General features: G+C 41.8%; 1 protein-coding gene across 1 annotated transcript; it reads right to left on the minus strand.

The window, feature by feature from the left end:
- Window positions 1-2,060: 2,060 nt before the first annotated feature.
- LOC135476478 (argininosuccinate lyase-like) lies at window positions 2,061-41,149 on the minus strand. Its single transcript, XM_064756509.1, has 17 exons — window positions 41,023-41,149; window positions 36,937-37,011; window positions 35,726-35,833; window positions 34,582-34,668; window positions 31,918-32,001; window positions 29,873-30,027; window positions 25,611-25,688; window positions 19,913-19,990; window positions 18,276-18,328; window positions 16,303-16,365; window positions 15,176-15,290; window positions 14,566-14,650; window positions 13,070-13,129; window positions 10,196-10,279; window positions 9,772-9,852; window positions 4,220-4,326; window positions 2,061-2,890 (listed from the first exon to the last, which is right to left on the minus strand). The coding sequence occupies exons 2-17, from the start codon at window positions 36,955-36,957 to the stop codon at window positions 2,698-2,700; spliced, it is 1,452 nt and encodes a 483-aa protein (XP_064612579.1). The 5' UTR covers window positions 36,958-37,011; window positions 41,023-41,149; the 3' UTR covers window positions 2,061-2,697.
- Window positions 41,150-72,089: the final 30,940 nt, after the last annotated feature.

The following is a 72,089-nucleotide window of genomic DNA, read 5'->3' on the forward strand; positions in this document are numbered from 1 at the left end:
GTTCAAATCCAGCTCTCGCTGTTTTGGTTCCAGCTTAACGTCAACAGATTTGTAAAGTATATGGCGAGGGTCGGTGGTTTGTACCGCCCATCAATCTGACTGCCGTTACATATATTGATATATATTATTTGATTGGTGTTTATGCTGTACTCAAGAATATTTCACTTATACGATGGCGGCCAGCATTATACATGGTGGGAGATAGCCGTGCAGAGCCCAGGGGAAACCCACGAGCTGGACTTGAACTCAAAGATGGCAGTGGTGAGAGGTTCCTGGGTCCATCATATGTAACTGAAAAAATCTTGAACACAGCATTTAACACCTGTCCTATCTACATGAAGGAGTAAATTTTTAGCACAGGTAAAATGCTAATTGCTTTAGTGTTAGTTTTGAAAAGTGATTCATGTACAACGGCGTTGGTCAGTAGCCGAACACTACGTTAACATTAACTAGCCGCATCCCAAGATGAACAAGTCATAACCAAGAATATTTCATAATATTTAGAATTTAGTGCGTTTCATGAGATTGAGCATCACCCACATCCGGAGACGTTGGTTCGTCGTGAAAGAGAGCAGATCGTGTCAAGGGTTTTATTGCCATATTCATTATAATTTCATTAAAAAATTTGTCAAAGGTATAAAACCAATCAATAGCTTTGATTACGGAGATAAAAGACAACCAATGGGGGATAACTCTAAGCAGCTTTTCATTTGATCTTTTTTTTATTAGCTTTTCTATGTGAAATAAACATAAAGCAAAATAATGGCAAAAATATGAAATATCATAAACATAGCCAAAATCCGATTGGCTGGAGTGTTAGTATATCAACAGCCAAACAGAATTAAAAAAGTGTTAGCAAAATAAATATCTTATTTTATAACATAGGGTGTAGTACCATACTGTAAATAATTTGCAAAATTAGTTTATAAAAAAAAGGAACAACTGATATTTGACATTGTAGACCATTAAGCGAACACAATGGAATGGGAAGCACTGAGCAAATAAACAAACATTAGACATCCTTGACAATAAATAAAACATAAAGTATATTGAGTTCCCCTTTATTCATAGTGTACTACCTCATATCTGCAATAGTTCAACTTCTCTTGTGAATTTGTGTCACTTCTAACTACTACACAATGGTATTTTCTTAATGTGGCTGTTACTAATACTTTCACATGGTATTTCCTTATCGTGATGCTACTACTACACGATGGCATTTTCTTGCTGTTGTTGTGGCTACTACTACATGTACTACAAAATAGTATTTCCTTATTGTGGTACCTCCCACTGCTACTACAAAATGATATTAATTTTTCTGGCTATACCTACATTTAGCTCTACATCTTCACTATCTCCATTCGTAGGATTACATGTATATTGATATGTGCATGTATGTATTTCTTTGACTAAGAACAGATAATCACTGATCAGAATCTAGGGCCTATTCCAGAAAGCCATTTCTGATTGAAGTCAAAATTAAAAACTTCTTCACAACGCTTATGTTTTTGGTATAACACGTTGCAATTTAGACACATCTGTCTTAAGTTTTTAAGTTCTAAAGCCGAAAGCCGAGTATTTCCAACTTTGACTTAAATCAGAAATGGTTTTATGGAATATGCCCCTGGTCATGATGTCCTTCACAGAAGTACACTTTATTACATATAGATGTGCTGACAGACACATATGTGTCAGAAGTACTGGGGATACAGGGGACTCCTGTAGGTGAGAAGTACTGGGGATAGAGGAGCCTCCTGCAGGTGAGAAGTACTGGGGATAGAGGGGCCTCCTGCAGGTGAAAAGTACTGGGGATAGAGGGGGCCTCCTGCAGGTCAGATTACCGGGGATAGAGGGGCCTCCTGCAGGTCACAAGTACTGGGGATAGAGGGGCCTCCTGCAGGTGAGAAGTACTGGGGATAGAGGGGCCTCCTGCAGGTGAGAAGTACTGGGGATAGAGGGGGCCTCCTGCAGGTCAGATTACTGGGGATAGAGAGTCCTCCTACAGGTCAGTTCTGGGGATAGAGGGGACTCCTGCAGGTCAGAAGTTCTGGGGATAGAGGGGACTCCTGCAGGTCAGAAGTAATGGGGATACAGGGGACACCTGCAGGTGAGAAGTACTGGTGATACAGGGGACACCTGCAGGTCAGAAGTACTGGCGATACAGGGGACACCAGCAGGTCAGAAGTACTGGCGATACAGGGGACACCAGCAGGTCAGAAGTACTGGCGATACAGGGGACACCAGCAGGTCAGAAGTACTGGCGATACAGGGGACACCAGCAGGTCAGAAGTACTGGCGATACAGGGGACACCAGCAGGTCAGAAGTACTGGCGATACAGGGGACACCAGCAGGTCAGAAGTACTGGCGATACAGGGGTAACATATAGGATAATCTACACGACATACGGGACACAGTGGATTAATATGTTATATACAACAAGAGCGCTGAGGCCACTGGCCAATTAAACACCACCAGTCGAATACTAGTAGCTGAATAAAACTCATTATTAAGTGTTAATATGTAAATATGTAAAAGTTTTCAGATTTGATATAGGTCAAAACTTGCTTTGTGGAATTAAGCCTAGAGGGAAACTTGCTTCAGATCAGTTAACAACTTTAATACTGTAGAGAAAGGGCTCTGTCAAATATGGTTGCCAGTCTGAATGTTCTATTTGACTTTGGGCTGACATTAATGGTTCAGGCCTCTGAGCCTCCCCCTTTAGCTTGCGCAGCAAAGTTTTGGTACTTGGCCTTGGCACTGTTCAGCCAGGCAGTGAGGTTTGATGCCTGAGCGGTGACACTGTCCACCCCAGTCCCACCGTACACTGCATACTGATTCACGCTGTTCTCATAGTTCCAAACATGAGAGACATCCTCCTCAAACAAGGGACTGCAATCAACGAACAAGCACCTGAATGAGTGCATGATTTGTTTGGTGGTTTGTTTAGAGACTTACATGCAATATAAAATGATTATACACTCACAAGCTTTTCAATTCGATGGTAACTTCCTCGTGACTTCCATAAACCAAAACTACATGTATGTGAATCTACCTGGAGTCCAAAAACAAAGTCACAAAAAATAATTTAAACAGTCAGATTAAAAACTTAGATTTGCAAAGAGGAGACACATGAATGCAAAACTTCAGCTCAACACATAAAATACTGATATCATGAATTTGGTAATTTACAGTAATTATCAATATCAGAGCATCAGTGATAGATCATCCCCACTGGGTCACTGAGCGTTATATGCAAGTAAAACTTCAGGTGAATAAATGCTGTTCTTTTTGAGATACCACCCCTAACATTTTGTTTAACTTTATTTCTAATACACAATTATACACAAAGTCAAGAATTTACGATATTTAAAGGGGAAGAAAGCTTAAAATCATGATACTATAGGCTGAAAAGAGCACATTTTTTTCTATCTGGTGAGGCCTGCTGCATAATTTTGCGATTTTTCCTCGCCATACACGTAAAGCCTGAATCCGGCAAAGCTGGCATAAATCGCTGAGTCCATCACATCCTCCATCTTTAACACGTTGTAATTTATGCTGGGGGTGTGTTGCCTCTAAGCCAATGAAAGTCGTTAAAACTGCTGGCTTGTTCGTGTAAACTCGGAACCTACGTCCTACGTTCAGGTTTCTCGATTGGTAAGCGGAAAACGAACTGTACTGTTCACTACCTTCTGGGAAGAAGAGTTCTACCAGAAATGTACAATGCAATTCTCTTCCTAACACAGAGGACTTCAGGACTAGTTCTTAGGCAAAATGGAGTCGCCCACAGCAGATGTTGGCGCGGACTTTATTTATATTTTATGAACTTGAGGTCCATATTAGAATTTTTTATGGCATGCACCTACAAGGAAATGCATGCTCTTTTCAACGGTATTTGACTGATATTTAAATTTTCTTCTCCTTTAATATGCACACAGCACATCAACGATAGAATACACCCCTCGTGTTATTGTGCTCTACATGTGTGGCATTTGGTTACCTCATTGGTAAATGGCAACTTGTCTATCAAAACAATTAAGTCATCAGACATTTCATCCAGACAGGGCCTATGACTGGAGATTTAAGTAACAGAAATTCCACCCAAAGCCGAATCAAAACTTTAAGAGTGGAACCCTTTTCTGGAGGGGATTGGGAGAGCAGTCAAATCACCACTTACACATTTATAATGATGGCCTAAAACAAGTGTGCAACAGTAAATACCTGACTGTTTTCAGGTCAGCCAAAGTGAGCTCTGACAACAGACAGTTCTTCTTCTCAGCCAGAGCCACACACCCTCCTGACAGGCTGTGAGCATCTCTGAATGGGATCTGAGAACAAGTATGGAGGCCAACAATGTAGTAAAGAGGATATATATTAATGACACTTCTGTACAAACACAGGTCAGGTCAGGTCAGTAGGCAATCATCAGCCTGAGCAAATGGAATGTTACCGACAACCTACATGTGTTACTTCTCCAGTAACAGTCTTCTGTACAACACAGGTCAGGTCAGGTCAGTAGACAATCATCAGCCTGAGCAAATGGAATGTTACCTACAACCTACATGTGTTACATCTACAGTAACAGTCTTCTGTACAACACAGGTCAGGTCAGGTCAGTAGGCAATCATCAGCCTGAGCAAATGGAATGTTACCTACAACCTACATGTGTTACATCTACAGTAACAGTCTTCTGTACAACAGGTCAGGTCAGGTCAGTAGGCAATCATCAGCCTGAGCAAATGGAATGTTACCTACAACCTACATGTGTTACATCTACAGTAACAGTCTTCTGTACAACACAGGTCAGGTCAGGTCAGTAGGCAATCATCAGCCTGAGCAAATGGAATGTTACCTACAACCTACTTGTGTTACATCTACAGTAACAGTCTTCTGTACAACAGGTCAGGTCAGGTCAGTAGGCAATCATCAGCCTGAGCAAATGGAATGTTACCTACAACCTACATGTGTTACATCTACAGTAACAGTCTTCTGTACAACACAGGTCAGGTCAGGTCAGTAGGCAATCATCAGCCTGAGCAAATGGAATGTTACCTACAACCTACATGTGTTACATCTACAGTAACAGTCTTCTGTACAACAGGTCAGGTCAGGTCAGTAGGCAATCATCAGCCTGAGCAAATGGAATGTTACCTACAACCTACATGTGTTACATCTACAGTAACAGTCTTCTGTACAACACAGGTCAGGTCAGGTCAGTAGGCAATCATCAGCCTGAGCAAATGGAATGTTACCTACAACCTACTTGTGTTACATCTACAGTAACAGTCTTCTGTACAACAGGTCAGGTCAGGTCAGTAGGCAATCATCAGCCTGAGCAAATGGAATGTTACCTACAACCTACATGTGTTACATCTACAGTAACAGTCTTATGTACAACACAGGTCAGGTCAGGTCAGTAGACAACCATCAGCCTGAGCAAATGGAATGTTACCTACAACCTACATGTGTTACATCTACAGTAACAGTCTTCTGTACAACACAGGTCAGGTCAGGTCAGGTCAGTAGGCAATCATCAGCCTGAGCAAATGGAATGTTACCTACAATCTACATGTGTTACATCTACAGTAACAGTCTTCTGTACAACACAGGTCAGGTCAGGTCAGGTCAGTAGGCAATCATCAGCCTGAGCAAATGGAATGTTACCTACAACCTACATGTTACATCTACAGTAACAGTCTTCTGTACAACACAGGTCAGGTCAGGTCAGTAGACAACCATCAGCCTGAGCAAATGGAATGTTACCTACAACCTACATGTGTTACATCTACAGTAACAGTCTTCTGTACAACACAGGTCAGGTCAGGTCAGTAGGCAATCATCAGCCTGAGCAAATGGAATGTTACCGACAACCTACATGTGTTACATCTACAGTAACAGTCTTATGTACAACACAGGTCAGGTCAGGCCAGTAGGCAATCATCAGCCTGAGCAAATGGAATGTTACCTACAACCTACATGTTACATCTACAGTAACAGTCTTCTGTACAACACAGGTCAGGTCAGGTCAGTAGGCAACCATCAGCCTGAGCAAATGGAATGTTACCTACAATCTACATGTGTTACATCTACAGTAACAGTCTTCTGTACAACACAGGTCAGGTCAGGTCAGTAGGCAATCATCAGCCTGAGCAAATGGAATGTTACCTACAACCTACATGTGTTACATCTACAGTAACAGTCTTCTGTACAACACAGGTCAGGTCAGGTCAGGTCAGTAGGCAATCATCAGCCTGAGCAAATGGAATGTTACCTACAATCTACATGTGTTACATCTACAGTAACAGTCTTCTGTACAACACAGGTCAGGTCAGGTCAGTAGGCAACCATCAGCCTGAGCAAATGGAATGTTACCTACAACCTACATGTGTTACATCTACAGTAACAGTCTTATGTACAACACAGGTCAGGTCAGGTCAGTAGGCAATCATCAGCCTGAGCAAATGGAACGTTACCGACAATCTACATGTGTTACATCTACAGTAACAGTCTTCTGTACAACACAGGTCAGGTCAGGTCAGTAGGCAATCATCAGCCTGAGCAAATGGAATGTTACCTACAACCTACATGTGTTACATCTACAGTAACAGTCTTCTGTACAACACAGGTCAGGTCAGGTCAGTAGGCAATCATCAGCCTGAGCAAATGGAATGTTACCTACAACCTACATGTGTTACATCTACAGTAACAGTCTTCTGTACAACAGGTCAGGTCAGGTCAGTAGGCAATCATCAGCCTGAGCAAATGGAATGTTACCTACAACCTACATGTGTTACATCTACAGTAACAGTCTTATGTACAACACAGGTCAGGTCAGGTCAGTAGACAACCATCAGCCTGAGCAAATGGAATGTTACCTACAACCTACATGTGTTACATCTACAGTAACAGTCTTCTGTACAACACAGGTCAGGTCAGGTCAGGTCAGTAGGCAATCATCAGCCTGAGCAAATGGAATGTTACCTACAATCTACATGTGTTACATCTACAGTAACAGTCTTCTGTACAACACAGGTCAGGTCAGGTCAGTAGACAACCATCAGCCTGAGCAAATGGAATGTTACCTACAACCTACATGTGTTACATCTACAGTAACAGTCTTCTGTACAACACAGGTCAGGTCAGGTCAGTAGGCAATCATCAGCCTGAGCAAATGGAATGTTACCGACAACCTACATGTGTTACATCTACAGTAACAGTCTTCTGTACAACACAGGTCAGGTCAGGCCAGTAGGCAATCATCAGCCTGAGCAAATGGAATGTTACCTACAACCTACATGTTACATCTACAGTAACAGTCTTCTGTACAACACAGGTCAGGTCAGGTCAGTAGGCAATCATCAGCCTGAGCAAATGGAATGTTACCTACAACCTACATGTGTTACATCTACAGTAACAGTCTTATGTACAACACAGGTCAGGTCAGGTCAGTAGGCAATCATCAGCCTGAGCAAATGGAACGTTACCGACAATCTACATGTGTTACATCTACAGTAACAGTCTTCTGTACAACACAGGTCAGGTCAGGTCAGTAGGCAACCATCAGCCTGAGCAAATGGAATGTTACCTACAACCTACATGTGTTACATCTACAGTAACAGTCTTCTGTACAACACAGGTCAGGTCAGGTCAGTAGGCAATCATCAGCCTGAGCAAATGGAATGTTACCTACAACCTACATGTGTTACATCTACAGTAACAGTCTTCTGTACAACACAGGTCAGGTCAGGTCAGTAGGCAATCATCAGCCTGAGCAAATGGAATGTTACCGACAACCTACATGTGTTACATCTACAGTAACAGTCTTCTGTACAACACAGGTCAGGTCAGGTCAGGTCAGTAGGCAATCATCAGCCTGAGCAAATGGAATGTTACCTACAACCTACATGTGTTACATCTACAGTAACAGTCTTCTGTACAACACAGGTCAGGTCAGGTCAGTAGGCAATCATCAGCCTGAGCAAATGGAATGTTACCTACAATCTACATGTGTTACATCTACAGTAACAGTCTTCTGTACAACAGGTCAGGTCAGGTCAGTAGGCAATCATCAGCCTGAGCAAATGGAATGTTACCGACAACCTACATGTGTTACATCTACAGTAACAGTCTTCTGTACAACACAGGTCAGGTCAGGTCAGGTCAGTAGGCAATCATCAGCCTGAACAAATGGAATGTTACCAACAACCTACATGTTACATCTACAGTAACTGTTTATTTATCTGATTGTTGTTTAACACCACAGCCAAGAATTTTTCACTTATATGAAGGTAATCAATTTTATCAATGGAGGAAACCAGAGTGCCCGGCATAAACCACCAACCTTCGATAAGTAACAGACAAAACTTTTCTACATGTCATGTATACATGTAGATATGCACATCACGTAAGCAGAAGTCAGGTGGTCTCCACCAAACTTTAGTCAGCGCAAATGGCCGCACAAACGTAACTGACTGTTAACGGTCACTAAGACCCCTCAAGCAGTGCATGAGAGCACTGGAGTTTATCCTCTAGATGGCCATGATAACTTCAACAAACTTTGACCCTTATTGTGTGGCAAATTTCAGCAAAGTTTGCGCTATATTGTGTGGCTAATTTCAGCAAAGTTTGCCCTATACTGTGTGGCAAATTTCAGCAAAGTTTGCCCTATATTGTGTGGCAAATTTCAGCAAAGTTTGCGCTATATTGTGTGGCAAATTTCAGCAAAGGTTGCCCCACATCCTGTGGCAAATTTCGGCAAAGTTTGCCCTATATTCTGTGGCAAATTTCAGCAAAGTTTGCCCTATACTGTGTGGAAAATTTCAGCAATGTTTGCCCTACATTCTGTGGCAAATTTCAGCAAAGTTTGCCCTACATCCTGTGGCAAATTTCAGCAAAGTTTGCCCTATATTCTGTGGCAAATTTCAGCAAAGTTTGCCCTATATTCTGTGGCAAATTTCAGCAAAGTTTGCCCTATATTCTGTGGCAAATTTCAGCAAAGTTTGCCCTATATAGTGTGGCAAATTTTTAAGTAAAGCTTGTGCTTCGTGTATGTTGTGCAACCTCACTTCAACATACTTTATCCTACAAGGTGTGACAAACCTCAGCAAACTTTGGCCTTCCTTGTGTGACAAACTTCAGCAAACTTCGAACAATGTTTTGTGGAAAACTTTGTTCTACACTGTGAAATAAACTTCAGCAAACTTTGTCCTCTATTGGGTGGCAAACTTTAACAAACTTTGTCCTCTATTGGGTGGCAGACTTTAGCAAACTTTGTCCTGCATTATGTGAGAAAACTTCAGCAAACTTTGTTCTCTATTGGGTGGCAAACTTCAGCAAACTTTGTCCTGTATTATGTGACAAAACTTCAGCAAACTTTGTCCTATAGTGTGTGGCAAGTGAACTTCAGCACACATCCTATATTTTGCAAACTGCAGCAAACTTTCTCCTATATAACCTGACAACTTGTCCTAGATTGTGTGGCAAATTTTGTGCTATATTGTGAGACAAACTGCAGCAAACTTTGCTCTACATTATGTCAAAACTTCAGCAAATGTTGTCCTACATGTATAATGTAAAACAAACTAGGTCCTATATTGTGTGGCAAACTTCGTCCTGCAGTGAGTGACAAACTTTGTCCTATACACAGTGACAAACTTCAGCAGCCTTGTCCTATATTTGTCTCATAGTGTGTCACAAACTTAAGCATATGTTGTCCCATACAATCTTGAGCATACAATGGCCTTTACTGTGTTACACAAAGTCTGTATACTCACTCCTTTTCTGACAAGGTAATACGCCAGATCTGTGGCTAGCATATCGGGGCTTAGGGCAGACCTGCAGGCCACTTTGTCAATCTGAAAACACAAGAGCTCCATATACATGTGCAGGCAGCTGTTTAATCTGAAAATACAGGAGGTCTGTGAAGATGTCAAATTTCTTCTTGTTGCTCAGGTTAATCCTGTGTGGTAATTGCATATAAGTGTCTCGTTAAAAATGCCAAATAATATTCGTCATACATGGGAAGGTCTACCTGTAGCAACCTACAGATGGTGGTGGGGTTTCCCCCCTGGTTCTTCACATACACGCATGCAGGAGACAACAAGCAGTATCTTTACATGAAAGCCTCTGTGCTCATCATCCATTCACTATATGTTTTACTTCAGGCTGACTTAAAATCCTCACTCCTTATCCAGTCACCTTTAGAGTTGAGAGCGTGCCCTCTGCCACCTGCAGAATTCCTTCCAGAGTATCAAAAACACCAAACATCGCCTCCTTGTCTTCCTACAACAACACAAATCACAACAAAATGTTTTTACAGCTAACACACTTCTCTTTGTTTACTTATCACAGAGTGTTTAAAGAGTACAGCGTCATCTACAGTATCTGACACAAGTGGCGTTCATGATACTTCAAATATCAAGCTCTCTTACAGTTTGGACCGGGCTTTCAGCAAAATTTCTGTGACTGAATGCGTTTACCACCACAGTGATAAAATTGCAAAAAAGCAAATAAGGTCTGCAAATAAAAGAAAATAAATGAACAAACCATTGGCTTTTGCTATGTCACAATTGTGGGCTGACAGAATGGAGTACATGTAAACAAAACAGAGACTTATATAAGTGTAGATGTAGACAAGGGCAAGCCAATGAAAATTAAGCCAAAAAAATATGTTTACATATTCTTTTTTCCCAAATGCCCTTGAGCTTGTTGTCATACCTGTAATTCTCTTGATGTTTTTATCTACTGAAAAAGCCAGAATGGCACATACACCCTGTGTACTACTGGATGTGCAAAATAATCCAAATAATGCTTGACTCAGATTACATGATGTACTACTTCCAATTCGCCTCTTATATAAGCATATTGTCAAGATCGATCAGGATCGCCAGACTGGGCATAGCAAACAAGCCTTGATACAACATTCATCCTGAGTTGCCTGATACAACACACATCATGGGTTGCCTGATACGACACACATCCTGGGTTGCCTGATACAACACTCACTCTGGGTTGCCTGATACGACAATTATCCTGGGTTGTCTGATACAACACTCATCCTGGGTTGCCTTATACAACACTCACTCTGGGTTGCCTGATACGACACTCATCCTGGGTTGTCTGATACAACACTCATCCTGAGTTGCCTGATACAACACTCATTCTGGGTTGCCTGACACGACACTCATCCTGGGTTGCCTGATACGACACACATACTGGGTCGCCTGATACAACACTCACTCTGGGTTGCCCGATATGACAATTATCCTGGGTTGTCTGATACAACACTCATCCTGGGTTGCCTGATACAACACTCATCCTGGGTTGCATGATACAACACTCATGTTGGGTTGCCTGATACAACACTCATCCTGGGTTGTCTGACACGACACACATCCTGGGTTGCCTGAATAGACACACATCCTGGGTTGCAAGATTCAACACACATCCCGGTTTGTCTGATATGACAAACATCCTGGTTCGTCTGATGCAACACTCATGCTGGGTTGCCTGATACGACACACATCCTGGGTTGCAAGATTCAACACACATCCCGGTTTGTCTGATACGACACACATCCTGGTTTGTCTGATACAACACTCATCCTGGGTTGCCGGATATAACACACATCCTGGTTTGTCTGATACAACACTCATCCTGGGTTGCCTGATATAACACATATCCTGGGTTGCAAGATACAACACACATCCCGGTTTGTCTGATACGACACACATCCTGATTCGTCTGACATAACATGCATCCTGGTTTGTCTGATATGACACACATGCTGGGTTGTCTGATACGACACTCATCCTGGGTTGCCTGATATGACACTCATCCTGGGTTGCCTGATACGACACACACCCTGGGTTGCCTGATACAACACTCATCCTGGGTTGTCTGATATGACACACATCCTGGGTTGCCTGATACAACACTCATCCTGGGTTGCCTGATACGGCATACATCCTGGGTTGCCTGATACAACACTCATCCTGGGTTGTTGATATGACACCCATCCTGGTTCATCTGATATGACACAAATCCTGGGTTGCCTGATACAACACTCATCCTGGGTTGCCTGATACAACACTCATCCTGGGTTGTCTGATATGACACACATCCTGGTTCATCTGATATGACACACATCCTGGGTTTCCTGATACGACACACATACTGGGTTGTCCGATACAACACTCATCCTGGGTTGTCTGATACGACACTCATCCTGGGTTGCCTCACAAATCCTGTAGCACTCACCACAGAACCATGTAACACATATATGTATACAGAATAGTCCTTTGAAGGCTGTAATTCCAACAAAGTCCCATGACAGTTTTACGATAGTCCCATGTGCATGCATTAGATTACCATAAGCTTTATACATGTACACGTGTATAGTCAGTATATTGTGACCTTACTATTACAATGTGAAATTTGATCTTTTCTGTCAGGAAGGCAGAAGCCTAAATCATGTCAATGGATGTGATCAATAATAGAGTAGGATGGAATTACAAAACAATTCCGTAAGATCAGGACAGTGACGCTTACATTTACAACTGCACGCAATCCAATGTACAAACAGTGTTTTTCACAACAAAAATATACAGCTCTTACAGAAGTACAGCTTTGTACATATACATGTCTGGGCCATATCTAGAGTCACTTTGGTTCTGGAAAATGTTTGGGCTCCCAAACTGTTGGCTGTCCAAACTAAAGAAGCTGTATTTAAAACAAGTAAATGTAACAAAAATATGACGGTTTACCCATAAAAAGTTAAGTTTTCAGATAAATGTCTTAAAAAATTTAAACAGCTTACAGACTTAAAAGCTCTTAGAAAGCCTCATTTTGTACGGCATTTTTAAAATTTCTTTATGCACAGTTACATCACCATTAAAGTTAAAGGATCTGAACCTTAATTGTTTTTCTAGATATGGCCCTGCTTGTATAATGTAGCATATCAATGCACTGACTACAGAATATCTCAACACTTAATATATGTGTATTTCCACAGATAATTCTGCAAGGACACTCCGGGCACAATGTAAAAATAAAGCATTAGTTTTCCATTACCTGCAAGTCTTTGTTGTAGGTGCTGGGGATTCCCTTCACACTCATCATAAACCCAGCCATCTGCAACAAGTAATGCAAATGACATTTGTCACTAGCAGCTGCTGATTACAAATTTGGACCCACAGACTAAAGCAGCATGAAAATTATACACTGAAGGGCCCTTAGAATATGAGGAGTTAAACTGTAACGGCTGCAATATACACGGGTGGGTTCCTGTGAACTAGCTAGGCCCAGTCTCGGGCAAGTGGTTGCGTAAACCAGACTAGTCATTCACTAATCAATCAATCAATCAATAGATAACCAGATTCGTTCCCTCCCATCACCTTGTCTGGATCTAGGAGGTGGGAAATAAGGGAAGCCAACACAAAAATAAAAAAATTATTCTACAATTTATTTACAATGATGCACAATGGTTCAAATGGTGCTGGTATTAAACGATGTTTTCCATTGTATACGCACACTTCATGATCACGCAATTTAGCAACTGCCCCGGCAACTACAGACCGCGGACCTGAGCATGCGAGCATAATTGCACATCTGCACTAGTTATCCCGTAAGAGGACATCACCGTGGCACATGTCTGAGGACAGTGTAATCCAGTGATAGAATCAAGCATTGTTGCTTCGCATATAGGTCATTCCTACAAGTCTACGTACAAGGTGTATAATCCAAGGGGACACACACAAACAATCGCCAGACACTCAGTATCAGGCCTGTACGTGGCTAGCACAAACACACGGTCAGCATGGTCAGCACGAGCAGCGCTTCCTTGCACCAGAGAGTTCACAATCTCCACCCAGGGAATAATCAAGCTCCTGCACCACTACACTGTCTGAAGAGCAACTACACCTCTCTATATATTACCTTAAGTCTGTAAGGGAATAAATTTCTACCCTACCCTGCTACTGCGCAGGCTGACATCATTTCTCTTTGTGACCCTGTATTCCATTCATGCGAGACTGTGGCTCAGCTTTAAAATTTCACATCCAGGGTTTAAATCCCTATTATCTTTCTCAACACGCAGATAATTTTACGGCCACGGAGGTTTGTACTTCCAGTGTTTCGATGTTATTCTGCTTGTAGTATTACGGAAGTATAACAGATAACAAACCTGCAGTGTGTACCATCACCTTATTAAACCGTGAACAAGGGAGGAAAATTAAAACAAAATAAAGAAGGCTGGCTGTTAAAAGAACTCTGATTCAGTCAGTTTACAGACAAGGAAGTATTACTCTCTTAAGAGATCCTTCCTGGAACAGTCAAGTTGCCTTTGGTACAGATATGGTTACAGCTGTAAATTTACCAGTGGTTTAATGTTTCAATCCAGTTACATGCACACATCTAAACTATCAAAGTCAGGAATACTGTCAGGTACCAGGGTTTGCAGTAGCTTCCACACAGACTCTCAACCTTCCAGATCTTCATTTACAAGAAAAATATTCTTGGTAAATTATAACACAGATGGTGATACATGTATATACTATACAGTGGCTTACATTTCCAAACAGCCTGCCAGATTTTCCCCTGATGAGTTCCAAGCTGTCAGCATTCTTCTTCTGGGGCATCAAACTACTTCCTGTACTGTAACAGAGCAGTATAAACACATAGAAACAAAACATGTAGCTCACATTTAGCTCAGGCTAGTTTATTTATGCCTTTTCTCAACTCATAAAAGGAATTCATTGTATTAAACAAATGTTTTCGTTTATCCAGAAAACTGGAGATGTTCTGCAAACTGTTGTCCACAAAAACAGACAGCTCTCACAAGATCAACCCGAACAGGTAAATCACATCAAATTAATTCTACTTGTAGCTACATGAAATCAATTCTACTTACAGTTACATGAAATCAATTCTACTTGTAGCTACATCAAATCCATTCTACTTGCAGCTACATCAAATCCATTCTACTTGTAACCACATCAAATCAATTCTACTTGCAGCTACATCAAATCAATTCTACTTGCAGCTACATCAAATCAATTCTGCTTGCAGCCACATCAAATCAATTCCACTTGCAGCTACATCAAATCAATTCTACTTGCAGCCACATCAAATCAATTCTACTTGCAGCTACATCAAATCAATTCTACTCATAGGACCCACCTGTAGGCATCGGAAAGAGATACAAATCCAAATTCCTTTGTGCTGTACAGGATCAGGTCTTCTGCCCAACGACTGAGGTGTACTCCCAGGAGAGATCCCCAGAACAGAAACTCCACTAAAACCCCAAAATTTTAATTTTATTGTGTTTCTTTGGTTGTTTTTTATTTTTCAGGAGTGTGTCACATTTATCTTAAGTTATCTCTTAAGAAATGGACATGTGGAAAAACTATCGAAACTACACACTCTGATGACCATTCCAAAATTGACTATTCAGTAATTAGTCAACTCGTGTCTAATATATTTAATTATTTCATACGTTTGTTGTCATACACAAAAAATATTTCACTTATAGGACAGTGACCACCATTACAGCGTGAGAAAAGCCACAACTCTGCAGGTTGCTGGCAAACCCTACCATGTGCGACTGGAAACCAGCATGGGCTGGACTTAAATCCACAGCATCTGTATTGATGAGAATTTTCTGAGTCATTGTATATGTGCTGGGCTAACTGGTGTTTCAGGCTGAGTCACTGTATTTGTGCTGGGCTAACTGGTGTTTCAGGCTGAGTCACTGTATATGTGTTGGGCTATCTGGTGTTTCAGGCTGTCTTTATAAAAAATATTTCACTTATATGAAGATAGCCAATTTATGGATGCCCAGAGCTTACCATCTGCTTTTCACAAGTAAATATGTCAACATGCACTGCAAAGATTTCCATCCCATATTGATAGAGGGAAGGTAAATCCAGCAAAGGCCGAATTTATGTTGAAATGTTGAAAAGTTGTTGTCCAAGGCTGGGAAATTTTGAACCAACACCCATAGTGACTTGTCTTTGTATTCAAAGAGTTAGAAGATAAGCAACTCAACCAGATGACCATGACCTGTCAATACTCCATTCCCACAATGAGCAAAAACCAACACTGTGGACTGAAATGCATGTCAAAAGAGCTAAACATTACATGAAAACAACAAATATTCACTTTTAAAAGTTTTTTGTGTTCAATGTCTTTTAGAAACATTAACTTCCCTCAATTCAGAGCTCATGTCCAAAATGTCAGTACCACTATTCACACTGCATTGCTGTCATATTCACTTTGACAGTTCCAAAGCTATGTTAATATCTTACTGATGTAGTCCCGATCACTAACCGCATCCAGACTGTTTCCTGTAACACCTTCAAACTTTAACTCTGGAATAAAACAAGATTTTTGGAATTTATATCTAACCAGGAAATTCACTGAGAGCTTTAGTTAATGCAACTCTTTTAGTATAATACATGTATGAAATCAATGCATATGTGTCTTGTGTATTTTGCAGAAAAATATTGGACTTAAAAGGATACATAAAACCTAGCTTTTTTATTTCTTAATGCAAAGCTTATGATGTGGCCTACCACATATAACTACTAAAACGCTTTTCGGCCTTCAACTTGGGGAATAAAAATGACAGTTTTAGTAAGGCACCCCAGCGGTGAGTCCAGAAATTAAGTAGTGTGTGCTGTGGTGATGCCAACAGTGATTATTATCAGAACTACTTTTCATTTGGGGGAAGTGAGCAAATTGGGGGAAGTGAGCAAATTGGGGGAAATGAGCAAATTGGGGGAAATGAGCAAATTGGGGGAAGTGAGCAAATTGGGGGAAGTGAGCAAATTGGGGGAAATGAGCAAATTGGGGGAAGTGAGCAAATTGGGGCAAGTGAGCAAATTGGGGCAAGTGAGCAAATTGGGGCAATTGAGTAAATTGGGGCAATTGAGTAAATTGAGGGAAGTGAGCAAATTGGGGCAAGTGAGCAAATTGGGGGAAAGTGAGCAAATTGGGGTGCTAAGCTGGTCCTGTAAGCTGTCAGAATATTTCCGACCATTAAAGAAAAACGTGCATAAAATAGAAGGCTTATTATTACAGAAACAAAAAAAATGTGCCTCAAAAATATTTTTTTTCATCTTCCTTCATGTTCCTTAAAACTACTGTATATAAAAATATATTTTAGAGCACTTTTTCATGTATCCTTTGTGGATTGTCTTACAACGGAATAATTAATATATCTGATTTATTTATCTGATTGGTGTTTTTTGAATATTTCAATTATACATATATGACAGCCAGCATTATGGTGGGAGGAACCAGAGCAAAGCCCGGAGGAAACCCAAGACTATCCGCAGGTTGCTGTCAGACCTTCCCATGTACGACTGGAGAGGAAGCCAGCATAAGCTGGATGTAAACGAATAATTAATGACCAACATCCTGGTGTAACTGTAACGTACTTATCAACAAACAGATAAAGCTGAAGAACAGAATGTCTAACCTAAACTGGACTAAAAGGTGGAAAATAAACTTTAACAAACACCTAATTCTTGAGAAATGAGGTCTAATGCCCAGCTTAACTGTGCCTGTAATCAGCCCAGTTTTGTTGTGCCATACAAGCCTTCAGTACCGAACAAACAAGATTGGCCCAGTCTTGGTTCAAAGCAGCTCTGTAAAGGTCCTCTTCTGGGTTTTTATACAGGCCCAATTTGAGTGGGTGAGTGAGTGAGTGCCTGGGGTTTAACGTCGTACAATTTGTCAGTCATATGACGATGAAGGAATCCTTAGTGTGCATGTAATGTGTTGCCAGGATGGATTTCCACCGCTCTTACCTAGTGCTGCTCCACTGAGATGCCTTACCGATGGCAAGTAAGCTGCCCCGCCAGAGCCATCATACCGATACGAGTCAACCAGTCCTAGCACTATCCCCTCAATGCTGAACGCCAAGCGAGGAAATTACAAGTTCCTCATTTAAGGTCTTAGGTGCGACTTGACCCAGGATCACCCCTGGATCTACCACTCCCAAAGCAGACGGCCCAATTGGAAACCACTGTGCGTGCCAAAAGCCTATAATAAGGTGAATTAACAGCCCTAACACAAGAAAGCGTCCAGTCACGTATCAGCCCAGTTTAAAAATGTTAACTGGGTCGGAATCACCATTTCTGAGAACCAAACATTTTTAGAACCTTGTCTTTCTGAGAATTATCCCTCTACATTTCTCAGAATCTCCTAATATTTCTTATTTTTCTCAAAGTCTCCCGTTACAAAATCAACATCCCCATTTCTCTGACAGCCTTACCTTTGGCCAGAAATTCTCTGTCCACATTAAATGGATTTCCTGCCAGAGCACCACTGCCATAGACAAAACAGATGAGTGTGAGCATAATATTAAAACAATTGTGAACTAGAACTGCATGCAGTTTTACGGCTTCCAATCGGTTTGTAGACACTGTTTTCAGCATGTATGCCACAATAAATCAGTTTCAGAACACCACAATGTAACGATTGTTGTTGCAGCGTTGTTTGTGTGTCATGACCGAAAGCAGCATACAGTACAGCCAGATCCTAACCTTAAATCCTTCACCAATTAACAATATGCTGAATATGTTCTGCCCATGCCATCATTTGTGGATGATCAGAGTTTATTTTCATTATCAGGTACCATTTTCCATCCCATAGCTGGTGGGCTGACTCCAGCCGGTGGGCTGACTCCAGCCGGTGGGCTGACTCCAGGACTTCAGTCAAACACCTTCAATGAATTGATGAGCTCTTTATCTGATGGCTTTCATACATGGTCAGGCCATGTAAGAGAGTCTGCTGTATACTTTCGTCAGTACTTGATGTTACTATTTACTCTATTCTGTGTCCATGAAATGAAACATGTAATGTAATGATGTAATGAACATACTGGTGTGACCTCATGGACTTCAAAGGTGCACAAATTCAAGCTCAAAAGGCTATATTGTCCTATTTTCAACTAATACTTCCAAGTGCACGGAACTATGTGATGAAAATGCTGACGTGACTGTGCTGATCTCTCATATGCAAAACTGAGTTAATCCAAGCTAGGTTGTGAGAGAAAGTACACGGACATGGCATTGGGACATACTGATACAATTTCATCATGACTATTGTCCACAGAAGACTTTGACACTAAGCGAGTGCCGTATTATTTGATTTGGATGGGCTTTTACAGCCTTACAGGAGTAAAAAATAAATATTCTGAACAAATATCTGAACTGAAACTGGATATTTTATGCCGACCAGGTAATGTCATCAAATCCGCTGCTGATAGTGTTGCCATGGTGACATGATCATCCTTGTATGCTTGATGGCCAGCTTTTTGTCGCTGGTGATGACAGTAGATTTGTTCACCGTAAGCCGTGTATGATAAAAGGGTAGAATCCAATCATACTGTGTCTGCTGCCTGCTTGAGGGCATTTAGACGAGTTGGTGTCTGCTGCCTGCTTGAGGACATTTGGACGAGTTGGTTTTTGTTGCCTGCTTGAGGGCATTTGGATGAGTTGGTGTCTCCTGTACATTTACTACCTTGGACTTGGGAACTAAAAAAAGCTTAACTTTGCATCCGTGTATGAGAGCCTATTAACATTTGCTAAAAACAGTCACTAACACTGACACTTTGTAACCTCTAAAAATCAGATTAAAGCTTTGTAACGGTGATTTAAAAATTCCATTTTTTTTGGGAGTTTTAACTGCTATTTTCACAAAAAGTATGGCTCGTAGAAACAGAAAATCTGACTTGAGTTCAGTAGGTCAACCTACATCCAAACTTGTAACTTTAAATTCAAAATAAGTCATTGCATGGTGCTGAACCAATATTAATATGCATACAAACATGTAGATTTTCACGTAAACTTACTCTTTCATTTGCAAAAACGTTGATGAAATTTGGGTAACTGTTTTTAATATTCATACCTGCCAAGAGGAAGTATATTCACTCTACCACGTATCTCATCCAGACGCTCCAAATCTCTCTTCAGCATCCAGGCATAACTGACAACAATTCACAGTGATGGGACATACAGTATGAGTTATCATATCACATGATTTATTGAGTATGTACAATTTATTTATTTATTCACTTGGTTGGTGTTTTACGCCATACTCAAGAATATTTCATCTATACGACAGTGGCCAGCATTATGGTGGGAAGAAACCGGGCAGAGCCCGGCAGAAACCCATGACCATCTGCAGGTTTCTGAAAGACCTTTCCACGCACGGCCGGAGAGGAAGCCAACGTAAGCTGGTTTTTAAACTCACAGGAACGGACACGGACAGGTACTGACACAAGGTCAGGTGGAGTGACATTAGCATATCTCCTCGACAGATGCAAAACCCAGTCACAGCACAGACAGCTACTGACACAAGGTCAGGTGGAGTGACATTAGCATATCTCCTTAATAGATGCAACACCCAGTCACAGCACAGACAGCTACTGACACAAGGTCAGGTGGAGTGACATCAGCATATCTCCTCGACAGATGCAACACCCTGTCACAGCACAGACAGCTACTGACACAAGGTCAGGTGGAGTGACATTAGCATATCTCCTCGACAGATGCAACACCCAGTCACATCACAGACAGCTACTGACACAAGGTCAGGTGGCGTGACATCAGCATATCTCCTTAATAGATGCAACACCCAGTCACAGCACAGACAGCTACTGTCACAAGGTCAGGTGAAGTGACATTAGCATATCTCCTTGACAGATGCAACACCCAGTCACAGCACAGACAGCTACTGACACAAGGTCAGGTGGAGTGACATTAGCATATCTCCTTGACAGATGGAACACCCTGTCACAGCACAGACAGCTACTGACACAAGGTCAGGTGGAGTGACATTAGCATATCTCCTTAACAGATGCAACACCCAGTCACAGCACAGGCAGCTACTGACACAAAGTCAAGTGGAGTGACATTAGCATATCTCCTTAACAGATGCAACACCCAGTCACAGCACAGACAGCTACTGACACAAGGTCAGGTGGCGTGACATCAGCATATCTCCTTAACAGATGCAACACCCAGTCACAGCACAGACAGCTACTGACACAAGGTCAGGTGGAGTGACATTAGCATATCTCCTCGACAGATGCAACACCCAGTCACAGCACAGACAGCTACTGTCACAAGGTCAGGTGGAGTGACATTAGCATATCTCCTCGACAGATGCAACACCCAGTCACAGCACAGACAGCTACTGACACAAGGTCAGGTGGAGTGACATTAGCATATCTCCTCAACAGATGCAACACCCCGTCACAGCACAGACAGCTACTGACACAAGGTCAGGTGGAGTGACATTAGCATATCTCCTCGACAGATGCAACACCCAGTCACAGCACAGACAGCTACTGTCACAAGGTCAGGTGGAGTGACATTAGCATATCTCCTCGACAGATGCAACACCCAGTCACAGCACAGACAGCTACTGACACAAGGTCAGGTGGAGTGACATTAGCATATCTCCTTAACAGATGCAACACCCAGTCACAGCACAGACAGCTACTGTCACAAGGTCAGGTGGAGTGACATTAGCATATCTCCTCGACAGATGCAACACCCAGTCACAGCACAGACAGCTACTGACACAAGGTCAGGTGGAGTGACATTAGCATATCTCCTCGACAGATGCAACACCCAGTCACAGCACAGACAGCTACTGACACAAGGTCAGGTGGCGTGACATCAGCATATCTCCTTAATAGATGCAACACCCCGTCACAGCACAGACAGCTACTGACACAAGGTCAGGTGGAGTGACATTAGCATATCTCCTCGACAGATGCAACACCCAGTCACAGCACAGACAGCTACTGTCACAAGGTCAGGTGGAGTGACATTAGCATATCTCCTCGACAGATGCAACACCCCGTCACAGCACAGACAGCTACTGACACAAGGTCAGGTGGAGTGACATTAGCATATCTCCTCGACAGATGCAACACCCAGTCACAGCACAGACAGCTACTGACACAAGGTCAGGTGGAGTGACATTAGCATATCTCCTCGACAGATGCAACACCCAGTCACAGCACAGACAGCTACTGACACAAGGTCAGGTGGAGTGACATTAGCATATCTCCTTGACAGATGGAACACCCTGTCACAGCACAGACAGCTACTGACACAAGGGCAGGTGGAGTGACATTAGCATATCTCCTCGACAGATGCAACACCCCGTCACAGCACAGACAGCTACTGACACAAGGGCAGGTGGAGTGACATTAGCATATCTCCTTAACAGATGCAACACCCAGTCACAGCACAGACAGCTACTGTCACAAGGTCAGGTGGAGTGACATTAGCATATCTCCTTTATAGATGCAACACCCAGTCACAGCACAGACAGCTACTGACACAAGGTCAGGTGGAGTGACATTAGCATATCTCCTCGACAGATGCAACACCCAGTCACAGCACAGACAGCTACTGACACAAGGTCAGGTGGAGTGACATTAGCATATCTCCTCGACAGATGCAACACCCAGTCACAGCACAGACAGCTACTGACACAAGGTCAGGTGGAGTGACATTAGCATATCTCCTCGACAGATGCAACACCCAGTCACAGCACAGACAGCTACTGACACAAGGTCAGGTGGAGTGACATTAGCATATCTCCTTAACAGATGCAACACCCAGTCACAGCACAGACAGCTAGTGGCTCAAGGTGAAGTGGAGTGACATTAGCATATCTCCTCAACAGATGCAACACCCAGTCACAGCACAGACAGCTACTGACACAAGGTCAGGTGGCAAGACATCAGCATATCTCCTCGACAGATGCAACACCCAGTCACAGCACAGACAGCTACTGACACAAGGTCAGGTGGCGTGACATCAGCATATCTCCTCGACAGATGCAACACCCAGTCACAGCACAGACAGCTACTGACACAAGGTCAGGTGGCGTGACATCAGCATATCTCCTCGACAGATGCAACACCCAGTCACAGCACAGACAGCTACTGACACAAGGTCAGGTGGAGTGACATTAGCATATCTCCTTAATAGATGCAACACCCAGTCACAGCACAGACAGCTACTGACACAAGGTCAGGTGGAGTGACATTAGCATATCTCCTCGACAGATGCAACACCCAGTCACAGCACAGACAGCTACTGACACAAGGTCAGGTGGAGTGACATTAGCATATCTCCTCGACAGATGCAACACCCAGTCACAGCACGGACAGCTACTGACACAAGGTCAGGTGGAGTGACATTAGCATATCTCCTCGACAGATGCAACACCCAGTCACAGCACAGACAGCTACTGACACAAGGTCAGGTGGAGTGACATTAGCATATCTCCTCGACAGATGCAACACCCAGTCACAACACAGACAGCTACTGACACAAGGTCAGGTGGAGTGACATTAGCATATCTCCTTGACAGATGCAACACCCAGTCACAACACAGACAGCTACTGACACAAGGTCAGGTGGAGTGACATTAGCATATCTCCTCGACAGATGCAACACCCAGTCACAACACAGACAGCTACTGACACAAGGTCAGGTGGAGTGACATTAGCATATCTCCTCGACAGATGCAACACCCAGTCACAGCACAGACAGCTACTGACACAAGGTCAGGTGGAGTGACATTAACATATCTCCTCGACAGATGCAACACCCAGTCACAGCACAGACAGCTACTGACACAAGGTCAGGTGGAGTGACATTAACATATCTCCTCGACAGATGCAACACCCAGTCACAGCACAGACAGCTACTGACACAAGGTCAGGTGGAGTGACATTAGCATATCTCCTCGACAGATGTAACACCCCGTCACAGCACAGACAGCTACTGACACAAGGTCAGGTGGAGTGACATTAGCATATCTCCTTAATAGATGCAACACCCAGTCACAGCACAGCCAGCTAGTGGCTCAAGGTGAAGTGGAGTGACATTAGCAGATGCGAGTCAAAACACTGACAGTTACCGAAACCAGGTCAACTGTAGTGACATTAGCATCCCCTTCACCGATGACACAGCAAGTTACAGCACTGATAGTGACTGACACCTGGTTATTAACTGTCATGACATTAACATCCCCTTGATAGAGCCCAAACCCAGTCACAGCACTAACAGTTACTCACACCAGGTCAACCAAATTGACTAGACTATCTGTTTGACTCAAACATCTGTTTTGTCACACCACCGGACTGACAGTTACTGACACTAAGTCAACTGTAATAACAGAAGCATCCCCTTGACAGACATGCCACACTCAGTCACAGCACTGACACTTACTGACACCTGGTTAACCATAGTGAAATTAGCATCCACTTGATACAGGCCATTGAATTTGGATGGTTAACATAATCAAAAAATCGATTACGGGTTTTAAGCTTTGAACAACCGATCGTTCAGTTACTGATCATTCAGTACTTCCTGGCAGATTTTTTCATTTTATTTACTGTAACTTTGGCAAAGCCCATTAAATTGTACATGAAAATGGCAAAGTCTATTAAATTGTGTATGAAGTTGGCAAAGTCTATTAAAATGTGTATGAAGTTGGCAAAGTCTATTAAAATGTGTATGAAGTTGGCAAAGTCTATTAAATTGTGTATGAAGTTGGCAAAGCCTATTAAATTGTGTATGAAGTTGGCAAAGTCTATTAAAATGTGTATGAAGTTGGCAAAGTCTATTAAATTGTGTATGAAGTTGGCAAAGTCTATTAAATTGTGTATGAAGTTGGCAAAGTCTATTAAATTGTGTATGAAGTTGGCTGCACTGCAGGCCCAGGGTGGATCAGGAAACCACTATAAAACAAATTTGCCATACACGTTAAGAATCACATGGCTTTCAAAGCCAGACCAGCACGTGTTATATTCCTGAGTATTTTCATTTTCTTTTGATGATTAATAATTACTTCTGTAGTTAGCTACATGTAGTATGTATAATATCTGATTGGCTTATGGAGCCCTCACTATCAATGTCTTTTAAAATTGCTTTTCCTTCCTGAAATGATATATAAACCAATCTAGTGACCCTGACATCCCCTAGACAGATGCAACACCCAGTCGCAGCGCTGAAAGTTACTTACACAAGGTCAAACAGTACATGACATATCTTGTAAGGAAGCTAAGCAATGGAAGTACCCAATGCTCATCCAAAGAAAAATGACAACACCAGGGGAAATGTATATATGCAGCATTAAAGTATTCCACAAAAAGGAAACCTTTTTATTTTTTGTTATGTTGCATAACCAAGATAATATGCTGCTTCCGACAGCTTTGTAAGAATTCCAGATTCTTACAAAGTCAGAACAAAATTTTTATGGCCATTTATATGTTTCATCTCTCGTCAGAAATATTTAAGATAAAATTATTTGTTATTTCCACCCACATAAATCTGTTTCTTAAGGAACCTGGGTACAGAATAGATGGAAAGTATTGATAAGGATGGCAGATATGACTTAGATGTAAAAAGAATAAACAAAAATGGAACTTTTCTTCTTCCCATGTCGGTATTGAACGAGTATAGATCTCTATATACATTGTACATGTATATGGATATTGTAGAGGTTTGTACACAAGAGGTTTAGCAGAACAAAAACATTCAAGGATTACCATTAAAGAAAAATGAATCACCTAAGTAACCAGTGACTCCATTTGATTGGCTGAGCCCTCTGCAGATGAGTGTATCCAGGCATCAGTATGTCTATCTCTCTGCAACAAGAAAAGTTTCACAAATTGGCTTAACTGATGGCTGTTGTTTATTCAGAGAAAGACTAAAGTTCTCTGTTGGAATGCCAGAAATGTGCCACTAGCCTGATTGTGGTTTGTCGGTGGAAAGTGGGCATGCTCTGTTGGAATGCCAGAAATGTGCCACTAGCCTGATTGTGGTTTGTCAGTGGAAAGTGGGCATGCTCTGTTGGAATGCCAGAAATGTGCCACTAATCTGCTTGTGGTTTGTCTGTGGGAAGTGGGCATGCTCTGTTGGAATGCCAGAAATGTGCCACTTATCTGATTGTGGTTTGTCTGTGGGAAGTGGGCATGCTCTGTTGGAATGCCAGAAATGTGCCACTAGCCTGATTGTGGTTTGTCTGTGGGAAGTGGGCATGCTCTGTTGGAATGCCAGAAATGTGCCACTAGCCTGCGTGTGGTTTGTCTGTGGAAAATGGGCTTGCTCTGTTGGAATGCCAGAAATGTGCCACTAATCTGCTTGTGGTTTGTCTGTGGGAAGTGGGCATGCTCTGTTGGAATGCCAGAAATGTGCCACTAGCCTGATTGTGGTTTGTCTGTGGGAAGTGGGCATGCTCTGTTGGAATGCCAGAAATGTGCCACTAGCCTGCTTGTGGTTTGTCTGTGGAAAATGGGCTTGCTCTGTTGGAATGCCAGAAATGTGCCACTAATCTGCTTGTGGTTTGTCTGTGGGAAGTGGGCATGATCTGTTGGAATGCCAGAAATGTGCCACTAGCCTGATTGTGGTTTGTCTGTGGGAAGTGGGCATGCTCTGTTGGAAGTGGGCATGCTCTGTTGGAATGCCAGAAATGTGCCACTAGCCTGCGAGTGGTTTGTCTGTGGGAAGTGGGAATGCTCTGTTGGAATGCCAGAAATGTGCCACAAGCCTGCGTGTGGTTTGTCTGTGGGAAGTGGGCATGCTCTGTTGGAATGCCAGAAATGTGCCACAAGCCTGCGTGTGGTTTGTCTGTGGGAAGTGGGCATGCTCTGTTGGAATGCCAGAAATGTGCCACCAGCCTGCATGTGGTTTGTCTGTGGGAAGTGGGAATGCTCTGTTGGCATGCCAGAAATGCACCACCAGCCTGCGTGTGGTTTGTCTGTGGGATGTGGGCATGCTCTGTTGGAATGCCAGAAATGTGCCACTAATCTGCTTGTGGTTTGTCAGTGGAGAGTGGGCATGCTCTGTTGGAATGCCAGAAATGTGCCACAAACCTGCGTGTGGTTTGTCTGTGGAAAGTGGGCAGGCTCTGTTGGAATGCCAGAAATGCGCCACCAGCCTGCGTGGTTTGTCTGTGGGAAGTGGGCATGCTCTGTTGGAATGCCAGAAATGTGCAACAAGCCTGCGTGTGATTTGTCTGTGGGAAGTGGGCATGCTCTGTTGGAATGCCAGAAATGTGCCACAAGCCTGCGTGTGGTTTGTCTGTGGGAAGTGGGCATGCTCTGTTGGAATGCCAGAAATGCGTCACAAGCCTGCTTGTGGTTTGTCTGTGGAAAGTGGGCATGCTCTGTTGGAATGCCAGAAATGCGCCACAAGTCTGCGTGTGGTTTGTCTGTGAGAAGTGGGCATGCTCTGTTGGAATGCCAGAAATGTGCCACAAGCCTGCATGTGGTTTGTCTGTGGGAAGCGGGCATTTTCTGTTGGAATGCCAGAAATGTGCCACTAGCCTGATTGTGGTTTGTCTGTGGAAAGTGGGCTTGCTCTGTTGGAATGCCTGAAATGTGCCACCAGCCTGCTTGTGGTTTGTCTGTGGAAAGTGGGCATGCTCTGTTGGAATGCCAGAAATGCGCCACAAGCCTGCTTGTGGTTTGTCTGTGGAAAGTGGGCTTGCTCTGTTGGAATGCCAGAAATGTGCCACCAGCCTGCGTGTGGTTTGTCTGTGGAAAGTGGGCATGCTCTGTTGAAATGCCAGGAATGTGCCACCAGCCTGCTTGTGGTTGTCTGTGGAAAGTGGGCATGATCTGTTGGAATGCCAGAAATGTGCCACCAGCCTGATTGTGGTTTGTCCGTGGAAAATGGGCATGCTCTGTTGGAATGCCAGAAATGTGCCACTAGCCTGATTGTGATTTGTCTGTGGGAAGTGGGAATGCTCTGTTGGAATGCCAGAAATGTGCCACAAGCCTGCGTGTGGTTTGTCTGTGGGAAGTGGGCATGCTCTGTTGGAATGCCAGAAATGTGCCACCAGCCTGCGTGTGGTTTGTCTGTGGAAAGTGGGCATGTTCTGTTGGAATGCCAGAAATGTGCCACAAGCCTGCGTGTGGTTTGTCTGTGGGAAGTGGGCATGCTCTGTTGGAATGCCAGAAATGTGCCACCAGCCTGCTTGTGGTTTGTCTGTGGAAAGTGGGCATGTTCTGTTGGAATGCCTGAAATGTGCCACCAGCCTGCTTGTGGTTTGTCTGTGGAAAGTGGGCATGCTCTGTTGGAATGCCAGAAATGCACCACCAGCCTGCTTGTGGTTTGTCTGTGGAAAGTGAGCATTTTCTGTTGGAATGCCAGAAATGTGCCACTAGCCCGATTGTGGTTTGTCTGTGGAAAGTGGGCTTGCTCTGTTTGAATGCCAGAAATGTGACACCAGCCTGCTTGTGGTTTGTCAGTGGAAAGTGGGCATGCTCTGTTGGAATGCCAGAAATGCGCCACCAGCCTGATTGTGGAATGCTAGAAGTGTGCCACTAGTCTGCTTGTAGTTTGTCTGTGGAAAAGGGACATGCTCTGTAGGAATGTCAGAATGTGTACTATCCAGTAGAAAGACACACAGCTGTGTGGAAAGTTCAGCAGTAAGTAAATGAAGTTTGCCTGTGGAAATGTAACATACTCTGCTGGAATAACAGATGAGTGCTGCTAGCCTGCTTGTGGTTTGTATGTGGAAATTAACATGCTGACATTTACAACTGTATGGTTGCTTATCATGCCAAAACACAAAAGGATTTATTTGATTGGTGTTCTACACCGTATTCAAGAATATTTCACTTATACGACGGCGGCCAGCATTATGGTGGGTGGAAACCAAGCACAGCCCGGGGGAAACCCATGACCATCTGCAGGTTGCTGGCAGACCTTCCCACGTACAGCTGGAGAGGAAGCCAACATGAGCTGGACTTGAACTCACAGCGAGCGCATTGGTGAGAGACTTCTGGGTCATTGCGCTGCGCTAGCGCGCTAACCGACTGAGCCACGAAGGCCCCACAAAACACAAAAGGAGGACACAACATCAGGTGCCAACAAAGCTATTACATGGAGCTTAGTAAGCCAAATAGTTTGTCACAGGAAACCATTCATAACGATAGAGCCACAGGACACTGGATTATTTCCATGTTAGCAAACATTGGTTTTATGATTTCATACTGTGGCCAATCCCACTGGGTGTCCGTGCAATAACAGCTGTGCAGGGGGAGAGCTGAATGACACTAAATTATTACAGGAAGGCTACATATGTGTGAGGTTATATTTTGGAATGTATCTACGTAGTTCAAGGTGTGGCACTTAGTACATGAATGCACCAGATACAAACATGAATATGTAAGGCACATTTTCTAAATGCAAATCAAATGAAAAGTTTATATAAAGTAATTCCGATCACAAGAAAACATATGACCACACCTATCCCTCTGTCCCCACATGGGCAAGTCAAAAAAAAAAACCCAATTAATTTTCAGGCCCTGAAAATCTTTTCTCAAACATATATATTCCACAACAAAGTCTCATAAACTTTTATAATAAATGCATAAAAGCTTTATTTAGTTTCAGTCATGTGAAATAGTACTACAAGGAAAAAAATTTTGAAATGCCATTGAGAAAAAAGAAAACTTGCAACAAAAACCTCTCAGTACAGTGGCTGTAATCCTGTAAAATGGTGTGTAATGTTTGACTGGCATCTTCATTCACAAACAGCGGGGCCTCCGTGGCTCAGTTGGTTAGTGCGTCAGCGCAGCGTAATGACCCAGGAGTCTCTCACCAATGCGGTCACTGTGAGTTCAAGTCCAGCTCATGCTGGCTTCCTCTCCGGCCGTGCGTGGGAAGGTCTGCAGCAACCTGCAGATGGTCGTGGGTTTCCTCCCACCATAATGGTGCCCGCTGTCGTATAACTGAAATATTCTTGAGTATGGAATAAAACACTAATCAAATAAATAAATAAATAAATCAGTCACAAACACCATGAGCACTATGTACTCACTGAATGGCTCGCTTCACCAAGACACTGGTCAGGTCAAGGATGTGATCTCTGAGCACCAGGATGTTGTCACGCAGCCAGATACGCGTATCCGTGGCAACCTGGTCATTACGACTGCGGCCTGTGTGCAGCTTTCTTCCAGCTTCTCCAATCAGCTCCTATGGGAAAACTTTATACACATTTCTATGGCAGATGGACAAATGGACTGATGAATAATGGATATAAAGGACAAGGCAGCACCTGGCTAAAACATATTTCAATTGAAAACTGGCTTCCCAAAAATATCATACTTTATTATTTTAATGATTTACGATTTCACCAAATAACATGTACTCAATACTGCACAAATGGCGGGTGTGGATTGAGGCAGACATCTTGAGAATTTCATCCAATCAAACACGTTGCTATCAGACTGTGATGTAACCTTTACCCATTCTCTCCATGAAGTGACATATGATAACACAGGACTACTGCTTAAGACATCATTTTGAAATCATTTACAACGATTTAGTTACGTGTAGCTGAAGGGCCATTTCACACAGTGTTGTGGCGCAGGTCTGTATCATTCACAAACCACCACAGACGTGAAATTAGTTGATTTACAAGCCGTGTAATGTTCAACAATGGTATAAGTTATGTCTGGCAGTAGCATACTGTCTCGGCCCAAACCGCCCCCAGTAGACCCTAGGCGAACTTAGACACACTGTTCAAATTATACAAGTGCATTTTTTGTCATTCATTTTAGCGTTCAGTAAAATTATTGAAACGTGTTCAAGCTAAGGAGGTGTCTTCTGACGTCCGTGACAACTAGGTCAGCAACTGAAGCATAAAATTCAGCAAGAGTTGAATGCCTAGATCTGCCTCAGTGGTGCCTAGATTTATATCCATATGAGACAGAATTGAGCATTAATCTAGCTGTACAACAATCCTATTGTAATTTTGTAAGGGTCAAAATCACCAGCACAACTCCTCCGGAGGCTACGACCAGAACCAGGAATACCCCGACCTTGCACCTGTAGTTTACTTAAACAGTAAATGATATAGCAGGCTTACTGTGTCAACAGTTCAAGCAGTGGAAGAAATATCCATGTGTGTCCAATTTCCGAGAAAGCTACTTACCACTTCGATCTTTATCACTGAAGTGCACAACTTTTATCTGCCACAGGCTACTGCTTTGCTTATAATACGGAAAATACCTTCAATGTTAGAGAGCTGGAGTACACATATGATGTCACCTTGCTGTCGATAATGGAGACACGCTAAAGCTGTGTCATGACAAAGTGTCACTAAATTTTACTGGCTTGAAAAAAAACCTAATAAATTATTTAATGCCGGTTTAAGGTATTTTGAATGGTAGACTTTCAGTGGACATAAGCGTTAGTTAGGTGCTGTCTTTCACTTTAACTAGACATGCATAGGCTAATCAGATAATGGCAAAACCAAAGCTGTCAGAAAGATGACCATGTTAATCATCAGATTTTACATGATGAAATGACTGAATGTGCGGTTGATTGGTAATGTCCTAAGCAGTAAAAATTTAGAGATAGGGAGCACATTTAAGAATCAAAACTTCTACCATGTTTACACAGAGTCACAAATTTACAGACAATGGCACATAAGCCTCTGTAAGAATAGAGGACTGAAAAAGGAGTAAGTGAGTGAGTCATTGGGGTTTAACGTCGTACTCAACAATTTTTCAGTCATATGACGCCGAAGGAATCATTAGGGTGCATGCACGTGTAATGTGCCTCCTTGTTGCAGGACGGATTTCCACCGCTCTTTTATCTAGTGCAGCTTCACTGAGATGCCTTACCAAAGGAAAGTAAGCCAGTAAGACTGATACGGGTCAACCAGTCGGTGCACTATCCCTTCATGCTAAACGCCAAGTGAGGAAGTTACAACTTCCTCTTTTAAAGTCTTAGGTGTGACTCGACCCATGCAGGACTGACCCTGGATCTATCGCTCCCGAAGCTGTGCTATCGGGGCCGGTCTGAATAAAGGAAATTCTGAATAAATGTTTTGCTAATACACGTATGACTTTGTCTTACTGTAAGTCTTCTCTCATTGGCTGTGTGGATGTCCTCATCACCAGATTGGAGCTCGAACTTCCCACTGGCCCACTCCTCATGAACCTGAACAACCAATCATCAGAGTGTAAACTCCACCCAAACTGAATGGCCAATCAACATTAGAGTGTAAACCCCACCCAAACTGAATGGCCAATCAACATTAGAGTGTACATCCCACCCAAACTAAACAGAAAATCAACATCAACATCACATTAACAAGAGATTGTAGACCTCATCTAAACTGAATAGAGAGTCAACATCAAGGCGTTAACCCTTCCCAAAATGATTAGCTAATCAACATCAGAGTGTAAACCTGACCCAAACTGAATAGCCAATCAACATCAGAGTGTATACCCCACCCAAACTGAATATCCAATCAACATCAGAGTGTAAACTCCAGCCAAACTGAATAGCCAATCAACACCAGATTGGCATGATTTCACCCACACTAAATAGACACACAACATTATATAAAGATGTCGCCTCATTAGACAGTCAGTCAAAATTAGAGTAAAGGTCCCATCCCCATTAGACAGACAGATGACATAAGAGTAAAGGTCTCATCCACTTCAGACAGACAAACATAAGAGTAAAGGTCTCATAACCATTAGACAATCAGTCAACATTTAGAATATTAAAAGGTCTCGAACCCACTAGACAGATGACATTAGATTAAAGGTCTCACCTCCACTAGAAAGACAACATTTGAAGTAAAGGTCTCGACCCCATTGGACAGCCAGTCAACATTAGAGTTAAGATCTCATCCCCATTAGACAGACAGACAACATAAGAGTATAAGTCTCACCCAATTAGAAAAACAACATAACAGTAAAGGTCTCACCCCAATAGACAGAAAAAATTAGAGTAAAGGTCTCATCCTCATTAGGCAAACAGACAACATTAGATAAAGATGTCGCCCCATTAGACAGCCAGTCAAAATTACAGCATGGGTTCATCCCCATTAGACAAACAGACAACATTAGATAAAGATGTCGCCCCATTAGACAGCCAGTCAAAATTACAGCATGGGCTCATCCCCATTAGACAAACAGCCAACATTAGATAAAGATGTCGCCCCATTAGACAGCCAATCAAAATTACAGCTTGGGCTCATCCCCATTAGACAAACAGAAAACGTAAGGCCAAAGGTCTCACCCCATTAGACAGACAGACAGACAGACAACATTAGAGTAAAAGTCTCACCCCATTAGACAATCAGCCAATCAACATAAGAGTGTAGACCCCACACTCAGTGAATAGACAGCAGAGAATAAATGTCTCACCCCATTAGGCTGACAGGCAACATAAGGTTAAATGTCTCACCTCATTAGACAACCAATCAACATTAGATTAAAGGTCTCACCCATTAAATAGACAGACAACATTAGATGAAGATGATGCTCCATTAGACTGCCAGACAAAATTAGAGTAAACGTCTCAATACCATCAGACAGACATCATAAGCGTAAAGGTTTCATCCCATTAGACAGACAGACAGACAGACAAACATAACAGTAACGGTCTCAGCCCATTAGACAGACAGACATGAGAGTAAAGATTTCATCCCCTTTAGACAAACATAAGAGTAAAGGTCTCCCAACCATTAGACAGCCAGTCAGCATAAGAGTATTAAAAGGTCTTGACCCTACTACACAGAAAGACGACATTAGAGTAAAGGTCTCAACCCCATTGTACAGCCAGACAACATTAGAGTAAACGTCTCATCCTCATTAGGCAGATAGACAACATTAAAGGTCTCACCAGCCTGAAATAGACAGACAGCATTAGCAAAAGATGTCCGCCAGTCAAAATCTGAGTAAAGGTCTCACCTCTTGACAAAAGGACAACATAAGAGTAAGGGTCTCCCAACCATTAGACAGACAAAATAAGAGTAAAGGTCACACCCATTTAAACAGACAGGCAACATAAGGCTAAAAGTCTCACCACATGACACAACAAATCAGACAGACAACATAAGAGTAAAGGTCTCATACCCATCAGACAGACAAAATAAGAGTCCAGGTTTCACTCACATTAAACACACAGACAACATTAAGAGTAAAGGTTTCATTCCTTGACAGACAGACAACCAGTCAACATTGGAACAAAGGTCTCATCCCCATTAGACAGACAGACAGACAAGAATAGAATAAAAGTCTCATCCTATTTGACTTACAAACAACATCAGTGTAAAGGTGTAACTCCATTAGACAGACAGACAACTTTATATTAAAGGTTACATCCAATCAACATTAGAGTAAAGGTCTCCACCCAAGTAGACAGCCGGTCAACATTCGAGTAAAGGTCTCCACCCAAGTAGACAGCGGGTCAACATTTGAGTAAAGGTCTCCACCCAAGTAGACAGCCGGTCAACATTTGAGTAAAGGTCTCCACCCTAGTAGACAGCCGGTCAACATTTGAGTAAAGGTCTCCACCCCCATTTTATGCACATGTCCCGACCCACTCATTAGGATCGAAAGAAGAAAAGAAAATAACTCATACTGCAGTAGGTAGATTGTTTAAACTTCCTGGAGCAAAACGATTTTAACTGTAGTTGTGTTTGAATTTTTGGATTTAAGACTTAAGATGTTTGAGAAATATGGGCCCTATGTACATGTCTATCCGCATGCATGAGTTACCCACCTTGTTCAGGCCCTCTATAATGGCTGTAGACTCCTCACCGGTAATAAGACCAGCTTTCTCAATGGCTCTGGCATATGCCTGGCTGCCCTGGTCACACACAGGTAATCATGGATAACCCAGGTAATTTTGTATGTTGATATACAACAACATTCACTGACATAACTCTTCAAACCTTAAAAGTGCACCTCAACTATTCATTTATTTGTGCATCACTTTGTATCGACTATTTTTGTCTCTCCTTTGTTTTTTGATCATTTATTTTTTTTCCATGTGTCTGTAGGTTTCAACCACAGCTGTTTTCAGATCAATATCCTTATTTTCTCCTCACAGTGTTCACCTGGTTGTTTTTCTATCATCAAGAATATTTCTGAATGAAGGAAACACGAGTGCCACAGGTAAACTACCATGGTCAATCTAAACCAAGAGCCTGACAGACCTGACGAGTTTACCCACTGCAGACATGGATGGACTTGAACACTTCACCTCTCTGGTCACCCGCCTGACAGTTGCTTTGTGTTGATGGAGTGAATTTAGTGTAAATTTTAGTGCCACAGCTACACATTTGTGCTGCTCAGTTTATTGCTAGCGTCTCAAAGTGACATCAACAGGATATTTAATTTCTGGAGGGTTACTGTTGAATTTCTGAATTTACTTTAATTAAAAACAAAACAGACACAGACACGCTTTGTGTCATACTCCTCACAGCGAAAGCGTCTCACTCTACTCTTAGCCTCGTTTAGGTTTAGCTTTTTGTGAGCCACACCCCCACCCACCCCTCACCACCACCGGCACCGGAACTATTTAATCAGCATTCCTCAATAAAATTATTTTATGTTTGGTTAGAATCATGCTGTACCTACTTTAGATGAAGAAAATGCATGTGCATAAAGTACTGTTAAAGAAAAGATTCAGACAGATTGTTTTTTTTTTGACACTTCCTGCCTCATCACCCTGACCCCTGTGATCTTGGTATTGTTCAAGATTTCTGTACAAAATTTATCAGCGGTGGCAGTGAAGTAAAGTGAAAAGTAGAGATCGATGCATGCACTGTGAGGAGTATGGTTTTGCATATGTAAACCTTGGAGCATCTTCATATACATGTAAGTGATGTCTTTAGAAAGGGAGGTAATCCATGAGAACATACCTGGATATCAGCAGCCCAGAGCCTTTTGTCAAAACCAATAGAAGCATTGAAGCCCTCCATGATTGGATCAGTGGCTCCTGTGAAACGCCCACCCCAGAGTTTTGTCCCCTGGTAGGGAAACATGACAGGAAGACTAATAACTAATTGCAATATATAGTGATGTGAAGTGATGGAAGATTTTTCGAAAGAAGTATATAAATTAAAGATGTTATCCAAAAACTGGTTGCTGGTGTAAAAGGTACCAGTCTTTTACCATTTGGTAGCCTTATGTCTTTAATAAAGGATCATGATAATGGGGGAAAAGCTAAAAAAAAAAAAATGGGCAGGAAGCTAGATACAATGTCTATTGCGACTTGTGTGAAAACCAGTGAAAAGAAAATAAACATTGCTCTCAGCTAGCAGTGTTGGGCTACATGTATAGCTGTGGAAAACAGTAATTCTGGGAATCAAATCTGTACATTCTGCATAAATTGTACACTGAATAGTACAAATAAAAAAGCTAAAATGGGGCATTTGACAGAATTTCTTTTATTATTTTTTTTAAATTTCTTAAAATTCATATCTCTTTCCCTTCTGACCCGACCGTATTTTTCATGATACCTTTGGGTTAGTTATCCCCAACAAAGAATTTTTTAATGATCATTATATTAAATTTTGTTCTCTTTGGCAGTTTGGAAGAATGAGTGCATAGTGCTTCAGGTGTATGAAGCAGGGTGTTCAAAAAGGGCAAGTAGCAGGCTGCAGACAGCTGTCTACTGCCTTCCCCGTAGCAGGCTGCAGACAGCTGTCTACTGCCATCCCCGTAGCAGGCTGCAAACAGCTGTCTACTGTCGTCTCCGAAGCAGGATGCAGACAGATGTCTACTGCCGTCCACGTAGCAGGCTGCAAACAGCTGTCTACTGTCATCCCCATGGCAGGCTGCAGACAGATTACTGCCGTCCTCATAGCAGGCTGCAAACAGCTGTCTACTGGCGTCCCCGTAGCAGGCTGCAAACAGCTGTCTACTGGCGTCCCCGTAGCAGGCTGCAAACAGCTGTCTACTGGCGTCCTTGTAGCCGCCTACTTTGACTATTCTTACTATTTAACTCAATAGTAATTGTGACATGATGACTTTCAATTCAGCCAACTACTTTTGAACTCTCCAATTCTAAATGAAAACCCTGAAAAAGGAGTAAGAAATTCCCACTGTAACACTGAGAAATATTCCCTACCTCTCCTGCTTCTCCAGCCATTCTTGTGAGTGAGGACAACTGCTCAATACGCCTGTCACACACCAGGGAAGTAACCTGCACACCAATTAGAGAAAAACACATATAGATCAACTTACATGCATACAGGTATGACATGATCAAACAGAATTGCATTCTGTTTCACAACTTCTAGGCAGTATTCCCACTGTTATTTGCTTTTGTCCCAGGAAAATGTGTGAAATGTGTAAAATTTCGCAATTTACAACATTTGTATGTACTGGTAAGTATAACTGTCAAACAGTTATGTTTGACAGAAAGCTGCATTACCCAACACCCATCAGTTCTGCAGGTCTTGATAATACCTGTAGTATTCAAATTAAACATATCACTAAAACACACACATCGGATACTTTATTGCCCAGCATGCCGTTTTGGTGAAATTCTGTACACACCTTCATTTAATCAAGCTACAATGTTCACCATCATCTACTCTGATTTATTGAGATCTTAACTTTCAATCATAAATATGCATGATCCTCATCATGCAGGTTCCACTTTGAATACAGGTTGACTGGCACCTTACTTTATATGAACCAGGGCAGGAGTTCAAAACCACATGGCACTGGAGAGTACACGTACGTGTAGCTTTAATGACAAGTACGCAGTGAAAGGAATAAAATCATTGTGTTAAAACATCAATTGTTAGAGCCAAAAATTACTTGATGCACATCAGCTTGTTAAAAGTCATTGGGTACGGTGGTCATTCTGGGGAAAAACAGGTATGACAGAAATTAACAACAGGTAAAACAACAACAATTATACAGGATATAATTAAGGACTTACAGTACAGAGAGTAAAACCAGTGACGACAGTGTTATAGCTGGCAAATGGTTACTTCAGCCAGGGTTTATTATAACTGTTCATGTACTAAAGGCTAGTGTCTTGGTCGAGAACTTTCATCCACCCACCCGATACTAAAAATATCTTGAGAAGGATTCATGTAATCAGACCCCTAGCCAGGATTAATGACAGGCATGAGGGAGGAGCATCCTAGCTATTATTAATAGCTGGGTGTCAGGGGACCTGCCACCCCCCCCCCCCACCCCCCCAATTGCCAAGACCTTGCCACAGCTGGAGATGACTATGTTGCAATTCAAACTCAGTTCAGATTTAAAGTCACAGTTTAAATATATGTTAATATTAATACCATATTTTCACATATATGTAAGCCTTGCCTGCAGATACCTCATAAGTATCACATTAAATGCATTTCTTAAAGGGGAAGATTTTCTTTAAATGAAGTACTCCTTAGCAGACAGTCAATCAAGTTAAGACCTAAACAATAGGAAATTGTTTTATTTATGTTTAATTCACATATTTTTCTTTCTTTATGTTATTTTGCTCAGGAATTATTACTCATACTTTTAGGTAAGGAATTTGAAACAGAACGGCCCGGTGACTGACGTCACTTAATGCAGTCACTTAAGTCATACCGTTAAAATTATTTTTTTTTCTAAAAAATTCAGGGGTTCACTTGTGGCTCGGCTAGATGATCTATTAGAATGCAGTGGGGTGCCACATACCTGGTATGACTGGAAACTGTGCAAATGACCTTTACAGGCCTACTTTGTGAGAGCATGAGTTTTTATTTCGCTTGTCAGCCCTTAACTGTGAACCATCTTCCTGCTAGCAAGATTGATACTGCTCTATAGGCTTTGTAATCATGCACCCGTACTTGGCTTAACAAATGAAAGTATTCAGAATCTTTCAACATCCAATCACATTGCAGCCTGCACAACAGAGCCACTCGCTGAACAGTCAGTTTCAGTTCATTTCTTGGCAAAACATTAGAAAACGGCAATATTACAACTTCCTCTTTTAAAGTCTTAAGGGTGACTCGACCCAGGATTGATCCTGGATCTACCGCTCCCGAAGCAGACGCTCTACATATATATGATGGCAACCAGCCTCATAAGCCACATATATGATGGTAACCAGCTTTGTCAGCCATATATATGATGGCAACCAGCCTCATAAGCCACATATATGATGGTAACAAGCCTTGTAAGCCATAGATATGATGTGGCAACCAGCCTCGTAAGCCCTATATATGATGGCAACCAGCCTCGTAAGCCATATACATGATGACAACCAGCCCTGTAAGCCATATATATGATGGTAAACAGCCCTGTAAGCCATATATATTATGGTAACCAGCCCTGTAAGCCATATATATCATGGTAACCAGCCCTGTCAGCCATATATATGATGATAACCAGCCCTGTCCGCCATATACATGATGGTAACCAGCACTGTAAGCCATTTATATGATGGTAACCAGCCTCGTAAGCCATATATATGAGACCTGCGGTCAGACCTTCCCACTAAACAACCGGATAGGAAGCCAGCATGAGCTGGACTTGAACTCACAGCAACCGCATTGGTGAGAGACTCCTGGGTTATTACGCTGTGCTAGCGCGCTAACCAACTGAACGGAGGCCCCCATATTTGTGTAAGAACGTTAAATCGGCAGCTCTGCCACGATCAGATAGTGTTGGAAGCTGAAAATATTTACACATAGCACTGTATTTTTCAGAGGAATAAGCATCATTAGTTTTAAAACAACGATATTTGATGAACTTTTTTTTGAACTGACTTGTCTGAGAAATATTTTTGGGTGGGGGACCATATAATTGACCCATACTCCAAATTGGAGCGAACTAAAGATCTGTACAGGGATATAAGTGACTTGGTTTTTCTAATAGAAATGCACGATCGCTTGAGAAAACCAAGCATTTTATAACCTTTTCTAACGGCACTGGTGAAGTGTACTCTAAAATTCAGATTAGTGGTTAATGTTATCCCAAGATCTTTCATTGTCTCAACTCTTTCAAGTGCATGTTCGTGTATGCATGGTAACCAGCTCTGTCAGCCATATATCTGATGGTAACTAGCCGTCATCCATATATATGATGGTAACCAGACCTGTCAGCCATATATATGATGGTAACCAGCCCTGTAAGCCATAAATATGAGGCTAACCAGCCCTGTAAGCCATATATATGATGGTAACCAGCCCTGTAAGCCATATATATGATGGTAACCAGCCCTGTCAGCCATATAAATGATGGTAACCAGACCTGTCAGCCATATATATGATGGTATCCAGCACTGTAAGCCATATATAAGATGGTAACCAGCACTGTAAGCCATACGTCGCGATGGCAGTTATATTCGCATAAGGGTGCATTATGCAAGTCCTTGCCTTACGCCTACATGTGGTCCTTCCTGTATCCGACTACCAGTATCATTAACATTGGCATACAGACAAAGTTAACATTACAACAACATTCTTAACATTTCTATAACTACATATGCAATCACAGTAATCTTAAAGCTTTAGGTCAGCTGGTAATTTAAAATTAATGTACATGTACTAGCAACAGCAGTTACACAACAAAATCATACATGTTTAAATATATAGCTCTGTAGAACATATAGGCCTACAAAACCACAGCCCAGTTCCATATGCTTACCTTGAACACTTTTGTTTTTCCAATAACTGCTATGTTTCAATGCATACATGTCATATTGTGATGTCAATCATGCATACAAGGGGGATAATCAAGGGCCAAGTTTCTAATTTAGCTTTACATATCTGACAGCAATCAGCATATTTTGATGAATTATGTCTCTGTGTGAGATCATTATTTTGCTGGTGAGACCAAAACAACCTCGACGAAGCCGCCAAGTGTAGCAGCTATGCGCATGTTCTGCTTCACAGTGGAGCAGTGAGAAGATGGCGGGATTCGCCGAGGTGCATGTACCGTGCCAGGCTTCAGAAGCAGGTCTTTCGGTAGGTGTATTTTATTAGCGCGATACTTGTTCGACAACAAAGACAACTGATCTGGACCTTCGTCGAGCACGAAATTAACACTGAAAGCATTAAGACTCCAACGACCCAAGGCCAGAATGACAAAAGTTGGTGTCTTTCGGGTTTTGGGTCTAGTGTACTTCATGGTCTCACTATCTGCACACCGGCGAAGGCTGTTCATATGTGTACTGAAACTCAGAACCATGAACGTGGAAGACTCTAGGGTTACTCACTCGGCTGACGCTGACTGCAGTTTCTGGATCAAGGTCACGTTATGCTTATCTTACCAGCAGTCTGAGACCACACTGACACCAGGCTTGATCGTCTGCTTGTGTTTCTGTCAGCCTCGTGGAAGAAAACTGTTGCATATCATGTGTTGTGGCGCGTAACGCTAGGCAACTCTAACCCATAAATCCATCCCACACTTGAACACACATAGCGCCGATGTGGTGGCACTGAATGCGTAGCTAGTAATCATAGCCATCATGAGGGGGGGGGGGGGGGAGGAGGGGGGACTTCCGTGGCTCAGTTGGTTAGCGCGCTAGCGTAATGACCCAGGAGCCTCTCACCAATGCGGTCGTGGTGAGTTCAAGGCCAGCTCATGCTGGTTTCATCTCCGGTCGTACGTGGGAAGGTCTGACAGAAACCTGCGGATGGTCGTGGGTTTCCTCCCACTATAATGCTGCTCGTATAAGTCAGATATTCTTGAGTACGGCTTAAAACACGAATCAAATAATTATATCAAATAAATTCATCAAAAAAGCAGATCAACTTTCAGACCTACCGGTATTTTAAAACACAGTAGGATATTTAGTGTTTTATAAAGTCATTTTACATGTAACAAAATGGCAATACACAATTGCGCAATGCTATCGTAAGTTTCAAATGAAGATGTTTTAGAATGATGGATAAAATAACGTTTTAAGTCTATCTATATCCATCCTAAAACAGCTCTGGTCAAGTATATACAATCTTACAAGTTAAAAAGTCAAGCCAAATAAGTGCCATGTTCTAATTTTGCATTACAAAATAGAAGGAGCGAGTGTGAAATTAAAGGGGGGAGCACGGGGGGAGGGGGGGTGCTGGAATGAACCAATCAAATCGGGCCACCTAGGCTTCCGGCACGTACATACAAAATTGCCTCCAATACTTGTGTAGAATGACGTGTTCCGACGTACGTACAAAACTGTCCCAAAAACTTGTGTAGACAGGCGCGCTCCGACCTACGTACACAATTGCCCCACACACCAACACCACCAACCCGGAGAGACCAAGGGACGGCCCAGCACTCTCGTGGCCTGGGGATGCATTTAGATACCCAGGCTATTGTTGATATAGCAGTACAATCAAGATGCCAAAGGGACACAACATGTGCAAGTGGCTGAAGTGTGTCTCTTTTAATCTCTGTGGTCAGAGTTGCATTAAGGACTTCTGCAAGGTGCACCTCGCCAGGTTAAGCCATGTAAAGTGTGTGGAATAGTCGTTAGAAATGAGTATCAACTCTGCCAAGCATGTGGGTACCATAAAGTGCAAAATAGGGACAATCAAGGGCGTGTTAGGCCTTTCCGAAGGCCGCCATTGAAATTCGAATTTAGAAAGTGGTGATTGCGAGGTATAACCATACAGCAACAGTGGACGAATACATCGATCAGCTGTTGGCAGAGATGCCAGAAAATCCGACTGTGCGTAACGTAGTCCAAAACATCCTGGATGAGCCCATTCCTGAGGCAGTCAAGGAGCGCCTGCTAATGCCCGTACAGCCTGGGAAATATTCCTCACACCAAGAGGGCTAGGAAGAGGAAGCCCTTCGTGGCCTTCGACCGCAGCGACCATTTATCGACCTGGGTGACCAGGTCCATCCCCCTGTTCAGGTCCCTCCCCCGGTTCAGCCCCCGGCTGCAGAGTGGGTTGAGGTTCTGAACGACGTCAAAGGCGAGTATGAAGTTGATAGCGCCGCTGCGGTCTTCTCCACATTGCGGGTAGAAACAGAGGGCCTGCTCGACGTTGGTGAGGTTGAAATCGCTGATGGTATACATTTGGTTTATTAATATTCATAGCATACAGGCCAGGAGCCCACTTATAGGTCTGACAACGGGGATTCATACAGAGTAACAGAAGCATATAATACACATATGTAGAGCTAGGTAAATATAAAACACAATTTTTGTACAAGGACAGTGTAAACACAGGTAAACATATGATCTTGGTACAGAAATGTTATAGGCCTACGTGTAAACACAGGTGAATATATAAAACTATTCTTGTTAAAATTTCGTTAAAAAATGAGAATTGTAAACCGTTGTAATCAGAAGATTATAGATCATGAAATATGTTAATCACAGAAAAACCGTTAAAAAAGAATCGAGTGAACTGACCCTTTAAATGATTGTTGCCAAAAAAATGTCTGTGGAATGATTAGAACTCAGGTCATTATAGAAATTCATGGCTCGAGGGAAAAAAGAATGTTTTCGAGCGTTAATTCTAGTTGACGCACCCGGGAAAGTTGCCGTCTGTCGTAAGGCTCGGGCAGGAAAATTGTTGACCTGCTCTACGAGGTAAGGCGAGTCAACGATAGAGTGAACATATTTGTGTATTTATTTATTTATTTGATTGGTATTTTACGCCGAATATTTCACTTATACGACGGCGGCAAGCATTATGGTGGGAGGAAACCGGGCACAGCCCAGGGGAAACCCACGACCATCCGCAGGTTGCTGTCAGACCTTCCCACTAAACGACCGGATAGGAAGCCAGCACGAGCTGGATTTGAACTCACAGCAACCGCATTGGTGAGAGACTCCTTGGTTATTACGCTGTGCTAGCGCGCTAACCAACTGAACGGAGGCCCCCATATTTGTGTAAGAACGTTAAATCGGCAGCTCTGCCACGATCAGATAGTGTTGGAAGCTGAAAATATTTACACATAGCACTGTATTTTTCAGAGGAATAAGCGTCATTAGTTTTAAAACAAAGATATTTGATGAACTTTTTTTGAACAGACTTGTCTGAGAAATATTTTTGGGTGGGGGACCATATAATTGACCCATACTCCAAGTTGGAGCGAACTAAAGATCTGTACAGGGATATAAGTGACTTGGTTTTTGTAATAGAAATGCACGAACGCTTGAGAAAACCAAGCATTTTATAACCTTTTCTAACGGCACTGGTGAAGTGTACTCTAAAATTCAGATTAGTGGTTAATGTTATCCCAAGATCTTTCATTGTCTCAACTCTTTCAAGTGCATGTTCGTGTATGCTATAAATGGATATAATTTTCTTGGTCTTATTCATGAATGATATGACACAACACTTGTCCACATTTAAAATAAGCTGCCAAACTGAACACCAGTTTGTTGAACGTGCAAGGTCTTCCTGTAATAGCTCACATTCTTGCGCGGAACGCACGTGTTTGTAAAGTTTACTGTCATCTGCATACAGTGACTATTTAGAGTGCCGAACACAAGAAGACATGTCGTTTACACATAAAATAAACAGTAGCAGATCAATCAAAGACCCTTGCCCTTGCGATAATATCGGCTTCTTTGAAGGTTCTGCGCCCTGTAGGACAACTCGTTGCGAACGGCCTTCGAGATATGAGCGCAGCCATTTGAGCAGTGGGCCTTTGAAGCCAAAATGCTTCAGTGTATGTATCAACATATCATGTCTAGGTACACAGCATCGGTCTGCAGTTTTGCGTTAAAAGCCATAGTGATACCATCAACATGACAGGCTAGGTCGGTAACTGTGTCACGGTTACGGAAAAATCCATGTTGATTTAAGGTTATTTTCTTTCGAACATGTTGAAACAGTGTTTCATATACAGCCTTATCAAAATGTAATGTCAGTCCCGTCGCCTGTTTTGAAAATTGGAATCACGTTAGCTCTCTTAAAAGCTGTTGGGCACCACCCATTTTGAAGAGATGCATTGAAAATTAAGCTTAGGTGAACGGCCAGTTCCTATGCACACTCCTTTAAAAGTAGACCTGAAATATTGTCATATCCACAGGCCTTGTGGATTTTTGCAGAATTCAGTAAACACGATATATCATGGGCATTTACACTAGCATTGCTCATTATGTTGCTCATTATCACACTGAACAGAGAGCGGAGGCATTTCCGCTGTTTGGGGTCTGGTAAAAACAGAAATCGTTAAACAACTCTGAGTTGATATCATTAGCCTCAATATTTCCATGCTTGACAGAGCCCGGAATTTGGCCTTTTGACAGCTTGGCTTTTACGAAACCCCAGAATCGTGTCGGGTTGTTTTCCGTTTCTGACACAACATTTGAACTATATTCCTTATATGTTTCCCGTTTTAGCTTGCTAGAACCGGCCGACTGGCCCTGAAACCCCCCATGAAACCCCCCATGCCATGGTCAATGACATCACCGGCTTAGAGACCTCAAAAGGGCAATCATCCTGCGGGACCTCGCAGACGAGAACATCTTTAACATCGGCAAGTACAAGTTCGGTGGCAACGGTATCAGAGGTAAAGTAGAGCTCATATGCCAAAACGGCCACGCATGGTCCAGAGACCTCCACTTCCCCCAGAGCAGAGAGGTCCACATCTACGAAGGAGACGTCTGGCAGGCCATCCGGGAAGCAACCCAGAAGGAACCAAAAGCGGTTTGGCCCCTAGGCGGACAAGACAGATAGCTAACCGTCTACCAGTTAGTACTTCAGGACGGGCGTAATTACAGGACGCGGGAAGCTCACGAAAGGCTCTAGAAAGCCAAAATTATAGCCAAAGAATGTAATAGCTGGAAAGCGACCCCAGTCAGCTTCATGAACGATGTCCAGAAGGCCTGCGTGGAACATTGTCATGGTGGTCTCTGGAACTCCATGGACTATGACACGAGAGATATGGTCAGAATCGACATGAAGGCCTGCTATCCAGCGAGCTTTTAGGGAGAAGGCAAGGCAAAGCCGTATTTCGGACGTTTCGGGCATCCAACCCACCGCATGACAGATTTCTTCTTCCCGTTTATGGCTTTTACCTGCTGCCATACATTTTTAACAGGTTTGTTACGATTTATGTTGTGCCCTTTTTATAATCCTCTGGGCCTGGGCTTTAGTCTTCTTAAACACAATGATATCCCTATACAACCTTGTGTGCTGTGATCTATTTTTAGCTTTTTCCTTTCCTTCATAGGTTAGGAACATTCCTCTGTCCACCAGGGAACAGGTACTTTTCCTGGAATTTTCCCAAAAGTTTTTGTAACAGCCTTACTAGTTGCTGCATTTAAAGCGCAGTAATAATGTTGTTTGAAAACTTGTTCACATCACTGTCATACAAGTCCTGAGTGAAGTACAATTCACAAGCTTTGCTATACTTGGTCCACTCTGCTTTACTTAACCTCCACCTTGGCAATGAGCCAATGTCGTATGAGTGAGGATGAAAGCCAAGAGATACTGATACTGGATGATGGTCACTTCCACAAGGAGACTGATAATCTACTGACCACGTGTGTGTAGAGCCCAGTCTTTTGGATGATAATTGCTGAATGTTTCCCTGAATATGCATCTAAACGAGTCCCAGAACCATCATTTAATACCACCTGATCATAATCTTTGATAACCTCATACAAAATTCTACCTCATACAAAATTCTACCATTTGTGTCAATACCTGTGCTACCCCACACAGCGTGGTGCGCGTTGAGTCGCCACAGATAATAACAGGATTCGGAGCACAGTGATCCAGCAAGGACTTAAAATCATTGTAGTCTAGCCCTTACATGGGTTATATAAGCTTACAACATTCACGGACCTGTTACTGTTCCTCGCTATCTGGAAACACTGACACTCAATAACCTTAATGGGGGTAAGTTTACTTCAGTAAATGAGAGGCCATTCTTGATAAACACAGAAAGTCCACTCTGCTCCCATACAAACTGTCTTCTCTAATGACAGCATATCCAGGAAAACTAAAATCATACTCAAGCTGCAGAAATGTTTCCTGTGATTGAACTATGGCTGGATTTGGATCAACATTAGAAAGGAAATATTTAAATTCCTGACCATGGGCATACAAGGACTGGATGTTTTGTTGCAAGATGTTGAAGAACATTACAGTAAGTATACAACCCAAGATTCCACACAAGTATACATATTGGAACTTATCCATTATTCATGCGTAAAGTTTCTCAGCTGCATTTTTTCGCACAAGCCTTCATATCACCCACAGAACTACCAAGATGACGCTCTGCACATTCAGCAATATGGTCAATTACTTCTTTTTCCATTTTGACACTTTGATATAATGAAACAACATCTCTGTCAACAGAGTAACAACACTCTATGTGTAGACGAACTACACATTTCGGTCTGAACAGCAGCCTCAGAATCAGTTTGGGTACTAGTGCTTTTCTTTGGACATTTGCCTAAAGATACCTCTGTGGACTGTGATCCACACTGTGAACTTGGGATATCCCAAATAGACGCGTCAAAATTATGATCCTGTGAAAAATTCATGGTCTCACTTTCCTGAGCTCTCACACTTTTGAGTGCCTCAGCGGACACTTTTTCCGTAACTCTGGTAAACTGTGCCTTGTTCGCTTCTTTAAGCTTTGGGCAACCTCGATATGCTGAGCTGTGGAAATTTCCACAGTTCAGACACCTACATACATTTTTGTTAAGACGATCTTTGTTCTCATGCCTTTCGCACCTCAGATTACCACGGCATGCGTAAGCTACATGATTAAATCGTTGGCAACGGAAGCATCGAATAACTCGGGGAATATATTGTTTAACCTGGAATAAAGGGATAATAACATCATCAAAATACAGCAGCATAGATGATGTGGGGATTTTCTCCCTGCCTTTCGTCATGCGTTCAACTTTTACACACTTAAACATTTCATTGCCCCCAGAACTTCACTCTCAGTAACATCCTCTCCAAAGCTTTTGTTTGAACCCTGCGCCCAACTTCTCGCCCCATTATAGAATCTACCTTTAACAATTTCTTCATTTGACTCTGACTGTTACACGTTATGAGTAAGTCCCGAGACTGAAGCTTCTTCACAAGCAGAGAGAAAGAAAGAATGACCTTGGGGCGACTCAGAGTAAGGGAGGGACAACAGGAGCCCTGAGCTATAGTGTGATTACAGCCAATATCTACACTAGTGCAACTCTTACCTCAATACAAAAGCAAAGAAAGTAGCCTCCTAGGATACACAGGGCTTCAAAATTTGACCAAAAGGCCGATTTACTATATTTTGGCACATTTACAAGTGTATGCCATATAATGAACATAAATTCTATTCGTGTCCAAGATGAATGTAGAAATATTTTAAGTATTCCACCCGACGTAGTCTGACGTCCTGATCACGAACACGGTTATGTATCTATACATGCATTCCTTTACGGGAGCCCGAAATCACACCGCACAGGCCGGCCAAACCAGCTTGAACCTCGGTATCGCTGCTTTAGCAGCTATATTTTTGATGTGCTTTTGGGTATAGCCTGAAAATTATACCAAGTACAAAAATGATTCTTACAGATTTTTAATCCGGACGTCAAGTAATACTAGACAATGTGTTTATTTAATCATTTTGAGTAGTTTTTAACCTAATTATGTAACCTAACCTAACTTTACCTACTTTTAACCTAATTTCATTGGTCAATTACAGCACAAATTGCGTATGAAACAAAAAGTTTTTGTACAATAAAGGTACGGCGATCCACCTAAAACTTGTAAGTGAAATTTCATCCTAAGATCATCAGCCGATTTACGGGAAAAGATGATTTAAGCTTATCAATAAAATGGCTGCTTAATCAAGTGACTGGTCAAAGAGCACAAAGCGTCAAAAGCTGCTCCATATGTTGGCTATTAAAAATGCCAAGTTGTTTTTTTTTCTACCTTTACCGGTTTTGGAGACATTGCAATTTTACGAGCTGACTATGAATAAAATAACAAATTTACAAACGCATTTTAATGCCAAAACTATCACTCGTACCCTGTGCGGTCAAAACTGAAAATCTGTGGTTGATTTATCTGCCGACCAATTTTCAGCTTGATAGCTATTACCGAGGCCGATCACGAGACATTTGAAAAGACAATGAATTTCAGAAATGAGCTATAACTGCAGTTTAAAGAAAAACTATATATCGTAGGAAAAATTAAAACCACGGTTGTATTCAGCAGGCCAAACTACATCTAATTGCTTTCTTGTTTTTTTTTTTAATTTATCCAAAGGTCATCACGTGACCAAAACGACCAATAGTGAGCTTCCACATTTCTCAACGGATCTGCATAACGTTTTCAATCCTGACACTCCCGATAGTCTTGTACATGCATATCAATTTTTAATGCATTCTCCAGAATCGGCAGTTCTGGAGAAGTTTTTTAGGTTTCCATACTGCTCCAACATGTCCGAAAAGTCTGAAAAGTTTTATACACTAGCCGGTAGCCCAAGCGATTAAATAATGAACATGTAGAAAGTTAACAGCTGTGACACGCAGTTTTCTCGCAAAGCGAAAAAAAAAAAATAAAACAGTTGCCAGAGAAGAAGAAAAATAATCTGAGCACGAACAATAGTCTTCCAAACGAAGCTTGGGAGCCTAATCACCTCACGTCTCCTATAGATCTACCTGGCCTTACCTGTATGTCTTAAACTTAAATGGCTGATGTTCTTTCTGGCTTACATGTTTAATGTCAACGGTGGTTTTGTCGTTAATGCCCATGTAATTGTTAGCAACTACCAGGAATATGTGAGATTCTTTGCAGGTTAGCATTCATTGAAGATACAGACATGTATACTATATGTATGAAAAAAATTGCAGAACATGCTTGCGACAGTCAGATTTGATTGAGGGCTAACTGTTTTAAGGGTGTACTTAACGGGCTACCTTAGGATGTATTTATTTATTTATTTGATTGGTGTTTTACGCCGTACTCAAGGATATTTTACTTATACGACGACGTATATGGTGGGAGGAAACCGAGCAGAGCCCCGGGGAAACCATCGACCATCCGCAGGTTGCTGTTAGACCTTCCCGTGCACGGCTACCTTAGGAGGCACGGTGCATAGTGGTACATAGAAGGGTGTTCCTGCAATTTGCAAATTCTCTCCCTCGCGGATTTAAATAATACATACACAGACATATTTGCTTCAGCTTATAAAAAGATATTATTTTGCATCTTTCTCCTGCTCGCCCGGCCCTTTATTTCATCTCAGGCACTACTGCTGCATGTTAGTCTCTGTCACGGAATGGTTCCAAAAGCCTTTACAATTATCACGGGATAATCGCATGTACTGCCATGGCTATGCAATCGGATGGCCTTCGAAAGACTTTCTTCATGTAACATTTTCCTCTTGAGCCTTGAGCTGCTGGCTTCCGGTCACGGTTTTAATTCTTGTTCTGTTTCACCTGATTGACTCGTATGTCTACTCGTTACTTATCCCAAGGATTTGGAATTGACTGTTTCACGTGATAGTTTTCCCGGGGGATCGGTTCATTGGTATGTCTATTCAATGCTTGTCCCGAGAGAACTAAGTGTTCACCCCATATTTTTTCCGGGAGACCAGTTTATGGGTATGTCTATTCCACGTTTATCCCGAGAGACTTAAATGTTTCACCCCATAAGTTACCAGAGGAACCGGTTTATTGGTATGTCAAATTGATGCCTGTCCCGAGAGACCTAAGTGTTTCATCTCATAACTTTCCAGAGGAACCGGTTTATTGGTATGTCAAATTGATGCCTGTCCCGAGAGACCTAAGTGTTTCATCTCATAAGTTTCCAGGGGAACCGGTTTATTGTTATGTCAAATTGATGCCTGTCCCGAGAGACCTAAGTGTTTCATCTCATCAGTTTCCAGGGGAACCGGTTTATTGGTATGTCAAATTGATGCCTGTCCCGAGAGACCTAAGTCTTTTTTCACCTCATAAGTTTCCAGAGGAACCGGTTTATTGGTATGTCAAAATGATGCCTGTCCTGAGAGACCTAAGTGTTTTGCCTCATAAGTTTACAGGGGAACCGGTTTATTGGTATGCATCAAATTGATGCCTGTCCCGAGAGACCTAAGTCTTTCACTTCATAAGTTTCCAGAGGAACCGGTTTATTGGTATGTCAAATTGATGCCTGTCCCGAGAGACCTAAGTCTTTCACCTCATAAGTTTCCAGAGGAACCGGTTTATTGGTATGTCAAATTGACGCCTGTCCCGAGAGAATTAAGTGTTTCACCTCATAAGTTTCCAGAGGAACTGGTTTATTGGTATGTCAAATTGATGCCTGTCCCGAGAGACCTAAGTGTTTCATCTCATAAGTTTCCAGGGGAACCGGTTTATTGGTATGTCAAATTGATGCCTGTCCCGAGAGACCTAAGTCTTTTTTCACCTCATAAGTTTCCAGAGGAACCGGTTTATTGGTATGTCAGATTGATGCCTGTCCCGAGAGAATTAAGTATTTCACCTCATGAGTTTCCAGGGGAACCGGTTTATTGAGTTGATAGTTGGCAATACAACTGGTTGATTAGTCAATCAGTACAAATCATCTTGCCCGCTGGTATTCATCGGGAAACTGTTTTATTAAACAGTAGCTTTATTCATCCGCCCTCAGATATCCGTTCTGTGCTGTTTTGCGTAATTTACGCCAATATCTTTAGAATAATCACATTTACGGGAAACTAAAGAGTCTTTAGTTGTCAAAGATGTACAGATCAGAAAGATTTCATCGTTTAAGTTATAACTACTTTTACTACATTATTTCATTTCAAAATCTGTAATGTAAGAAGCAAGAGGTCGGAGATGAAAACAAGAGTTGATAAGAAAATGAATTACAGGTATATTATCAATGATTATACATTGTTACACAAATGTCTTTGGCACATGTCTGAAATCATATTGGAACCCAGTATTTTATTACTAAATCACTCATAGACATATTCATATAGAAACAAGACATAAGATAAGCATCATATGATTGGTCTACACATGTAGACATGCAGGTCATAAAATTTCCTTCAGGGGACCTCCGTGGCTCAGTTGGTTAGCGCGCTAGCACAGCGTAATGACCCAGGAGCCTCTCACCATTGCGGTCGTTATGAGTTCAAGTCCAGCTTCCTCTCCGGCCGTACGTGGGAAGATCAACGTGCAGATGGTCGTGGGTTTCCCCCGAGCTATGCCCGGATCCCACCCACCACAATGCTGACCGCCGTCGTATAGGGAAATATTCTTGACTACGGCGTAAAATACCAATCAAATTAATAAATAAAATTTCCTTCACGAACCTCATTTCACTAATTCCTGAAATATATATTCACATGTCATTTACACTTGGCTTGATACACGATGTATTATTCGTTGTAGACATACATGTACGTGCAAAAACTTTCTACTTCTTTCCAGTAATTGTCCGCGTATTTTTTTAATCCAGTGTGAAATTGTTGACAAACACACCTAAAGAAATATAAAGTTACTGAAAAAACACTTCGTAGTAAAAGTAAAAAACAGTAACGTTTTTGTATCTTTTTTAAATCTCTTCTACCGGTACAAACAGCGCCGTGTGTGCTGTTTTTATCTTAACAAAAAAGGGATAAAATGAGCGACGCCTGAGACTATTGAGTAAAGAATGTGACCTGTGTCAAATAAACCCTTTTCATTTTAAAAACACCAGTTTACTCTTAACTCGGTCATGTAAAACAAAAGTCCGATGAGCTAAGGTTGAAGCTAGCACACACCCTGAGACGATCGTTGATTTGCCCTTGACTGCGATATGATACCTCGAGTCTGAACTTCGTCATGTGTTCGGGCTCTTACGACTAGGATTTACAGAGCAATAAAATGCTGTTCAAAAGATTATTGATGATTGTGTATCATAACACAGTAAAAATCCAAAGCCTTTATTGAGGATGAAATTTACCGTCTGAAGCGACTGACACTTCTTGATGTTCTTCCCATAGTACTTTCGTACGTGGGAAGGCCTGGCGTCGTTGGTTTCCCCGGGCTCTTCCCGGTTTCCTCCCACCATAATGCAGGCCGCCGTCGTATAAGTGAAATATTCTTGAGTACGGCGTCAAACACCAATCAAACAAATCAAATACAGTGCTTTCAACATGGCAGCTATCATGAAAATCGAAAGTTCGGCGGCCATATTTACGGTGCCTGACATATATCATACAGATAAGCCGCTCTTCGTTCGGAATAAGACATCATAAAAGACTATTCTGAAGTCGTTTGCAGTTTTTGGTTAAAAGCGAATATTCCGATATGACATGTGTCCTCATTTAACATGTTTGATACATTTGTCCACAACTGGCACAATTTACCAAAATAGGAAAAAGCATACATGTACATACGTACATACATACACGCACGCACGCATACACACACGTACGCACGCGCACATACACACACACGCACATACAGCCAGAGAGACAGACAAACAGATTAAACCAAACAGACCAAATAAAACAAACAACAAACAAAGAAAAACACAAAAAAAAACACATAACAAAATACTAAAGCAAAACAAACGAACAAACAAACCAACCAATGCAAAACAAAACAAAAAAACTAAACCAAAACATGACAATGCCTTACCCAAAACTGTCACAATCAGCAAGGGAAATAGGGTAGTGGGAAAGGGCCCATCCTTGCCAAAAAGAGACAAAATCATCCTGAAGCACCAAAGACTAAACAGGTTTATGTTCAAATAGCTTAAGTTATAGATAATTTAATATAGACCTAGAGCTTATATGTACAAGTTAAAACGCTATACGAAAGTTGACAAATACTTGACAAATACTTTCAAAGTCAGAGATATTGTATGTTCGAATGCTTGATTCATTAGTAGAATGGCCTTGTTTGCTAAAAATAATTTCACGGAATCTATATGTCGAAGGTCTCACGTCACACAACACTGATTTGCACATATTTACACTACGCTTTAGACTGAAAAGATATACGGGTAATGTAATGTTAACAGTTTTATCTGTGATCATCTATACTTAAAAATAGACCTACCGTACAGTGCTGCAGTAGTCACTCAGGCGTGACCATTAAGTCCTCTCTTATACATGCAAGTATTTAAATATGAGACTCGCTTAACGACGAAATGCGAATTAAAGTCACGAGAAATGAGGCGACCACATGCGATCTTGTGTACCATTTACTTCAGCTCGTGATATGCGGGATCATTTGTATAAATTGCTCGAGTTTTTCAAGAATGTTTTACAATTTTTATTGTTTTAAATGACTGTTTTACAATGGCGGTCTGTAACATCAGTGAAGGAAGCCACTCGGTTAACAGTTTTTGACATGTCGCTGACATACTATGTAGTCACTAATAGTGAGGGCTCTGAAATCTACAAATTCCCTGTCCAAGGCCGGGTTTGAACCTGTATCATGCGTGTCTTAGCGATTGAAAGACATGAGAATTGATATAACTGAGAAAAATGTTGATACTAATAGGAAAATAGGTAGTATTACAGATTGTTTCGAATGCAGCATGCTACTTCTTTTTGGGTAATTATGAGACAGCTTGTGGAAATGAAGTCTTGATCTTGACAACAGTCTGATGATGTTTAGGGTAATGAATCGGCAAAGATTTCTATAACGCGCAAGATATGATTGTATAAAGCTTATGGTATTACATGACACTTTAAGTTATTAATATGAGTTATTTTACAGACACCTAAATATATTTATTTATTTATTTGATTGGTAGTTTACGCATTACTCAAAAACATTTCACTTATACGACGGCAGCCAGCATTATGGTGGGAGGAAGCCGGGCAGAGCCCGTGAGAAACCCACGAACATCCGCACGTTACTGGCAGACCCTCTCACGTACTGCCGGAGAGGAAGCCATCGTGAGCTGGACTTGAACTCTCACCGACTGCATTGGTGAGAAGTTCCTGGATCATGTGAGAATGTGTACCTGTGTAAAAACTGCTGCATCACTGGAAAGAATTGAAACGATATGAGAATTTGTCCTGACATGAGAATTAGCTCTAAGCAATTTGAGAATTGATACTGAACAGATATTGTATGAGAACTGGCATTGATATGAGTACTACATGTAGCTTTGGTGTTAGAACTGGTGCTGATATCAGATCTGGCACTGATGACGTGCATGAATATGTATACGCACAAGTGCACTGCGCAGATGAGAGGAGAATACATTTGTATGTCGGTACAAAGTAATCATGTTACATTTAAAAAACTGTCCTTCGGTATATAAGAAATGAGTAAACAAGTAAACTGTTCCATACTTTTTGGTGCAGTGTTAATGAGTAAGTTGAAAAACAGACTGACCTCAATTAGTCCTCAATCAGACCAACCTTGAAGAAAGTCAGATTTTTTCATGACAAGCGTCGATGATACCTATGCATGTATTGACAAGCAATACAATACAATCACTCAGTTGTATCATACAGTACCAGTGTTGCCCCACCCAGCTGGATTTGTTTCTGATCTTTGCAACCCACACGTTGTCCTTTTGGGTTTCCATGTTATCTTTGTACATTTCTACGTTGGTTTTCACATCTTGTCGTTGTGTCACTGTGGGGTTTCAATCGCTATCCTTGTAAATCCTTGTAAATGTGAATTTCCTAGTGTTGTCCTTGTCTCTCTATGGGGTTTCAAACGTTACAAGTGTAAATGTCCATATGCGTTTTCACATAACGTCCTTGGATATCTGTATGGTTTGAAACGTCATCTTTATAAATTTCTACATAAGGTTCTCCATGTTGCCATTGTCTCTCCCTCTCTCTCTAGAATTTGAATCGTTTTCTCGTTAAATTTCTATATTTTACATGATGTCTTGTATGTGGGGTTTGAAACGTTTTCTCTGTAACAAAATGGTTTTTTCCATTGCCTTTGTCTCTTTACATATAAATTTATATGTTTTCCCATGTTGTCCTTGTCACTCTGTGGGGTTTCAAACGTAATATATATATATATATATATATATATATATATATATATATATATATATATATATATATATATATATATATATATATATATATATATATAGTGACTCAGTCGGTTAGCGCGCTAGCGCAGCGTAGTGACCCCGAAGCCTCTCACCAATGCGGTAGCTGTGAGTTCAAGACCAGCCTATGATGGCTTCCTCTCCGGCCGTACGTGGGAAGGTCTGTCAGCAACCTGCGGATGGTCGTGGGTTTTCCCCGGGTTCCACCCACCATAATGCTGACCGCCGTCGTATAAGTGAAATATTCTTGAGTACGGCGTTAAACAACAATCAAAAAAAAAAAAAAAATCAAAATAAAAAATCAAAAAAAATATATATATATACATGTTGCTTTTCGCATCACATAGTGGTAATATACATAAATATACATAAATTTCTATGTGGCTTTTTACATCTTCTTTTACATCAAACGTTTTCCTAAGTTTCTATGTGGGTTTTCACATAGTTGTGGTAGGCGAGGGATATTCTGGCTTTTTCTTAAATGTTCGTTGGGTAGATGTTCACTTTATAGTGGGCTGTTTCATCTTACTTAGTTTACTAACTCATACTTAATGCTTCATTTAGCTAGCTGTTTTATCCCTGATGCTTCGCTTTACTTAGCTAATTCACCCTTGGTTTTCGTTCAGTTAACTAACTCATACTTAATGCTTCATTTAGTTATCTGTTTCATCCTTGATACCTCGCTTATTTAGCTGTTTCATCCTTGTTGATTAATTGGCTGCTTTACCTTCTGGTGTTTCGCGTCGCTGGTTGTTTCATTTTTGGCACTTCGTTTTATTTAGCTGTTTCATCCTTGGTGCTTGGTTCATTTAACTGTTTCATCCTTGAAACTTCGGCTAGTTGCATATGGCTGTTTCATCCTTCATGCTTAACTTAATTAGATGTTTCATTCTTGGTGTTTTTTGGGTAGCTGTTTTCTCATTTCGCTGAGGGAGCGGTTTTATCCATGTCGCATTACTTAGTCAGCTGTTTCATCCTACGAATTTCGCCTAGCTCTCTCATCCTTGATGCTTCCCTTAGTCAGCTGTCTTCATTCTACGAATTTAGCCTAGCTCTCTCATCCTTGATGCTTCCCTTAGTCAGCTGTTTCCTCCTACGAATTTCGCCTAGCTCCCTCATCATTGATGCTTCCCTTAGTGAGCTGTCTTCATTCTATGAATTCAGTCTGGCTCCCTCATCACTGTTGCTTCCCTTAGTCAGCTGTCTTCATTCTACGAATTTAGCCTAGCTCCCTCATCATTGATGATTCTTTTAGCCAGCTGTTTCATCCTACGAATTCGCCTAGCTCTGTCATCCTTGATGCTTCCCTTAGTCAGCTATTTCGCTCTACGAATTTCGCCTAACTCTCATCCTTTATGCTTCCCTTGGTCAGCTGTTTAGTCCATCGAATTTCGCTTAGCTCTCTCATCCTTTATGCTTCCCTTAGTCAGCTGTTTCATCATACGAATTTTGCCTAGCTCTCTCATCCTTGATGCTTCCCGTAGTCAGCTGTTTCATCCTTCGAATTTCGCCTAGCTCTCTCATCCTTGATGCTTCCCGTAGTCAGCTGTTTCATCCTTCGAATTTCGCATAGCTCTCTCATCCTTGATGCTTCCCTTAGTCAGCCATTTCATCCTTCGAATTTCACATAGCTCTCTCATCCTTGATGCTTCCCTTAGTCAGCTGTCTTCATTCTACGAATTTAGCCTAGCTCTCTCATCCTTGATGCTTCCTTAGTCAGCTGTTTCATCCTATGAATTTAGCCTAGCTCTGTCATCCTTGATGCTTCTTTAGTCAGCTGTTTCATCCTATGAATTTAGCCTAGCTCTCTTACCCTTGATGCTTTCTTTAGTTAGCTGTTTCATCCTTCGAATTTCGCCTAGCTCTCTCATTCTTGATGCTTCCTTTAGTTAGCTGGTTCAACTTTGATGCTTCGCTGAGATGGCAGTATTATGCTTGGAGTTCGCTAATTTGGCTGTTTCATCCTTGGCGCTTCGCTAAGTTAGCTGTTTCACACATCGTACTTCGGACAGTTAGGTGCTTTATCCTTGGTGCGTCGTTTAGCTTGGTGTTTCATTATTGGTGCGTCGTTTAGCTTGGTGTTTCATCATTGGTGCGTCGTTTAGCTTGGTGTTTCATCCTTGGTGCGTCGTTTAGCTTGGTGTTTCATCACTGGTGCGTCGTTTAACTTGGTGTTTCATCCTTGGTGCTCCGATTAGCTTTGCTGGTGTATATCTTTCGTACTTGTTTTGCTTTCTGATTGTTGTACCTACAAATGATGGGTTAACGGTTTGACCATTTGTTCTCCCCATAGTACTCTATATGATTCCTCCATATGTCAGGATTTGCTATTTTATGCATTTCTGTTCTTGGCCCGATTATTGTCCACTATTGCATGTTTTATTGTTAGCTTACTGTTTTCCTTTCTCTGGATTAACCGTGCTTTTTACGTCATGCCATCAATAAACAGTTTCATATCATCTGTATGACATAGGTAAGATAGTCAAATACAGATGATATAATGATGTGCTTCTCATTTAAACATGCATATGTGTTGCTTCCCCCTACTTTAAACCGTCGTACATTGTTGTAACTGTGCAGGTTATATTCATACTATAGGCTTAAAAATGTATTGTTTAATATTTCCGGATTATTCTATTATTTTTTGTAAGATGATTCTGTCCCAGGTACCATGGTTACGGTGTATCACTGTTACTCACCTTCGGGCGAAACTACTTATTTTCGTCATATTTTCTTCTTCACATTAAGATGGAGGCTGTTGCAGCAATGAATCACCTCACACACATCCGTTGTGCGTTAATTCAAACGTCTACATCGTGAATGATGGGTACAGCAGGGATGATCCCTAGCAAGGCTGTAGTATCACCAGTGACTTCCTCGATTGGGGTGTATCATTTATAGAAGGCGTAATGAGTGGTAAAGTTGGAAAGGAATACTCAATATTCCGCAAACTTGACGAGTCAATTCTAATGTCTGAAACATATTAATTATAGTTTATGGTTTAGTTACCTTAAATATATTTATTATCTACTATTGGTCGAAGATTTTTCATTCTTGAATATATAAATAAAACATATGCAATGAAAGAGGAGAGATACACAACGGATTAACAAGATCAACGATTAATTCGTGTCGTTCAATTTTAAATGTGAATGATTAATTCTTTTTTTTTCATCTAGGCATACGTTCTCGTTATAGAACTGTGTGGATTGGTATGTGCATTGTGATGCGCATTCATAAAGAATTATTGGTTGACATTATTTTCATTAGCACAATTAACTGTGGAAAAAGAAAGTCAGTCTGGTGTCTGAAGTAAGTCCTTTCTGTGACTTTCACTTTGCATGGTTAGAGCTCGAACCTGATTCTCTTAATTTTTTTTACTGAATTTGAATGAGTATTGAATGATAATTTTTTTACCTATTACTTGCTCCATATACTATGTAACTTCTCTCCATAGCCGAAACCACTTCTCCGCTTAATTTTGTTATTTTTCACAAACATGATCTTATCTGCAAATCAAGATTTAATTAGCCTAGCATACCTTTTCCAAAAAGGAAGCTCTTTCGTGCATACAAAACGGGATTACTCTATATATAGCTAACATTTGATGCCCTGTATGCGTGTGTGTTAAGCCTTTACTTTGACAGATATACCAGTAAGCAGTAGAAAAAAATGATTTTTGTTTTCAGCCTTTTTGCAAGATAACAGTAGCATTATAGAACATCTATATAGGGGTTTGTGTGTGGAGACTTAATAGATGGCGTGCAAGTCTGACTTGGTGGGACAAGCCACGCCTGCGCACACGGGATGTGGCATGACCGCGTCTGAACACCATACACAATACCCAGAAATTGACGAACGAAAATAATTCGACAGAGCAGAAAAAGTAAGTGGTGTGTGATCATGTCAGCTTTTTCCGGTGTATATATATAATGTAAGTTCTCGGTTTCACCAGTCAATTTGTCTTTTCCACTGGGATTAGCTGGTTCAACCCACAGCATGAGAGGACCAATGTTGTGAGTAATACCTAGCTATATTGCGTATAATTACTGATTTACAACATTTCTTTTGTATTGAAATCAGTGACTATTGTGTTTTAATGTGACTATTTCTCTCTATCGTTTATTTCCCTGTACTGCGCAATATCTATAAATTTTGGATCTCATAGTAACTTATAAGCATTTGTGTGAATTTGGGTACGTTTTAATTTTTATTTTTATTCTCATCCGATATAATATTTAAGGATGTATAATGCCGTTTAATGTCTAATGTATACAATGAGCAGTGTCCAGTCCAAACTGTATCGTGTTAGCATCAACGTTCTTTCGCTTCAGTACCCTATCGTCAACATGATAATATCAGGACTGTGACAGATGACAGCCGATTACAGACTGCAGGGCTGGCTCACTTAGCTGACCTCAAAAATGAACTTTTGAGAAAAAAAATACACAAACGTTAAATGATTCTAGACATATAGGTTAACGTCGTTCTTCACCGAGGACGTATATCGGTTAATTTTAGAAATAATATTTAGTGAATATTATATGGATAAAAATATCTGTAAATGAATATTTTTATAAATAAAACCGGAAGAAACACGCAACCTTCCGTGACGTCTGTGTGGTGAGATGAAAATCATGCATGGCGTGATATATGATTAACACATTACTGGAAACATTCAAGAAATAGGCAGGATCTTTCAGGATGCTGTGGCAATAAAATATATTTGAAAGTATCATACTAAATTCAAGAACAAAAAATCGGAGAGATCATTTGATAAAATTTAGAGGAAGCAAATCTAATATATGTTAGCTTCATCATGTCAACGTATGCAGATAGATGTTTGGACAAAAACATATCGGAAATATAACAACGTAGTACTGCAGTCATTGGCCTTCTTATTCACGGTTGTCCATGATAAATGTGTTTAATTAATTTTTTTTCAGTCAACAAAAAGAGAAGTCTGTGTTATTTCACATAATCAACCCCCCCCCCCCCCAAAAAAAAAACAATTCCTAGGAGCGAATAAGTATTGAATATTTTATTTCAGAACCAATTATTCAACGTCAAGCTTCATACTCGTATACCGCTGAACGATCAAGATAGTGCTATCCATATCGATAATTATAAAAGTCATTCCCAACAAATAAGATCTATTCATTTGGCTCAAATAAGGAAATAATTTATGTTTAATTCCGTCAAGTGATCTTACTAAATGCCATTTTAAATTATGTTTTAAAGCTTTGCTCCATGCTGCAAACAATATACACTTTACTTTTGATAAATGTAACAAGTTTCATCAAGACTGCAGAATAGAGAACCGAACCATTGTCCCAGAATTACGACGCTGCTCAGTGATCACTTCACTGACATATTTAGTGACATCTTTTAATTTGATCTTGTGGTCGATTATTTTCCGATAACATACTCACCGTAACATTGCCATTCTTTCATAATTATTTTTAAAAGCATAGTTTAAATTATTTTCCCCTTTTTATGATTACTTGAATAAAATTTGTAGCTTGGTAGTCAACAAGGTCATACCACCCCCGATAGCACTGTTGGTAGAGCGTCCGCTTCGGAAGCTGTAGATGAAGGGTCAAGTCACACCTTAGACCTTAAAAGTGGAACTTTCTCGCTTGGCGTTCAGCATGAAGGGGGTAGTGCAACGACTGGTTGACCGATATCAGTATAATGACAACTTACTTGCTTTCGGTAAGGCGTCTCAGTGAAGCAGCACTAGATAAAAGAGCGGTGGAAATCCGTCCTGCAGCAATGAGGCACATTACGTGCACTCTAAGGATTCCTTCGTCGTCATATGACAGAAAAATTGTTAAGCAGATGTACGACGTTAAACCCCAAGCACTCACTCACTCACTCAACAAGTTCAATAATCTGTATACCAGTTGAGGGCAAAAAATGCCTTTTTGTCACCAGTGATATGTGGTGGAATGTTTACGCTTCCTACACAATTGCTAATCATCAAAACAATCTTCTTGAATTAAACATGCCAGTCGGCAAAGACACAAAGTTACCTTTTGGTTCTTTATGACACGACCCAAAAGCTCATTATTTTTTGATTGGTTAGCACAAGACAAAAGTCTGGGTAGAACAAGCTCTTCGAAGAAGAGGTCATCACATATTAATGGTATTTAGTCCAAACAGAAATAAGATTGAAAGAAAAGATAACAAATAATTCAAACTTTTTTCCCGTCGAGAGGTAAAAACAGACATAAACGGCAACAGGCATTTCTTTGCTTCCACGCGTTTAGTAACTGTTAATCAGTCTGGAATTCTCTCGAGGTCGTGGAATTGGTTATTTTAGAGGAACCGGAAACACGATGCCGTGTCACCATTATCCTGCGCTCATTCGTGTCACCAGCACCCTGCGCTCATTCGTGTCACCAGTACCCTGCGCTTATTCAGTTTATATGGTTTACAACGCAGTGTTTTTATTACGTCACAGCGCAAACATGTATGAGCTCGGGCTGTAGAAAGAGGTCTCGCAAGATTGGTTAAATTTGGAAACGTGACGACGCGTTCAATTTTCTCGATGTGAGCGAACTGCAGTACCTAGCTTATAATCATCACAAAAAAGGTACATATTAGGTAGGATACTCTTTCGATACAGTTGGTCTAGTGTTGTCCTTTCTTGAAACAATTATTTCAGAAATGTTCATTGCCGATTGTCTTTATTTCAGGCGTCTAAGCGCCTTCACTGCTTTGTGTCTGCTTGGCTACATTACCTACGCACAATCAGGTAAACTCCACAACGACACAATTTTTTTCCATGTTTACTACCATACAGGAAGTTGTAATTTTTCTCGGCGTTTACTTACCTGTTTGTTTCTGTTTTTCTGTGTCATCAATTTTACCATTATGCATGGATTTGGATGACATTTTTATACACATATAAACTTTGGGCGAAATACCAAGCCATTACATTTTGACGGTGATCCGGACTAGGTCCAGAATAGTCTTTGAAAGTATATCTTCGCTATTAAGTGATAGGACAGAAATAAAGAGCAATGTCCCTTTATTTGTGGAGATGGAGTGAATTTGTACGTTTTGCTGGAGCAGAGTGCATTCTAATTCCTTGATCTGAAATTTGTGGGGTACTCAGGAATATTTCACTTTGGATGACATTGGTCAGATACATTAGATAAAGGAAGCCCAGCACCTGCCCTGTCAGACTTGCCGAGGTTAAACCGAAGGCGAGCCAGCGGGAGCTGTATCAGACTCGTTCGCGATTAGGTTGTGACTGGGTTGATAAAAGTGGGTAGCCTTCTTAAACTAAGGCACGTATTGCACTGGAAACCCATCTGCAAAACTGCATTCTGCAATAAAGGCACATACGTCTGTAAAGCAAACATCTAGGGTTTAGTTTTAAATTAAAACACTTCTTTCGTTTTACGGACACGATATTTTCACAAATGTATTTTCACATACATGTATGTCCAAAAGAAAACAATATATTTATGAATGTTCGGTTGATCATACCCACTGTACTTTAAAATTTTAGTAGTATTTTTGGTTTGCTTTATTCCACAGACTCGTCCCGATATACTTCCGTGAAGGTAGCCTCTAACCCCAACCTACCTCCTCCCCAGATCCCACCACCACCAGACCGGCAATACACTATCCCTAAATCTTACCCTAGCAACACCCACACCGTTACCGCTGCCTCGCCCAGCTACTGTAAGGGGGCTAAGCTCAAGGACGGGCTAGCTTATATCGCCTACAAGGGCAGTTGTCACATCTACATAAAGTGCGAGAAGAAAGATGGCAATGAGCTGAGAGCCCTCAAGATTCTCTGTCCAGAGAATCTGTTTTGGAGTGACAAAGCCAAGACGTGCGTCCGACCGAAGGAGACCCGCTGTGCCTGGGGTACGCCGATGTTTTCAAGCACAGTATCCAGCACCAAATAACACAAACATGTATACATGAGCCGACACACCACCAGAAAAGGAATTATCTGTGGAAGCTGATAGAGGGCCTTTCGCTATACTTGACCTTTCTCATGAAAGGCTAGGTAGTGTTGCACAGAGACTGGCTGTCTGTCTCCTTATCAATAATTGCTGTTTACACTTGTTTTTGGAATAGTATTTGAAACATTTTTGAGTGTGATGTCAAGCAATAATTAAATACATCATTATGAAACCGCCTTTAGGACATGTTTAAAAGTAATATAAAAAGGTTAATACGTTAAAGGGAAAAGGGCATTTATGGTAATGGAAGAACGCGTTTGCAGATCTTATACAAAAGGCAATCAAAATTTAATTTCTCCGCTGTTTGTAGACCCTTGTAAATCGGGACGTGCTGGTATGACCACACCCATGGGTGGTTACTGTGGCGTCTACTATCAATGTGACGGGTTTCACCGGACAGAGTCTATTGAGGAATGCCCTGTGGGTACCCGCTATGAGGACGGCTTCGGCACCTATAAGCCAGACACACCACCCTGTGTCAGAGACCCCACGTGTAAAAAGAGGGCGTCACTTAAGTACGAAGCTCCGCCCAAACATGCAACCCGTAAGTGATTCAGATAATTCAACTCGATCCCGTTCACGTGCTTGTTATACACTAAATCCCGGAGACATCCGAAGTGTACAGACACGTCAAAGCCAACTTCGCTAAACCATCCTTTAAACTTTTGAAATGATCAAGTTGAAGCAACGTTCAAACTTTCTCCAAGTTTCGGCAGAGTGCGAGCTAGCTGTTAAACTGTTGAAACCTGATGACCAGAATACCCTTACATCTTAAGGAAATCAAAAAATACAAAATTCGAAAAAAAATTCAAAAGTCCCATGGGAAGAAATTTTCGAAAGGTACAGCAGGTACCTTGTCGAAACTTGGTGAAATTTGAAGTTAAAACATGGCGGATGTTGCTTCGACTTGGTCGAAAGTTTAAAACGCTGAATTACGGTTGAAAGATGGTTTTGGCTTTGGCGTGTCTACACATTGGATGACTTATCGTATCAGTGTAGACCGCACAGGAAAACGGATTCGATTTGTAAATGTCTACATAAGGACAGCTCAGTTAGCCTTTGAGCTATAGCTGTTTGAGCTCATAGGCCTATGCCATTCTGATGAAAGATAATTTTCTTACGATCGCCTAAACAGTCGTACCGGCGATGCCGATGGCTTAGTGGTACTACGTGTAAGATCTCGAGAGGACTAGAGTTATACCCTGGAAAGGTCTCATGGCTGGGATTGTGCCAGAGTGTCTTGGCGATGGAAGGACAAGCATCTCCATTACTCGGCCACGACACCCACACCTGTTCCTCTTGCACTGGACTTAATGTGATTGTATGTTACATATGCTGACAACACAGCATATTGAGTAATTCTAGACCAGTGACGTCTTTCTAATATATTGCTGCATTTTTTGTACCTAATTCTTAAGCCATAGTGTTAAGGAGCTTGTAAATTTCTACTATTTATGCATGTACATGAACAGTTAGAATAAAACCATGACCAACATAAACTGACAAAAGGCCTTATTTCACCGGTTACGAGTGACCATTTGCCAGCTATCACACTGCCGTCGCTGCTCTGGTTTTACTCCCTATGCTGTACGTCTTCAATTATATTTACATACGTTACTAGTCTTGAATATGGCATTGAATAAAATATTGATCAAACACATTAAATTAATACGTAAAGATTTCTCCATTTGTTTTTCAGCATGTTATCTTTATGCCGTCAAAGGTTACCCCAGTCGTTATAGCGAAGTGGTTTTCCATCGGAAGTTGCTCCGAGATTGTGCGCCAGGTACAGCCTTTGTAGAGTCGGACTGCGCATGTACGGCTTTGTTGGATGTAGCTAGACCCGTTCACAAAGGTATGAGTTAAACCATAAGTGCATAAATAGAGAAAAGTTAGCAGCTTCGTTATATGCTAGTTTGCATGTCTGTACTCTCTCAGGTCTGATAGGTCACCATGGCGATGTTACTAAAATAAAAAGGTGGAAATGAGAAATTGTGGGAAATAATTAGTAGCCTGCATGTCACGATCAGCAAGTCCCTTCCGTCTCGACAGAATGCATTATTGCGCATTCGTCTATAAACAGAAATGTCAGATAAGCTATTGCACTTCTCACTATTCATGTACTTCTGGTTGAGTCAACACATCTACAATGTATTGGGCTGTTGGGGCCTCCGTGGCTCAGTCGGTTAGCGCGCTAGCGCAGCGTAATGACCCAGGAGCCTCTCACCAATGCGGTCGCTGTGAGTTCAAGTCCAGCTCATGCTGGCTTCCTCTCCGGCCGTAAGTGGGAAGGTCTTTCAGCAACCTGCGGATGGTCGTGGGTTTCCCCCGGGCTGTGCCCGGTTTCCACCCACCATAATGCTGGCCGCCGTCGTATAAGTGAAATATTCTTGAGTACGGCGTAAAACACCAATCAAATAAATAAATAAAATATTGGGCTGTTTAACTTTCGTCGTAGTTAATTTCTGTGATGACCTGTTGCTACCAAGGGCAATTAGTCTTCTAAGCTTGAAGACTAAATCATTAACACCAATTAAGTCTTATTCATAGCCATAACGCCATTATTACTGTTAATAAATCGTCATATTTATAAATTATAGTTTCAACACCATTAATGGTCAGAACTGAATGTATAGAGTTGCTGAATAGCCCTACTGAATCATCATTACCATATACGCAGATCATAATCCTTGAGCACGCGAATTCTTTTTAAAAACATGCACCAAGATGAATGAATCACAAATTAAAAACATAAATCAGCCAAGTATAGACCAACAGGTCAGGGAATAATAAATGACTTACTGCACTAAACCGTAGGTAGTGAAATCATTTGCTAATAAAATCAGAAAGGAAACCATCAATCCTCATAAGCTGACTTTTTCACTCACTGTTTCAGGCTGTGTGTCAGAAGTCTTCATCAGTTTCAAAAAAGGGACCCGTGATGACACTAACCGCATTGCCGTGGGCACTCAAGGAGATCACGTGAAGGTGATCAAGGCGGCTGGCACAGTAGACGGCTACGCAGGAGAGTTCCACAAGAGTAGATTGATCTTATGGAGGTTTGCCGGGGCCCACATACCTCCCCCTGTCATCATCAAGTTCTTCTTCCAAGAGAAGCCGTACGGGAAAGCTTTCACACAGGGGCCCGGCTCGGAGGTACTGGTCAGTGACGGCGGCAACAATAAGCCGGGATCGGTTGTCATCACGCTGGACAGAAGTGCTAAGTCTGTCACCGCCATATTGGTCACCAAAGGGGAGAAGTACGAGAAACCGGCCACTCTCACAGTGGCATATGAAGTAAGAGAATGATTTCACGCTTGATAGGCAAAATTTTTAGATCTTGGCTGTAATCCTGGTAATGAATGTGTTTACACACATTATACGCCAGTATAGTTATGAGCTATCCACCATAAGTAAAATATGGTCTACTCCAAACATAATATACAATGTACCAAAGCAGTTGGAAGAATTAAATATCGGTACATGGGTTTATTACATGAAAAACTGATTTTGACTATTACTGGCAATAATACCCCATTTCCGATACACAGCAAACAATATGTTTATTTTTAATAAAAATAGCCTAAATTCTTGAGTATAGTATTTCTAACAGTACCTATCTGATATAGTATTTCTCTTTAACAGAAACCATTCTACAGTAAATGAACGGATTGAAAGGCGTGGCACAGAGATTGTACCAGCCTATATATACACTTCAGCTTTTCCTCAATGTTTTTTGGTTTTTTTTCACTTTGATCATGTTGTCCTGACATTTTCTTTATTTCACTCACTGTGCTACATGAACTAATTCTAACACACATCCATTTGTGTGTTGTCTTCAGCCGGGAACACTAAAAGAGGTGCTCTATTTTTATAACGGGAAGTATTTCACTCTGGCAGTGAGGAGCGGCATTAAAGGAAAACAAAGGTTGCAGTCCGTCGCCGCTTCTGGTAAGTCTGCATGTTTTACATGTACATAGTAAGTGGTCTTTTACATGGTTTTCGTCTCTGTGTCAGCTTATCAATCTTCAGTGTGTCAGTGCCATTAGCCCGGGTACGCAGTAGCTACACGTAGTCAAAGTAAGTGGCCTCAAAATGAATTTCGAAAATATCCACCAATGAGAAGGCAGCGTTGAAGGGGACTTAAATCTAATGATAATTGGGTCACTCATCAGGAGTTTATGACAACATGTCATTTATACCTGTCTGATATATTCACCTAAGGGAGTGGTGTCTTTTGTGATCATCAGAGGGGTAATGCTTGTTCGCTGTAAAGCCTGCGTGTCAACTACCTTCTATTTTTGTGGAAGGGCTGTTGGTGTAATCCCTAATAACGATAATACTCTAACATGTCAGAAGGCCTATTATTACACAGAGGAATACTTAAACGGCGATGAAACACATGAAAGAAAAAAGAAAAAAATAAAGCAGAGCATGGGGGATTTTACAACTGTTCAGCATTTTCTTAATTGATTTCAGGTGAAGTTCGTTTCCGGTCCGCTCTTCATTTGGGAGGCGTGAAAGGTGGCGTGTATTACTACGGGATTCTAGATGACGTAAGTTGACGTTCAAATATGTATGGTATCACTTTTCCGATGTGGAGTCGGACAGTAATATAGCCAACTTTCTTTTCCATTATCGTGAAATTTATGGATTATTCTTGTAGGCGTTCTTCATGTTCTTGTCCTGAAAAACCCGCAACATAAACATTTTTCATTTTAGTTCCAACTGGATATTTGCGAGACAAAAGAATACGACAAGTCTGGCCACCATCCAGGCTTAATGTCAGCAGTCAAAAGTCACCACACAGCAATGGAAACAAGCAATGACAATTCGGATCATCACCCAGTAACCCAGCACTATCCGCCATCACAAAAGTCAGAAAGCAAACCAGATCCTTACCCTGTACCCGACCCCTATCCACCGTCAAAAAAGCCAGAGGACAAACCCAATCCTGACCCAGTACCCGACCCCTATCCATCGTCAAGAAGACCAGAGAGCAAACCGGATCCTTATCCAGTACCTGATCCCTATCCACCGTTCCAAAAGCCAGATGGCAAACCGGATGCTTACCTACAGCCACGTCTGTATCATTCACCTTTAAAGCGCGACGAGCATCCAAGTACATACTCAGTCCAGGACCAATACCCCTCGCCACAAAACACAGAGAACAAAGAAGTCTCCAACCCCTATGCACAAACACAGAAACCGGAGAACAAACCTGATTTTCATCCAGCCGCTGACCCCTATCCCCCTTTACTAAAGTCGGGGAATAAACCGGACCTTTACCCAATACCTGATCCCTATGCACCGCCACTAAAGCCGGAGCGCAAACCGGATTCTTACCCAGTACTGGACCCCTATCCACCCTCACAAAAGCCACAAAGCAAACCGGATCCTAACCCTGTACCCGACCCCTATCCACCCTCACAAAATCCGGAAAGCAAACCGGATCCTTACCCAGTGCTGGGCCCCTATCCACCCTCACAAAAGTCAGACAGCAAACCGGATCCTAACCCAGTACCCGACCCCTATCCACCCTCACAAAATCCAGAAAACAAACCGGATCCTTACCCAGTACTGGACCCCTATCCACCCTCACAAAAGCCAGAAAGCAAACCGGATCCTAACCCTGTACCCGACCCCTATCCACCCTCACAAAATCCACAAAGCAAACCGGATCCTTACCCTGTACCCGACCCCTATCCACCCTCACAAAATCCACAAAGCAAACCGGATCTTTACCCTGTACCCGACCCCTATCCACCCTCACAAAATCCACAAAGCAAACAGGGTCCTTACCCTGTACCCGACCCCTATCCACCCTCACAAAATCCACAAAGCAAACAGGGTCCTTACCCTGTACCCGACCCCTATCCACCCTCACAAATTCCACAAAGCAAACCGTATCCTTACCCTGTACCCGACCCCTATCCACCCTCACAAAAGTCAGACAGCAAACCGGATCCTTACCCTGTACCCGACCAGTATCCACCCTCACAAAATCCACAAAGCAAACCGGATCCTTACCCTGTACCCGACCCCTATCCACCCTCACAAAATCCACAAAGCAAACCGGATCCTTACCCTGTACCCGACCCCTATCCACCTTCACAAAATCCACAAAGCAAACAGGGTCCGTACCCTGTACCCGACCCCTATCCACCCTCACAAAATCCACAAAGCAAACAGGGTCCTTACCCTGTACCCGACCCCTATCCACCCTCACAAAATCCACAAAGCAAACCGGATTCTTATCGAAAGCCCAGTCTGTATCCTGAACCATTGAAACGTGACGAGCAACTGATTGCGTACTCACTGTCCAACCCCTATCCACCGTCACTAAAGCCAGAGAACAAACCAGATCCTTACCCAGTGCCCGATCCTTATCCACCGTCGCTAAAGCCAGAGAGCCAACCCGATCCTTACCCAGTTCCCAATTCCTATCTACCGCCAAAAAAGCCGGAGAGCCAACCCGATCCTTACCCCTATTCCCCGTTACAAAACCCAGTGAGCAGACAGGATCTGTACCCAGTACCTGGCCCCTATCCCCTGTTACAAAACCCAGACAGCAGACCAGATCCCCTCCAAGTACCTAACCCTCCATTTGAGCCCTACAACGCTCCAAATAGGCAAGACGGACAGCTCGATCCTTACCCGCCTCCCTTAGTCAACAGCCACTACCAACCGTATGTGCGGTCTTCTGGGACCAGGGATGTCAATGCAAACGTTTGGCTGAACAACTCTACTTCGTATTCACCGAAACAACTTAACTTTGGAGAGGCATCCCATTACAACGGCGCAAGTGAAGAGGGAGGGCGCTCACGGTAGACTCAATCAGACTTAATACCATTTACAAGTTTTTAGTGATGAAAATACCTTGTTTTATCCTCTGGCTGTAGGACTTTGCTCATCTTACTGATTCGTTAAAAGCACATGACAGACGATGTTTCTTAATCATTGCACCTCGATGTATAGTTAATGTATATGACTGATTACGTGGTCCCGCCACAACATGTCTGGCTGGGACTGAATGAGGTCGCTGGCGACGCTCCTATAAGAGTTAATTTCTGTACACACATCGTAATATAATTCATGTATCATACAAACAATGGTATATTAACAGCTATTTACGTGGCAGTGTTGTTTTCGGCAAAAAGTGCTGTCTCGCAAGGTTCTATCCCCAGTATTTATAACATTTACTTAATATGTTAATTATTGCAAAATTTATTTTGAATGGAAATTTGAGAGCTTGTTCTTCAAGTAGAGCATAGAACCTCATTGCGACTTGACCGCTCTCTCGAAAAGTTTCTCACAAACTTTAAGCCTAGGTCACGTAAAGCTCAGATGCCTATATACTACACAGGTAAACGATTTACCTTTGCCCATTGTCATACAGAGTAAAAGAACAACAGAAGTAAAGCTATTCTGAACTAGATGTCAACGTTGCCACACATTGATGATCAGGTGGCTATGATGTATCGTTGTACGGTCATTTTGTTTATGTTATTGTACAATTTCGTCAGCAGAATTCTTTCAAGACGTAGTGGGGTACTCATATGTACATGTAAAATTCTGTTTCATAATATTTCTGTACTCGGCCAGTACCTACTATGCTACATGTAGTTCCAACTAGAGTTCTGGGTATGTTCTTTTTTTTTTTACCTACAAACTTTCTTAGAATTCTGGCCTCGCATTACCTATTAGCTCTGGACTAGAAGAGCTTATGAATAACAGACTTTATGTGTTTGAGTGAGAACATATTTTATACATAATTATGTTCCCAATGTTTAGGGTACCGGCATCTATTTCTGACAGAACTATACCTGTGCTTTCCGTTAAAGAAGACGGAGAAGGATTAACTTGCCTTTTATGTACCTAGAAGGATTACACAGATATGTTCGCTTCCTTATTGGGGACAGCACATAAAACTCCGGGCTCACATCATTTACAATTGCCTCTAAAAACTCTTTAACTTTTGACCTCTGTAAAGTACATGTACTTTGCTTTTCCTATAGCTTATAGAATGACGAGGACATTCTGTGCAATACGGCTCTATCAATTTTGTTCCTATTGAGTCTGCGGGAACTGTATTAGTTGACCTGGAAATGGCTATTATGGTCTATTTCTTTTAGAGAGTAGCCTATTTTCAGCTGCCTATAAAATCAGTCATACCCTCTACCAAAATTACTTTTAGTCAGTGACACGTAACAACATAAGCTCTACACACTGATATGTTTTAAGTTCACATTGTTGCTGGGAAAAAGTTAGAACACTTTTTCTAATTCATAAAGTCCATGAGCCCCGTTTCGGCCAGAAAAACCTATTGCATCGAGTGACGTCATAATTATTCAAAAACCAGTGGCTTGCTG

Source organism: Liolophura sinensis, chromosome 10, assembly GCF_032854445.1.
Source record: "Liolophura sinensis isolate JHLJ2023 chromosome 10, CUHK_Ljap_v2, whole genome shotgun sequence".
NCBI lineage: Eukaryota > Metazoa > Mollusca > Polyplacophora > Chitonida > Chitonidae > Liolophura > Liolophura sinensis.

Bases quoted from the DNA above. Each gene is read 5' to 3' on its own strand.
- LOC135476478 (XM_064756509.1), bottom strand. From the start codon at position 36,957: ATGGCTGGAGAAGCAGGAGAG. The intron at 19,991-25,610 runs GTGATTCATTTT...AATTGTTGTCAG, and splicing joins TGGAGTCACTGGTTACTTAG to TTATGCCTGGATGCTGAAGA. The intron at 14,651-15,175 runs GTGGGTCCTATG...GCTCTGTTACAG, and splicing joins TCTCTTTCCGATGCCTACAG to TACAGGAAGTAGTTTGATGC.